The following is a 68,883-nucleotide window of genomic DNA, read 5'->3' as shown; positions in this document are numbered from 1 at the left end:
CGGGGAGTCTTGTAATAGAGTAGGCCAAATACTTAATTTTGTCGTGCCATCGTGCACGTGTTGAATGCTTAACTCCATTTAAGCTGCTCCTTCCTATTCCTCCGGGTTACAATTGATCATTTATTTTCCTTAAGCTTGAGGAACTGTCTTTAATTGTCCTACATAGAAAAAAAATCACAAGTCTTTGGGCGGCTTACCGCACTGAGAATCATAGACTATATATATAACCCGGAATATGAACCAAAGTCACCAAAGACTGGCCCTCAATTATATCCTCAATGTAAACATAATGGCATACTTACAAGCCTTCAAGTATACTTCCGGTTTATGTAACCCGGATAATGAGGTTGAGATCTCAACTCTGGTTCACCAGCATCAATAATGCTTACTATGTGCTATCAACGTTGTGAATCAAAGTTAAGTCGGCGAAGTAAGAACCGCCCTTACACACTGTTGATATGACCAGAAGAACTTGTTGCAAATCAGAAGACCAAAACATAGGGGCTTCCGGTTCGAATACGACCAGAGAACCGTCCCAGAGGGGTTAAACTAAGATTCGAATGCGATCATATAGCCCCCAGTGGCTTTGGCGTTGCCGATCAAGAGGGTACCGACAGCTATGTTCTCTTTGGTTCGAATACGACCCATGTTTGAACAGGAAGCCCCCAAATGACCTTAAGAGTTGTTTAACGACGCTGATTCGAATACGATCCACGTCGGTTCCCAAAGGGGGTTGAGCTATGATTCAAATATGATCAAAGAAAACTCCCCAATGAGCTCGGCAATTTGCCAATCAACTGGGTATCGACAACTATGTTCTCTTAGGTTCGAATACGACCTATGTTTGAACAGGAAGCCCCCAGGTGACTATATTGTTAACGGCTAGATTCGAATACGATCGTAAGCCGGATCCACCTCCAAGTGACCATGTGATGTTATAATGGAAATAACATGTTTACCTTTGGAGGAAAAAAGGACAGAGGTCCTGCTTTATTATTTATCATAATATATACATGGCTATAGAAATATGTACATTATGAGAGCCGGTGGCTCAAGTGTAATAAGGCCGAAGCTGAGCTATGTTCCACGGCCGACGGGTCTCTTCCTCCGACTTGCGTGAATCTTTGTGCTCCCGAACATTGATAAGGTAGTATGACCCGTTGTGCAAGTTCTTGCTGACCACAAAGGGCCCTTCCCAAGGCGGGGATAACTTATGTGCATCTGTTTGATCTTGGATGAGCCGGAGCACCAGATCACCTTCCTGGAAGACCCGGGACTTAACCCGGCGGCTGTGATAACGGCGCAAGTCTTGTTGGTAAATCGCCGAGCGAGCTGCTGCCACATCACGCTGTTCGTCCAACAAGTCAAGAGCATCTTGGCGCGCCCGCTCATTATCCGCCTCCACATAAGCCGCCACTCGAGGTGAGTCATGACGGATGTCACTAGGGAGGACTGCTTCCGCTCCATAAACCATGAAGAAAGGCGTGTAACCCGTAGATCTGTTAGGAGTAGTATTGATGCTCCATAACACGGAGGGTAACTCCTCCACCCAACAACCCGGCGTCCGTTGCAAAGGGACCAAAAGCCGGGGCTTGATGCCCTTCAAGATCTCCTGATTAGCTCTCTCAGCTTGACCATTGGATTGAGGGTGAGCCACTGATGAAACATCAAGTCGAATATGCTCTCGTTGACAAAACTCCTCCATGGCGCCCTTAGACAGATTGGTACCATTGTCAGTTATAATGCTGTGTGGAAAACCAAAGCGAAATATCACCCTTTTCATGAACTGAACCGCTGTGGCCGCGTCACACTTACTAACTGGCTCTGCTTCAACCCACTTTGTGAATTTGTCGACCGCCACCAAGAGGTGGGTCTTCTTATCCTTGGACCTTTTAAAAGGCCCAACCATATCGAGCCCCCAGACCGCAAATGGCCAAGTAATTGGAATCATCCTCAGCTCCTGAGCCGGCACATGAGCCCGTCGCGAGAACCTCTGACAACCGTCACATCTACTGACCAAGTCCTCCGCATCAGCATGAGCCGTCAGCCAGTAAAAACCATGACGAAAAGCCTTGGCCACAAGAGATTTTGAGCCGGCATGATGGCCACAATTCCCCTCATGAATCTCACGCAAAATTTCTTGGCCTTCCTCAGGGGAAACACAACGCTGGAAAGTTCCAGTGACACTGCGACGATGTAGCTCACCATTGATAATTATCATTGACTTAGACCGCCGGGTTATTTGTCTGGCCAAAGTTTCATCCTCAGGCAACTCTCCCCGGGTCATGTAAGCCAAATATGGTACTGTCCAGTCTGGGGTGATGTGGAGAGCCGCCACCAACTGTGCCTCCAGGTCAGGGGCAGCCGTCTTCCTATGTAGGCAACTTAACAGAAGGGTTATGCAAGATGCCCAAGAAAGTATTAGGCGGCACCGGCTTTCGCTGAGAGCCCAGCCGGCTTAAAGCATCAGTCGCCTCGTTCTTCCTGCAATCGATATGCTCTACTTGGTAACCCAAAAATGCCCAGCAATGGCATCAACTTCGCGGCGATAAGCCGCCATGAGAGGGTCCTTGGAATCCCACTTGCCCGATACTTGTTGAGCCACTAAATCTGAGTCGCCAAAGCACCTTACCCGGCTCAAGCTCATCTCCTTAGCCATCCGAAGACCATGGAGCAAGGCCTCGTACTCAGCCGCATTGTTAGTACAGGGAAACATCAACCGTAGCACATAACGAAACTTGTCACCTTTAGGGGAAGTTAATACAACTCCAGCCCCCGAGCCCTCCAATTGCCTAGACCCGTCGAAGTGAATAGTCCAATATGTATTATCCGGCTTCTCTTCAGGCACCTGCAGCTCTGTCCAATCATTGATGAAATCCACCAATGCTTGAGATTTGACAGCAGTACGTGGCACGTATTTCAGACCATGAGGAACAAGCTCTATAGTCCACTTAGCCACTCTTCCTGTGGCTTCTCTGTTTTGGATGATATCTCCTAGGGGAGCAGAACTAACCACAGTGATGGGGTGACCCTGGAAATAATGCTTAAGCTTCCGGCTTGCTATGAACACACCATAAACAAGCTTCTGCCAATGTGGATACCGCTGTTTGGACTCGATGAGCACTTCACTGACATAGTAAACCGGCCGCTGAACCGGATACTCCTTACCCTCTTCCTTGCGCTCCACCACCACAGCCACACTGACGGCTCGTGTGTTAGCAGCTACATACAGTAATAAGGGCTCCTTGTCAACCGGAGCAGCAAGAACTGGGGGCTCAGCCAGCTGTCTCTTCAAATCCTCAAAAGCAGCATTAGCAGCATCATTCCAGACAAAGTCATCTGTTTTCTTCATCAACTGGTACAGTGGCATGGCCTTTTCACCTAAACGGCTTATAAACCGACTCAAAGCAGCGATGCGGCCTGCCAGACGCTGGACGTCGTTGATGCACGCCGGCTTAGCCAGAGAGGTGATTGCCTTGATCTTTTCCGGGTTAGCTTCAATGCCTCTGTTAGAAACCAGGAAACCCAAGAGCTTGCCTGCGGGAACACCAAAAACACACTTGGCCGGGTTAAGCATCATCTTGTAAACCCGGAGATTATCAAAGGTTTCTCTAAGGTCATCTACCAGGGTCTCCTTCTTCCTGGACTTAACCACGATATCATCCACATAGGCATGAACATTGCGCCCAATCTGGTTATGAAGACAATTCTGCACACAACGCTGATAAGTTGCCTGTGCACTCTTGAGTCCAAAAGGCATAGACACATAACAGAAGGCTCCAAAGGGAGTGACGAACGCCGTCTTCTCCTGGTCCTTAACTGCCATTTTAATCTGATGGTATCCAGAATAAGCATCCAAAAAACTTAAGCGCTCACAACCCGCCGTAGCATCGATGATTTGATCAATACGGGGGAGAGCAAAAGGATCAGCCGGACAAGCCTTGTTTAAGTCCGTGTAGTCCACACACATAACCGTTGCCACTGTTACAATTACTACAAAACTGCTGTCATTACTTTTGCTACCATTATTGTTACTTCCATACTACTTTGCTACTAAATACTTTGCTGCAGATATTAAGTTATCCAGGTGTGGTTGAATTGACAACTCAGCTGCTAATACTTGAGAATATTCTTTGGCTCCCCTTGTGTCGAATCAATAAATTTGGGTTGAATACTCTACCCTCAAAAACTGTTGCGATTCCCTATACTTGTGGGTTATCAGTTTTCAATGGTGAACATCACTATGTTGATCATATCTACTATATGATTCACGCTTGACCTTTCAGTCTCAGTGTTCCGAGGCCATATCTGCATATGCTAGGCTCGTCAAGTTTAACCTGAGTATTCCGCGTGTGCAACTGTTTTGCACCCGTTGTATGTGAACGTAGAGCTTATCACACCCGATCATCACGTGGTGTCTCGGCACGACGAACTTTTGCAACAGTGCATACTCAGGGAGAACACTTATACCTTGAAATTAGTGAGAGACCATCTTATAATGCTATCGTCGAACTAAGAAAATAAGATGCATAAAGGATAAACATCACATGCAATCAATATAAGTGATATGATATGGCCATCATCATCTTGTGCCTTTGATCTCCATCTACAAAGCACCGTCATGATCACCATCGTCACCGGCGCGACACCTTGATCTCCATCGTAGCATCGTTGCCGTCTCGCCAATTATTGCTTCTACAACTATCGCTACCGCTTAGTGATAAAGTAAAGCAATTACATGGTGATTGCATTTCATACAATAAAGCGACAACCATATGGCTCCTGCCAGTTGCCGATAACTCTGTTACAAAACATGATCATCTCATACAATAAAATTTAGCATCATGTCTTGACTATATCACATCACAACATGCCCTGCAAAAACAAGTTAGACGTCCTCTACTTTGTTGTTGCAAGTTTTACGTGGCTGCTACGGGCTGAGCAAGAACCGTTCTTACCTACGCATCAAAACCACAACGATATTTCGTCAAGTATATATGTGTTGTTTTAACCTTCAACAAGGACCTGGCGTAGCCACACTCGATTCAACTAAAGTTGGAGAAACTGACACCCGCTAGCCACCTGTGTGCGAAGCACGTCGGTAGAACCAGTCTCGCGTAAGCGTACGCGTAATGTCGGTCCGGGCCGCTTCATCCAATAATACCGCCGAATCAAAGTATGGCATGCTGGTAAGCAGTATGACTAGTATCGCCCACAACTCACTTGTGTTCTACTCATGCATATAACATTGTAACGCCCCGGATCCGATGCGCCACGTGTCTTCCGTTTATTCGCCGTCGTTGCCATGTCATTTGCTTGCGTGTTGCATTTTGCCATGGCATCATCTTCATTGCATCATCATGTTTTTCAAAACTTGCATCCGGTCCTTTTCCCCGTTGTCCGTTTCACGATCCGACACTCTCGCACGCGCCCGTCACCCCTCTCAGACCTTGTTTCGTGAGCGGGAGAAAAACGTTCTCGGAATGGGCCGAGATTCGCCGAGTGGCCTTGGTATAGTACCAGTAGACCGCCCGTCAAATTTCGTTCCATTTGTAGGTCGTTTGATGCCCCAACGGTTAACCGCGTAGCCCGAAACCCCTCTCTCTTTGCAGCCCAGCACCTCTCCACCATAGCCCACTAGCCCATCCAAATCCCCTCCATGCTCTCGGTCGTTCGATCACGGTCGTGTGGGCGAAAACCGCACCTCATTTGGACACTCTTAGCTCCCTCTACCTATAAATTTGTGCCTCCCCCAAAATTTTCGCAGTCCAAACCCTAAATCTCCTCCCTCACCGCGCCGGACATGTCCGCCCCGCCGACGGACGCGTCCAGCCGCCTCCCGCGTCCAACCCGCCACCGCCACGTGGCCTCCCGCGCCGTCCCCGCCGCCGCGGCCCGCACAGGCCCGCGCGGGCGCCGCCCCGCGCCTCGCCCGACCCCTCCGCCTGGCGCCTCCCAAGCGCCGCCGGAGCCGTTGCCCCTCGCCGACGCGCCTCTCCCGTGCCTCGCCGCCGCCTCCCTCGGCTTCCGCGCCGCCGGTCGCCAGACTGCGCCGCCCCACCGGCCCCCGCAGCCGCACCTCCGTGCCGCGCCTCGGGCCCCGAGCTCGCGCCGACCTCGCCGCCTCCGGTCGCTGCCCCGCCGCCCGCCGTCGCCAGCAGCCTGCCGTCTCGCCGGAGTCGCCGGATCGGGGAGTGGGACGAGATCCACCACTCCCCCGATCCAAACGCCCTCGCCCCGCCCGGTTCTCCTCGTCCCGGGTCCTCCTCGTCCCGTTTCCGGAGGGTAAAATTCCACCAAGTCCCAGCATTCATACATCATGTGCATATCTTTGACCTGCTGTAACTTTGTGTGTACTGCTCCGTTTTACGTGTGTAATATATCAAAATGTTCATCATGATGTGATCTTCATTTTGTTCCATTGTGCAATGCTTGTTTGAGTCCATCTTAATTCCCTAATCATCGTTGCAAGAGTGCTATATGATGTTAACTGCTGTCTGTTATCAGAACTTGATGATTTGTCTTTTTCGTTGTTTTTTGTGTGTGCATCCTATGAGCTTGATGTCTACATGAGTTTTGAACTAAATCATGCCATCTTTACAGTGGTGCTTGTCTTGTATTTTTGTGATCTATGTGGTGACTAGCACAAGCATGCAAAGTAGCCTCCGTGATGTTGCTGATTTCTGTGACTTAGTGATTTCTGCTAAATCTGAGTCTGTTATATTTTGTTGCCATGTAAACCTGCTGTCTCCATAAGTTCTATGCATAATCTGGAGATGTTCACTAAGGATGTTTTGTTACACATGTTATTCTCTATCCATCCATGCCCTTGTTTGCATTTATAGCCTGCTGTAGCTTGTTGTAATCTTGCTCCAAACTTGCAAAACAATGTTGCTGTCAGCCTGTTAACATGAAGTTCGTTATTGCCATGTGTTCTGCTAGTGATCCATGTACCCTATGACTATGCTATTGCCATGATTAGCTTTATATTTATGCCATCTTACTGTTTGCTACCTTGTCATGCCATCTATGCTCTGTGGTGAGTGGTTCAAGCTCACCAACATGCCTACTTATTGTTGTTTCTGCCATGAACTATTATTTTCAGTCTGAATCTGTCATATCACTTGCTATGTTCACATGGGTGCCATCATATCTTCTGTGCCTTTTTGGCTCATGTTTAGTAAGGGACTTTTGTTATATGCTTTGAGTAGATGCATGCCATGCCTTTTTTTGCCATGATCTGTTCCTGTAGTATGTTGTTTGATAGCTCTAAACTTAGCAACCCGATGTTATTTCTGCCATGTCCAGTGATTTCTGCCAAGTCTGTGAAACTGTTATTATTTGCAATCTTGCCATGTCCTTTTGAGCATGTTCTTGTGATTTCTGGAGATAGCTCAGTGTTCATGTTTTGTCATGCTTTACCTGTATATCATGTCCATGCCTTTTGTTTGCATGTTGAGTTGTTGTAGCATATTGTTTTGATGCTTGCTAGATGCCTAGTTGCTGTTTTGGACAGATTGTTGTTATATCTTGTTTGGAGTGATGTGTTGCACCGTTGCTCCGTTTTGAGCATGCTCTATATGAAACTTGCTTAGTTTTGCATGTAGTTTCATGTTACCTTGTTTCATCCTTGTTTTGAGGTGTTTGCTTGATGTTTGAATGCATTTTGCATCAATGCCATGTTTAACTTGTTTTGCTCATATCTTCTAGGCCGTAGCTCCGAACTCAATGAACTTTATATGTAACTTGACTAGAATTTCGTGTAGATCATCTTGGTACATCTTAACTTGCTGTTTAATAACTTGAATATAAGGTTTATTCAGATCTGGACCAATTTCGAAATTTTGCATATGAGGACTTACCGGAATTGTTATATGTTGTTTTCGGCCTCATTTAAACTTGCTTTGATGTGTTGTTCTTGTATGCATCATCTCTTACCATGAGTAGCCTCATGTAGCCTTGTCATGCATCATACTTGATTGAGCTTCATGCCTTGTTCATGTGTTCAGTGTTTACCGTGTTGTTTGCTTCTTTCCGGTTGTGCTTCTTCTCGATAGTTCCTGTTTCATTGCGTTCGTGAGGATCCGTTCGACTACGCTTGGTTCGTCTTCGTGGCTTCATCTTCTTCATGGACTCGTTCTTCTTCCTAGCGGGATTTCAGGCAAGATGACCGTCACCTTGGATCTCACTACTATCATTGTTATGTTAGCTGCTTCGTTCTATCGCTTTGCTGCGCTACCTATCACTTGCTCTTCAAGCCTCCCAAATTGCCATGAACCTCTAACCTTTGTCACCCTTCCTAGCAAACCGTTGTTTGGCTATGTTACCGCTTTGCTCAGCCGCTCTTATAGCGTTGCTAGTTGCAGGTGAAGATGAAGATTGCTCCATGTTGGATTATGTTTATGTTGGGATATCACAATATCTCTTATTTAATTAATGCATCTATATACTTGGTAAAGGGTGGAAGGCTCGGCCTTATGCCTGGCGTTTTGTTCTACTCTTGCCGCCCTAGTTTCCGTCATACCGGTGTTATGTTCCTTGATTTTGCGTCCCTTACGCGGTTGGGTGATTTATGGGACCCCCTTGACAGTTCGCTTTGAATAAAACTCCTCCAGCAAGGCCCAACCTTGGTTTTACATTTGCCTCACCTACCCTTTTTCCCTTGGGAGTCGCGCTCCTGAGGGTCATCTTATTTTACCCCCCCCCCCGGGCCAATGCTCCTCGGAGTGTTGGTCCAAACTAGAGCCACTTGCAGCGCCACCTCGGGGAAACTTGAGGGCTGGTTTTAGTTGTACGTAGTGTTCATCCGGTGTGTCTTGAGAATGAGGTACGTGCGACTCCTATCGGGATTGTCGACACATCGGGCGGCTTTGCTGGTCTTGTTTTACCATTGTCGAAATGTCTTGTAAACCGGGATTCCGAGACTGGTCGGGTCTTCCCGGGAGAAGGAATATCCTTCATTGACCGTGAGAGCTTATAATGGGCTAAGTTGGGACACCCCTGCAGGGTATTATCTTTCGAAAGCCGTGCCCGCGGTTATGTGGCAGATGGGAATTTGTTAATGTCCGGTTGTAGAGAACTTGACACTCGACTTAAATAAAACGCATCAACCGCGTGTGTAGCCGTGATGGTCTCTTCTCGATGGAGTCCGGGAAGTGAACACGATCTTTGGGTTATGTTTGACGTAAGTAGGAGTTCAGGATCACTTCTTGATCATTACTAGTTGACGACCATTCCGTTGCTTCTCTTTTCGCTCTTATTTGCGTATGTTAGCCACTATATCATTGCTTAGTCGCTGCTGCAACCTCACCACTTTACCCCTTCTGTCGTGGAATTGTCACGGCAGATGTCCTCAAACTAGGACTTAGTCGTGGAGCCAGCGCCGCTAGGAAGCTTGAAGGGGTTAACGGGACAAGGAACACGAAGGTTTATACTGGTTCGGCCCCTTACGGTGAAGGTAAAAGCCTACGTCCAGTTGAGGTGGTATTGATTAGGGTTTTGATGACCAGGGAGCTTAACTGCTATGCCTGGCTCTCGACGAGATCTTTCTTACCCCTAAACCGCTGCCGGGTCGTCCCTTTATATAGAGAGGTTGACGCCCCGCAGCTTCTGAGAGTCCCGGCCGGCTCATAAGAGTGTCCGGCTCGGACTCTCAACTATTCTTGCCTTATACTACAAGTTCTACCTTAATGACGGTTGTAACTACGGGCCTTAAGCCATCTCCGGGTCTTAAGCCCATCTTTGGCCCACCGTCTTCAAGCTTGGCGCCGGGCTTCAGGTGATGATCCTTATGTGTAACCCGGCCCCGCCGAGCGGGTGACTCTAAGGGTTATATCCTCAACATTAGGCCCCAGATTGATTTGAGCTGGCTCATGTCAATCTTCAACTCTTTCGACAGAAAAACTCCGACTTACAATTGTGTGAAGGCCATAACCCGGCGTGACGTCATCCTCTGGATTCCGGGTAATCTGTTGTGACGTCATCTTCCATTAAGTCCATTTTTTATTCCACCATATCCGCAACGGATCTTATCTTTACTGCCATCCCGAGAATCGAGGCATTTTTATGGTGAGATAACCGCGCCGTGGCCTCCTCGTTTCTCGCGCTCACTTATGAGCTTGCCCTTATAAGTAGTCCGGCCCGATGAGCCTCCAGCAGCCCGTCTTCCTCCTCGCGCCACTGTTCTTCCGCTCGAGCTCCGTCGCCGTCGCCACCGCGGGTCTTCTCGTCCTCACTGACTCCGGCCGCTGCATCAGCCTGTTGTGTCCAGAGAAAACGGCGGCGATCCCCGCGACTCACCAGCACCCGTAAGTCTTCGCCACTCCGTAGAGTAGATCCACATTAGGCTCCTGCTGTTCTTCCCGTGTTCTTCGCCGTTCCTCGCAAGTCCCGGTAGTTTTTATTTTTACCGCCCTTCTTGATCTCCAACTGCATAGGACTGCTGCGGTAGTTGTTTTACACCCATTCCAATGTTCATAGATCCCTTCTTACTGCATACAGGCTCTGTTCAGGCTTATGAACTTCCTCGGCGTCGGTTTTAGGTCTAGAAATCTTTCCTTTTATTCAACCATTTTGATCCAAAATTTTCACCACGATCTGTGAAACTTGTTTTTACCACACTTAGTAAAAAACTGCATCTGCTGAGCTATGGCGGCTTACATTTCCGGCTCAAAGAAGCCACGCGCCGTGAAATTTTGCCGGCTCATTTATGATAACGTTGTAGACAATTTGAATTACTCTCGCTTCCTTCAGCGGCTTAGATAACCCGATGCATTTAGCCATATGTCATTAGGCCCCTTCATAAGCCGCCACTTTAAACATTGAACTGTAAATTCCCTCCGGCTTATAATTAAACCGGACATTTCCTTTTATCATAGGCTTCCGACTTGCACCATGCCTCCCAAAGCACCCATCACTTGCAACTGGATGAGGTCCAACGTCACCGATGAAACCTTAGCAGATTTTGTGAAGACGGGTTACCTGCCCAAGAAGGACGTCATGTCTTACCGCGCCCCTGACCCGTCAGAGGAGAGACCACAGCCAAAGGACGGGGAGGTGGTGATATTTGCGGATCACATGAGCCGGGGCTTTGCACCGCCCGGCTCAAAGTTCTTCAGAGATGTACTGAATTTCTTTGACCTGCGGCCACAAGATATAGGACCCAATTCGGTGTCGAACATATGCAACTTCCAAGTGTTCTGTGAGGTCTACCTTGGAGAGGAGCCCAGCCTTCTGCTCTTTAGAGAGCTGTTCTATTTGAACCGCTAGAACGAGTGCGCCAACGGGCCGAGCTTAGAACTTGGTGGAATCTCCATTCAGCGACGGAGAGACTGCCTTTTTCCTTACGCCGAGCCGCCAAGCCACCCAAAGGACTGGAACCAGACGTGGTTCTACTGCCAAGACACGTCGCCGACTGACGAGAGCCCACTGCCCGGCTTTCTCCCTTCACGTCTGGAACCAACTCACCCTCTGTCAGACAAGTTAACTCAGGCGGAGCGCCAACCTCTGATCCCCACCAACAACAAAATCAAGGCTCTCCTGGGAAATTGCCTTAATGGCATTGATCTGGTCCGAGTCTAGATCTCGTGGCGGGTGATCCCCTTAAGCCGCCGCCCCGGCTTAATGTGTGGGTACACGGGCCGAAAAGATGACCCCCTGAGACACAGCCGCAACGATCTTCCTGAAGACGTTGCTGAGGACATGACCAAGGCTCTCTTGAACAAGAGCTTGGCAGACTGCGGGAGGACCGGCTTAAGCCCCTTCTGCAAGACCAACCCGGCCCCGGCGGTAAGCCGCTGATCTGAACATCTTATTTTCTTTTGTAGATAGCTTTCATCTGAACCTTAAATAACCCTCATTGTATTTTTCAGGCTGATGACAAATTCTGGAAGGTCAAATATGACCATGAGGCGGCCAAGAAGGCCAGAAAGGCTAAGAAAGCCGCCAAGAGAGCCGCTCCCCGCAAGAAGGGAAGCAGGCCCACTGCCTCAGAGCTGCTTCAACTGAGTGACAGCTCCGAGTCAGAGGTAACCCCTGAACCTGTGAGCTCTTGTTGCATTTCTTGTTTATTTCTGTCCACCTTTATCAATACTGTTCATCAACAGGATGACACCGGAGCAAGTAACCCGGTGGTTGAAGAGGTAATGACACTTTCCTCCGACTCGGAGCCCTTGCCAAGGCTGAAAGTCCGAAGGGTAACCCGGAAAGTAAGATTTTCACATCCTTTAGCTTATCAAGATCCTCAATTTCTTTTGAAGCAACAGATTCATGAGAGCCGACGGCACACCCGGACCAACAAGGATGTTGACCTCTCCTCCGGCTTACCTGAGGCATCAAGGAAACGCCGGACCGAGGTTATCTCCAACTTATATCCTTTTCATCCTCTGGCGGGTGTTATACGTCAACCTCTCAATTCCTCTGATTCAAATTATTAGGAAACATCTCCTTCCTCTGGTGACTCAATGCAGTCGAATTTGCCGGCTTTCAAGACCGTACCCGGGTAATGATGATCATCCCTTGCTGTGCTTTATCTTTACTCATACTTTTGTACTAACCTCTTGTCCTTTCAGTGCTCAAGCAAAGCTCAGTAAAAGAGCAAAGAAGAATAAGCCGGTCGAAGAGACGGTCTTGCCTGAGCCGGAGGTTTCAGTTCAAGAGCCACCAGCTACTTCTGCTCCTGACGCCACCATTCCAGCTGATGAGCCGGCCATGGAGACTTCCACCAACCCGGATACCTCCAGCCCGGCTCAACCGGCCGATGACCCGGACGTGGTAATCACCCGGACGGAATTTGTCGAGCCGGGGAGACCCACTGCACTGGCTAAGTGCTCTGCAAAGGAGGAGTTGCTAGCGTGCCACCGGGCCAAGCTGGACGTCACCGACTACACCAACCTGAGCATTGGAGAGATCATCTCCGGCTATGTCAATCAAGTGCACAGCAGCCGGGACTTGGAGATCGACATGGTGAAACAGATACAGCAGAAGTCTGAGGTACCACTCTACTGCTTTACTGCATAATCCTCTTTACCATACTCTAGCCCCCAAGTCTACTACTTATGACAGAATATGTTGTAGACTTAACTTCCGGCTTACTTCCATGAACCGGTAATCTGTAGATAGAGACTTTCAACATGCATTAGCCACCAAGTGCCAAGTGTCTTTTCTTGGAAAGCGCTTGGGACTTTAAATTTGCATAGTAACTGTTCATACTATAACCCGGAAATTGTGCAGGCTGCTTGCAAGAAGATTGAGGCTGACATCTCTGATCTGAAGACCCGCCTGAGGACGCAGGAAACTGAAACCCGGAAAGCCAACGCCAAATTTGTGTCCAGCATTGCTGCTCAAGAGAAGCTGAAGAAGGACTTTGAAACAGAAAGGAAGACTTGGGCCGAAGAGAAGGCTGCGCTTGTAAGCCGGGCCGAACAGGCAGAGAAGGCTCTGTCGGAGAGAACCGCCGAACTCTCCGGCTTGAAACGCCATGTGTCACATATGGTCGCCGCCATCTTCGGTAAGTTATTCCACCGGCTCTCAATAAGTTCATAACCTTTATATCTCATAACTCCCATTACTGAGAACGGCTTATCCTACTTTGTTAAACAGGTCCCAGAAGTGTCAACCTCAATCAAAGTGTGCTGACCAAGTTGAAGGCCGTGTACACTCTGGTGGAGCAACTCTACACCGGGTCACAGCGCGCCTTGGCCGTGGTGGCCCTATCTAATGAGGTGCCGACTCACCTGGCGGAAGTTCTTCGCCGGCTTGCTGTTCTTCCTCAGCGTGTCCAGGAGCTGTGATGGGCCTCTGCAAGAGCCGGAGCCATAGCTGCTCTGAGCCGGGCCAAGGCGTTCCTTCCAGAATTAGACCCGGCGGACATTGCCCTTGGCTATCCCAGCTTGAAGGAAGACGGCACCCCCTTCGACCAAAGGGACTTTGCAGCCTGCGTGAAGATCGTGCGCCCGATGGCCACCCTGATTGGAAATGACACGGATCTGACCAAGTACCAGCCGGGTTACGATGCAGAGAATCAGAGGATCCCCACTCCGCGTTATGAAGCCATCAGCTTAGTCCCGCCGACTCGTAAGCACACCTTTGCCCCGGAAATTGACCCGGCCGGGTTAATTGACGAGGAAGCTCAATTTGAAGCTCTGAGCGGCATTGACTGGAAATCGTCAGCTTTCCAGGTCTTGGGAACAGCCGGAGGAGCGGAGAGGGATGAGCCGGAAGCGTCGACCCAGCAAGCATCTTAACTCTGTAGGCGGCTTATTTAAACAATGCTTCACCCTTTTGGACTCGATGAGTCTTGTAATAGAATAGGACCAACACTTTAACTTTGCCGTGCCATCGTGCATGTGTTGAATGCTGAATTCCATTGAAGTTGCTTCCTTATATTTTCTCCGGGTCATAATTGATCATTCATTTTCCTCAAGCTCAAATAGTTGTCTTTAACTATCCTGCATAGAAAAACAAAATCACAAGTCTCTAGGCGGCTTACCGCACTGAGAATCGTAGTCTCGTACATATAACCCGGAATAAAGATCTAAGTCATGAAAGACTGGTCTTCAATGATATCCTTGATATAACCATAATAACACACTTACCGGCCTTTAAGCACACTTCCGGTTTATATAACCCGGGTAATAAGGCTGGTATCTCAATCCCGGTTTACCAGTCTTAACAACACCGATTGTGTTCGACTAGTACTGTGAATCAAAGTTAAGCCGGCAAAGTGAGACCCGCCTTGCACACTATTGAAACAATCAGAAGAACTCGTTGTAAATCAGAAAAAACTTAAGGGCTTCCAGTTCGAATACGACCAGAGACCCGTCCCAAAGGGGTTATGCTAAGATTCGAATGCGATCATATAGCCCCCAGTGGGTGTGGCGATGCCAATCAAGAGGGTACCGACAGCTATGTTCTCTTTGGTTCGAATACGACCCATGTTTAAACAGGAAGCCCCCAAATGACCTTAAGAGTTGTTTAACGACGCTGATTCGAATACGATCCACGTCGGTTCCCGAAGGGGGTTGAACTATGATTCAAATATGATCAAAGAAAAACTCCCCAATGAGCTCGGCATTTTGCCAATCAAATGGGTATCGACAGCTATGTTCTCTTTGGTTCGAATACGACCTATGTTTGAACAGGAAGCCCCCAAGTGACCTTATCGCGTACGGCTAGATTCGAATACGATCATAAGTCGGATCCTCCTTCAAGTTATCATGTGATCTTGCAATGGAAACAACACGTCCACCTTTGGAGGAGAAAAAAGGATAGAGGTCCTGCTTTATTGCTTATCATAATATATACATGGCTATAGAAATATATACATTATGAGAGCCGGTGGCTCAAGTGTAGTAGGGTCGAAGCTGAGCTATGTTCCACGGCCGACGGGTCTCCTCCTCCGACTTGCGTGATTCTTTGTGCTCCCGAATGTCAATGAGGTAATATGACCCATTATGCAAGTTCTTGCTGACCACAAAGGGTCCTTCCCAAGGCGGGGATAACTTGTGCGCATCTGTTTGATCTTGGATGAGCCGGAGCACCAGATCACCTTCCTGGAAGACCCGGGACTTAACCCGGCGACTGTGATAACGGCGCAGGTTGTTGGTAAATCGCGGATCAAGCCGCTGCCACATCACGCTGCTCGTCCAACAAGTCAAGAGCATCTTGGCGCGCCTGTTCATTATCCGCCTCAACATAAGCCGCCACTCGAGGCGAGTCATGACGGATGTCACTGGGGAGGACTGCTTCCGCTCCATAGACCATGAAGAAAGGCGTGTAACCCGTCGACCTGTTAGGTGTAGTATTGATGCTCCATAACACGGAGGGCAACTCCTCCACCCAACAACCCGGTGTCCGTTGCAAAGGGACCAAAAGCCGGGGCTTGATGCCCTTCAGAATCTCCTGATGAGCTCTCTCAGCTTGACCATTGGATTGAGGATGAGCCACTGACGAAACATCAAGCCGAATATGCTCTCGTTGACAAAAACTCCTCCATGGCGCCTTTGGATAGATTGGTACCATTGTCAGTTATAATGTTGTGCGGAAAGCCAAAGCGAAAGATCACCTTTTTCATAAACTGAACTGCCGTGGCTGCGTCACAGTTGCTAACTGGCTCTGCTTCAACTCACTTTGTAAATTTGTCAACTGCCACCAAGAGGTGGGTCTTCTTATCCTTGGACCCTTTAAAAGGCCCAACCATATCAAGCCCCCAGACCGCAAAGGGCCAAGTAATTGGGATCATCCTCAGCTCCTGAGCCGGCACATGAGCCCGTCGCGAGAACCTCTGGCAACCATCACATTTACTGACCAAGTCCTCCGCATCAGCATGACCCGTCAGCCAATAAAAACCATGACGAAAAGCCTTGGCCACAAGGGATTTTGAGCCAGCATGATGGCCACAATCCCCTTCATGAATCTCACGCAAGATCTCTTGACCTTCCTCAGGGGAGACACAACACTGGAACGCTCTCGTAACACTGCGGCGATGCAGCTCACCATTGATAACAACCATTGACTTAGAACGCCGGGTTATTTGTCTAGCCAAAGTTTCATCCTCAGGTAAATCTCCCTGGGTCATGTAAGCCAGATAGGGCACTGTCCAGTCCGGGATGATGTGGAGAGCCGCCACCAGTCGTACCTCCGGGTCAGGGACAGCCAAGTCTTCCTCTGTAGGCAACTTAACGGAAGGGTTATGCAGGACGTCCAGGAAAATATTAGGCGACCGGTTTTCGCTGAGAGCCCAGCCGGCTTAGAGCATCAGCCGCCTCGTTCTTCCTGCGATCGATGTGCTCTACTTGGTAACCTTGAAAGTGCCCAGCAATGGCATCAACTTCATGGCGATAAGCCGCCATGAGAGGGTCCTTGGAGTCCCACTTTCCTGATACTTGTTGAGCCACCAAGTCTGAGTCACCGAAGCACCTTACCCGGCTCAAGCTCATCTCCTTAGCCATCCGAAGACCGTGGAGCAAGGCCTCGTACTCAGCCGCATTGTTAGTGCAAGGAAACATCAACTGTAGCACATAATGGAACTTGTCACCCTTAGGGGAAGCCAACACGACTCCAGCCCCCGAGCCCTCCAATTGCCTGGACCCATCGAAGTGAATAGTCCAATATGTGTTATCCGGCTTTTGTTCGGGCACCTGTAGCTCTGTCCAATCGTTGATGAAATCCACTAAGGCTTGAGATTTAACAGCAGTGCGTGGTACATATTTCAGACCATGAGGTCCGAGCTCTATAGCCCACTTAGCCACTCTCCCTGTGGCCTCTCTGTTTTGAATGATATCTCCAAGGGGGGCAGAACTGACCACGGTGATAGGGTGACCCTGGAAATAATGCTTAAGCTTCCGGCTTGCCATGAACACACCATAAACAAGCTTCTGCCAATGTGGATACCGCTGTTTGGACTCGATGAGCACTTCGCTGACATAATAAACCGGCCGCTGAACCGGATGCTCTTTACCCTCTTCCTTGCGCTCCACCACCACAGCCACACTGACGGCTCGTGTGTTAGAAGCCACATACAGCAATAAAGGCTCCTTGTCAACCAGAGCAGCAAGGACTGGGGGCTCTGCCAGCTGCCTCTTCAAATCCTCAAAAGCAGTATTAGCTACATCATTCCAGACAAAGTCATCAGTTTTCTTCATCAACTGATATAATGGCATGGCCTTCTCACCCAAACGGCTTATAAACCGGCTTAAAGCAGCGATGCGACCCGCCAAGCGCTGGACGTCGTTTATACACGCCGGCTTAGCCAGGGAGGTGATGGCCTTGATCTTCTCCGGGTTAGCTTCAATGCCTCTGTTAGAAACCAAGAAACCCAAGAGCTTGCCTGCAGGAACACCAAAAACACACTTGGCCGGGTTAAGCATCATCTTGTAGACCCGAAGATTATCAAAGGTTTCCCTCAGATCATCTATCAAGGTTTCCTCCTTCCTGGATTTAACCACAATATCATCCACATAAGCATGAACATTGCGCCCAATCTGGTTATGAAGACAGTTCTGCACGCAACGCTGATAAGTCGCCTGTGCACTCTTGAGTCCAAAGGGCATAGACACATAGCAGAAGGCTCCAAAGGGAGTGATGAACGCCGTCTTCTCCTGGTCCTTAACTGCCATTTTAATCTGATGATATCCAGAATAAGCATCCAAGAAACTTAAGCGCTCACAACCCGCCGTAGCATCAATGATTTGATCAATACGGGGAAGGGCAAAAGGATCAGCCGGACACGCCTTGTTCAAGTCTGTGTAGTCCACACACATCCGCCAGGTGCCGTTCTTCTTGAGTACGAGCACCGGGTTAGCTAACCACTCTGGGTGAAAGACTTCAACAATAAACCCGGCCGCCAAGAGCCGGGCCACCTCTTCACCAATAGCTTTCCGCCTCTCCTCATTAGACCGCCGAAGGAATTGCCTGACCGGCTTAAATTTTGGATCAACATTGAGAGTGTGCTCAGCGAGTTCTCTAGGTACACCTGGCATGTCAGAAGGTTTCCATGCAAAAAATGTCCCTATTATCACGGATGAACTCGATGAGCGCGCTTTCCTATTTTGGATCTAGATTGGCACTGATGCTAAACTGCTGAGATGAATCACCTGGAACGAAATCAACAAGTTTAGTCTCATCAGCCGACTTAAATTTCATTGCCGGCTCATGCTCCGTAGTCGGCTTTTTCAGAGAGGTCATATCTGTTGGGTCAACATTGTCCTTGTAAAATTTTAACTCCTCTGTTGCACAGACAGATTCTGCATAAGCTGCATCGCCTTCCTCACACTCCAAGGCCACCTTCCGGCTGCCATGAACCGTAATGGTCCCATTGAGACTCGGCATCTTGAGCTGTAAATACACGTAACACGGCCGTGCCATGAACTTGGCGTAAGCCGGTCGCCCGAATATGGCATGATACGGGCTTCTTATCTTGACCACCTCAAAGGTCATTTTTTCCACCCTGTAGTTGTGCTCGTCTCCAAAGGCCACTTCCAACTCGATCTTGCCGACTGGATAAGCCGACTTACCAGGTACCACACCATGGAAAATAGTGTTTGACTGGCTGAGGTTCTTATCAATCAACCCCATACGACGGAAAGTCTCATAATAGAGGATGTTGATGCTGCTGCCTCCATCCATGAGCACCTTAGTGAACTTATATCCTCCCACCTGAGGAGCCACCACCAAGGCCAAGTGACCCGGATTATCCACCCGGGGAGGGTGATCCTCCCTACTCCACACTATAGGCTGCTCAGACCATCGCAAATAGCGTGGAACCGCCGGCTCAACAGCATTCACAGCCCTGTTATGAAGCTTCTGATCTCGCTTACACAGACTGGTGGTAAATACATGATACTGTCCACCGCTTAGTTGCTTTGGATTGGTCTGATAACCCCCCTGCTGCTGCTGATGACCCTGACCAGACTGCTGATTAAAGCCCCCTTGACCGTTCTGAGGATTAGAATTTGAGCCGCCGCCCGGGCCATGAAAGCCGCCGGCGCCTGAGCCACCGCCCGGGCCATTGTTGCCGTTAAAGGCGTTGGAATTCTTAAAGGCCTTCATGATTGCACAATCCTTCCATAGATGAGTAGCTGGCTTCTCCCTAGAGCCATGCCTTGGACAGGGCTCATTCAACAGGTGCTCCAACGCCGGGCCTGACCCGCCGGCTCGGGGAGGGGGCCTCCCCTTGCGTCTCGGGCTAACACCCTGTGAGCTGGCGTTGGCCACAAACTCTAGGCTGCCGTCGGCCTTATGCTTGCCACCTCCTTGGTTCCCCGGGTTATGCTAAGGACCCTTGCCATTGTCGTTCTTCTTTCCCTTCCCTGTCCTTTCATCGTCTGAAGCGGGGTCCTTGGTACTATCAGAATCGGCGTACTTGACGAGAGCCGCCATCAGCGTACCCATATCATTGCAGTCGCGCTTAAGCCGCCCGAGTTTCATCTTCAGGGGCAGAAAACGACAATTTTGCTCCAACATTAAGACTGCAGAGCCGGCATCCATCTTATCCGATGAATGTATGATCACTTTGACCCGACGAACCCAATGTGTCGTAGACTCACCCTCCTGTTGTTTATAGTTAGTCAAATCCACTATTGACATAGACTGCCTACAGGTGTCTTTGAAGTTTTGTATGAACCGGGCCTTCAGCTCAGCCCAAGATCCGATGGAATTCGGCGGTAGCCCTTTCAACCAAGTGCGGGCAGGCCCATCTAGCATCATGGTGAAGTACTTGGCCATCGCCGCTTCACTGACCTCCAGCAGTTCCATGGCCATCTCGTAACTTTCGATCCAGGCTCCGGGTTGTAAGTCAGCTGTGTAATTAGGCACCTTCCTAGGGCCTTTGAAGTCTTTGGGTAGACGTTCATTGCGGATAGCTGGCACTAAGCAAGGGACACCTCCAGTCCTTGTAGGGATACCCACGTCGACGGAAGTCGTCGGATAAGCCGGGGGGGTCTGGTAAGCCGTCAACTGAGGCACCTGCTCCGCCTCTTGCCGCGGTTCTCTGTCTTGGTCTGCTGCGTGAAAGGCTCCGTTATGAGACGGGCCATGGCCAGGGGGCGGGTCATGGCGTCGGACATTACTTGAGCCGGTCGCTGAGGCCATGTGTCTGCTATAACTCGGACTCCGGCCTGGACGAGGGGTCGAGTGGATCCTGTCCCGGCTGTAAGAGTACGCCTCTTGCTGTGCCAGCGCTGTCTGAAGGAGTTCCCTGACCCGGCGGGTTTCAATAGCCGTTGGAGAGTCGCCGTCAATTGGGAGGGCCGCCAGCCGTGCTGCTGCGGCGACCATGTTCTCCAGCGGGTTAGCATAATGACCCGGTGGTATTGGCACATACTGAGGCGGGGCAGGGCTCACCCGGGGAGGGCCCATCACTTGTGGCTGAACAGGGGTCCCAGACCCGGGCACTATGATCCCTGGTGGGTTACTAGACCCTGCACCTGGTGTGTTGAAGAGGTTTCGAGGATCGTAGACCAGAGGGAGTCGAGATTGGGCCTTTTGGTGCCTCCTTCTCATGACCTCATTGGACGCGTTCTGATCCATCGTGAGCCGGAAGGACTGCGCCTGAATCAACTGAGTTTGGGCGTCGAGAGCCGCCCTCTCCGCAGCCATCCCGATCCCTTCCGCTGCCAGATCTTCCTTGGCTTTCACTAGATCTAACTTTAACTGCGCCACCTCCGCGTCATGCTGAGCTTGATCCGCCGGGTCAACCGCGGCGGTCAACAGGGCCGTCACTTGTCTGTGAGATCCATCAGCACCTGAGCCGGCGAGGGCACCGGGTTTCCCGCCCCAGCAGCAGGGTTCTGAACAGGCTGCGCACCGGCCATGAAGATTCCAACCCGGCTCGGCGGCTCAAACGGGTCTGGAATACTGTCACCATCGAAACAACCCATGAGCCTGCCATCTTGAAGTTGATACAACGAGTTGGACTCATCTGTGGACGACTCGCCGTCAGAGCCGGCGGCCGTCTCATCACCGGGTCCATATCCATCAGAGAGCCCTCCATGGACACATCCCACAAAAGCATGCTTCAAGGCAGGCAGGGCCCGGGCGGGTCGTGCGCGCTGAGCCGTCTCGATGAGATCGGCGCAGAGATCCGGCTCGGGGCCCGGCTCACCAATCTTGCCAATGAAAACATGAATTCCGCCGAAGGTGACCCGGTATCCGTACTCAATTGAGCCGGCGTCGGGGCCCCAGTTTGCATCGTCGATGTAGAGCTTGCCGCGACGACTCTTGGTCATCCGGCCCACAACGTATCCCTTGAGCCCTTCGAAGCTGCCCTTCAAGAACTCAAATCCACCGTGCGCTGGCCCCACGGTGGGCGCCAACTGTCGTGGAATTGTCACGGCAGATGTCCTCAAACTAGGACTTAGTCGTGGAGCCATCGCCGCTAGGAAGCTTGAAGGGGTTAACGGGACAAGGAACACGAAGGTTTATACTGGTTCGGCCCCTTACGGTGAAGGTAAAAGCCTACGTCCAGTTGAGGTGGTATTGATTAGGGTTTCGATGACCAGGGAGCTTAACTGCTATGCCTGGCTCTCGACGAGATCTTTCTTACCCCTAAACCGCTGCCGGGTCGTCCCTTTATATAGAGAGGTTGACGCCCCGCAGCTTCTGAGAGTCCCGGCCGGCTCATAAGAGTGTCCGGCTCAGACTCTCAACTATTCTTGCCTTATACTACAAGTTCTACCTTAATGACGGTTGTAACTACGGGCCTTAAGCCATCTCCGGGTCTTAAGCCCATCTTTGGCCCACCGTCTTCAAGCTTGGCGCCGGGCTTCAGGTGATGATCCTTATGTGTAACCCGGGCCCGCCGGGCGGGTGACTCTAAGGGTTATATCCTCAACACCTTCCTTACCCATTAAGCTTTGCTAGTCTTGACACCCATGGTAATGGGATTGCTGAGTCCTCGTGGCTCACAGATTACTACGACAACAGTTGCAGGTACAGGTTTTGCGATGATCATGACGCAAGAGCGATGTTTCTTGTTTTGGAGTTCTTCTTCTGCTTCTTCTTCGATCAGGGGACAGGTTCCAGGTCGGCAGCCTGGGCTAGCAGGGTGGATGTCGTTTGAGCTTCTGTTTGTGTTCCATCCGTAGTCGGATGTTGATCTTATGTATGATGTATTGTTGTATTCTTGCGGCATGTGTATGCCTTGTATGTATCCCCATCTATTATGTAATGTTGATGTAATGATATCCACCTTGCAAAAGCGTGTCAATATGCGGTTCTATCCTTGGTGGGACCTTCGAGTCTCTTTAGGATAGTATCGCATATTGGGCATGACAAACATCTACGCATAAACCTCGCTCGGATGCCACTGTTGGGAAACGTAGTAATTTCAAAAAAATTCCTACGCACACGCAGGATCATGGTGATGCATAGCAATGATAGGGGAGAGTGTTGTTCACTTACCCTTGTAGACCATAAGCGGAAGCGTTATGACAACGCGGTTGATGTAGTCGTACGTCTTCATGATCGACCGATCCTAGTACCAAACGTACGGCAGCTCCAGGATCCGCACACGTTCAGCTCGGTGACGTCCCACAAACTCACGATCCAGCAAAGTGTCGAGGGAGAGCTTCGTCAGCATGACGGCGTGATGACGGTGATGATGAAGCAACCGGCGCAGGGCTTCGCCTAAGCACTGCAACGATATGACCGAGGTGGAATATGGTGGAGGGGGGCACTGCACACGGCTTGGAACAATCAACTTGTGTGTTCTAGGGGTGCCCCCTGCCCCCGTATATAAAGGAGCAAGGGGGAGGCCAGCCGGCCCTTGTGGCGCGCCAGGAAAGGAGGAGTCCTCCTCCTAGTAGGAGTAGGACTCCCCTTTCCTACTCCTACTAGGAGGGGGAAAGGAAGGAGGAGAGGGAGAAGGAAAGGGGGGGCCTTCCGTAGTCCAATTCGGACCAGAGGGGGAGGGGGCGCGCGGCCTGCCCTGGCCGGCCCTCTCTCTCTCCACTAAGGCCCATGTGGCCCATTAGTTCTCCCGGGGGTTCCGGTAACCCTCCGGCACTCCGGTTTTCTCCGAAATCACCCGGAACACTTCTGTGTCCGAATATAGCCATCCAATATATCAATCTTTATGTCTCGACCATTTAGAGACTCCTCGTCATGTCCGTGATCACATCCGGGACTCCGAACTATCTTCGGTACATCAAAACACATAAACTCATAATACCAATCGTCACCGAAGGTTAAGCGTGCGGACCCTACGGGTTCGAGAACTATGTAGACATGACCGAGACATGTCTCCGGTCAATAACCAGTAGCGGAACCTGGATGCTCATATTGGCTCCTACATATTCTACGAAGATCTTTATCGGTCAAACCGCATAACAACATACGTTGTTCCTTTTGTCATCGGTATGTTACTTGCCCGAGATTCGATCGTCGGTATCTTAATACCTAGTTCAATCTCGTTACCGGCAAGTCTCTTTACTCGTTCCGTAATGCATCATCCCGCAACTAACTCATTAGTCACATTGCTTGCAAGGCTTATAGTGATGTGCATTACCGAGAGGGCCCAGAGATACCTCTCCGACAATCGGAGTGACAAATCCAAATCTCGATCTATGCCAACTCAACAAGGACCATCGGAGGCACCTGTAGAGCACCTTTATAATCACCCAGTTACGTTGTGACGTTTGGTAGCACACAAAGTGTTCCTCCGGTATTCGGGAGTTGCATAATCTCATAGTCATAGGAACATGTATAAGTCCTGAAGAAAGCAATAGCAATGAAATTGTAACGATCATAATGCTAAGCTAACGAATGGGTCTTGTCCATCACATCATTCTCCTAATGATGTGATCCCGTTCATCAAATGACAACACATGTCTATGGTTAGGAAACATAACCATCTTTGATAAACGAGCTAGTCAAGTAGAGGCATACTAGGGACATTCTGTTTGTCTATGTATTCACACATGTACTAAGTTTCCGGTTAATACAATTCTAGCATGAATAATAAAAATTATCTTCTCGGTCATGTCTACATAGTTCTCGAACCCTTAGGGTCCGTCCGCACGCTTAACGTTCGATGACGATCGGTATTATGAGTTTATGTGTTTTGATGTACCGAAGGTTGTTCTGAGTCCCGGATGTGATCACGGACATGACGAGGAGTCTCGAAATGGTCAAGACATAAAGATCGATATATTGGAAGGCTATGTTTGGACACCGGAATGGTTTCGGATGAGTTCGGGCATTCTCCGGAATACTGGGAGGTTACCGGAACCCCCCGGGGGTTCAATGGGCCTTCATGGGCCTTAGTGGAAATAGAGGGCAGCAAGGGAAGTGTGGGGGCGCGCACCCCCTAGGCCCAAACCGAATTGGTTTAAGGCTTTGGGGGTCGGCCCCCTCTTTCCTTCTCCCCTCCTCCTCTTTCCTTCCCCTCCTAGTTGGACTAGGAAAGGGGGGACCTACTCCTAGTAGGAGTAGGATTCCCCCCTTGGGGCGCACCCTATGAGGCCGCCGGCCCCCTCCCCTTGCTCCTTTATATACGTGGCCAGGGGGCACCCCTAGAACACATAAGTTGGCAGTTGTCTTAGCCGTGTGCGGTGCCCCCCTCCACAGATTTCCGCCTCGGTCATATCGTTGTAGTGCTTAGGCGAAGCCCTGCGTCGGTAACTTCATCATCACCGTCATCACGCCGTCGTGCTGAAGGAACTCTCCCTCGACCTCAGCTGGATCTAGAGTTCGTGGGACGTCACCGAGCTGAACGTGTGCAGACCGCGGAGGTGACGTACCTTCGGTGCTAGGATCGGCCGGATCGTCAAGACGTACGACTACATCAACCGCGTTGTCATAACGCTCACGCTTTCGGTCTACAAGGGTACGTAGACAACACTCTCCCCTCTCGTTGCTATGCATCACCTAGATAGATCTTGCGTGATCATAGAAATTTTTTGAAATTACTGCGTTCCCCAATAGGGTCCACCATGCAGCCGGAGGGGGTCTGTGTGGGCTGGTCATCTGGAGCCTGTGGGACTCCCCTTTGGTCCATCTTCTAGTTGTGGAAACTTTTTTTGGTTCATAAAAAAATCACACAAAAATTCAGCGCAATCCGACTCTGTGATTTTTTGACCTATATTTCAAAAGGCAATAGAAAATATGAACTGCCCTTTGACACTGGATTAATAGGCTAGTCCAAATAAAAATGAAATAAATTATTGCCAAAAGTATGTATAAATGATATAAATGTAGCATGAAACAAATAAAAAATACAATGCGTCGGAGTCACTCCACCTTCCCAGCGACACAACATCCATCGCTACCATAAAAAAACACCATCTCGCCCCGTCTCTGCAGTACCTACAACTTGCCCCTATCTCCTGGTTGGGCACACGACGCGATAGTAGAGAGAGGCCAGGTGTTGGTGTGGCTGAAGGGATTCAGGTGTGGGGTAGCTTGAAGGTGGAGTTATGGCGTGGTGGCGACAGGCCACCGGCGGTGGCAGAGGAAGCCGAGAAGAAGAAAAGGAGATAAGGAGATGAGCCGAGAGTGATTTTCTATGGCTGGCTTTGCTTTGGTCTTGAGAAGATAAGGTCAGCGAGATAACGATGGGGAGGCTGGAAAGCGATGACGCGTGGGACTACATGAAAAGCGAGTTGCTCGCGCAAAATGAGCGGCAAAAATCTTAGCCGCCCGTCAAGAGTCGTTTACCTTTTTAAATTTACTGTTTAAAACATGCGGATATGATAAGTACATGATCATCAGGTACGTATATATGGAAAACGAACATTTTTATGGCATTTTAGTTGATGCAAGGATGATGTTATTTTTCATAAGCATAGCAATTTTCTGGCAAAAAATATACTAAGATGGATTTTGCCATTTCTTGCTCATTAAATTTGCCATCTCAAGAAATATTAATTGCTACTCCCTCCGTCCCAGCTAGTACAAAGTTGAGTCACTTATTTTGGGACGGAGGAAGTATAAAAAATGTTGATTTTGCTATGGTCACCTATCTGACGTTCGACGTTGGGTAGTTATCAGCATTCTAAAATACTCCCTCCGTTCCTAAATATAAGTCTTTGGAGAGATTCCATTATGGACCACATACGGAGCAAAATGAGTGAATCTATACTCTAAAATGCATTTAGATACATCTGTATGTTGTCCATAGTGAAAATCTCTGCAAAGACTTACATCTAGAAACAGAGGGAGTATATGTTACCTACTCTGTTTCATAATTTTTATCGTGGTTTTAGTTGTTTTCATGGTAATCAGATGTAACCTGCTAGATAGAAAAGGTCTGTGGCACCACTGATCCCATTTTCTATGTAGGCCCTTATACCTTGTCCCATATTACTATCGCGTGCCACCATCTCAGTCCCATACACTCGGGAAAAAGAGGCGGTGCGAACGTCGACGGCGGCAGAGCTCCGGCGAGCGGCGGCCGGCATTGTCCTTGCGATCCACGCGCTCACGGTAAAAATTTCATAACCCACGCCCTTCTGCTCCCCAGCAGCAGCGCGGCACCACAATTCACAAACCCCTACTCTACACCCCCAGAGCAGGCGGCGTCTTCCCCCTCCGCCTCCATGCCGTCCCCGTCCTCCTCCTCCTCCTCCCCACACCGGAAGCTCCTCTACTCCGTAATCCCGTCTCCCATCTCAAAATCCACCCCGGTTCCGCCCTTCTACTTCCTTCCTCACAGCTCGTCTCGCGTCTCCGTTTCAGTTGATTTGCTGGGCGGTGCAGCGGTGCCGGATGTCGGAGTCGCCGTGCCGGCTCGCAGTCTCCCTCAAGGGTCCCTCGGACCCCGCCGCATCCTCGGCCCTGCGCGTCTCCGGTAACCTAGCAGCCCGAGGCACCGTTCCTTCCGCTTACATTTGGTTCGGTCCCCAATTGTGTGAACTGATGCAGTTTCGGACACTGGAGTCGGGAGCAAGCTGGAGGAGTTCCTGGAGCTGGATGCCCTGGCGCGCGAGACCCCCCTGGAGAAATGGGGTATGTGCTCACCTGCTCGTGCACAAGAATTTTGTTTCATGATGCTAATCTAATCAACTTGCATGAAAAGTTCGGTTCTAATGTATTGGAAATGTCCCTAGTTAGTAACAATGTCAGTAAGTTCTCTCCTAGGTTCCATCTTCAGTTATAGCCTGTTAGAGCATGCGTGAGAGATGTGTAGATGATCAGGTGCTCATGCGGTCATGCCATCAACATTAGTTTGTTAGACGCCACCTTTTCCTATAAAAATTATCACTACCTTTGAAATGAATTGACAGATGAGTCTAGAAATGAGCAGTGGCATCCACACTTCCAACTTTCAAAACAGTTTTCAGGTGTACCAACTGCGATGTGACATGTGATTTCTTTCAGATATTCATTTGGTTTAGTCTTGGCAATATTTCTTGTTCTTAGGTTCAGCTTTCTCTGTCTGACACAGCTTCTCTTTATCTGCAGATGGTACCCTCTTAATCACAACTACTGGTACGCTATCTGTTTCCTTGATGCATTACACTTCTTCACTGTTCCTTTTCACTTATACACCATTTCCTGCTGTATGTTAGAATCTCAGTTCTTTTGTGTACATTGGTGGTCAGTTGTTTTGTAAATACTGGTCGCACACGTTCTAAAATGGCTCCAAAAGGGAATGGAAGGGGCACAAATATGTTTGCAGAGAAGGTTTTATTTGGTTAGTGATATTGTGATATCAGGAAAGCCGCTGATGGGTTCTTGCCTTTCTCCATTTTGTAGGAACCAATGACAAAGCTATTTATCATTACCGATTTAATCTTCATGAGAACGCATCTTCAAGTACAAGATGCAGCAAGATGGCTACCACATACAAGAATAATGCAAAATTCAGGCAGGCCATCTCTTGTCAGTTTGATATCATCCATCATATACTGGGGTCAGTTGAATCATATATGCCTTTTGTCAAAGCAGTGGAACTGAAGTATGTCTTTGCCTTTCAAATGACGCTGATATTGATGACTTCATATTATGGCTGGTTGGTTTTGCACGCAAGGTATGTCTTGCTTAATGTTTATGTTTCTCTCTTTTTTACCACATTTATGGTCAATGTTAGCCAATAGTTTAGCCTTGTGATATGTAATCCCTGTCAATATTAGAATCCCGATCATGAATTTCTAATAAATACTTCCTGAAGAAAGTAACTCAAATATGGCATAATTGTTAACATGTGTGGTATTGTGATTAACATTTATTTCTTTGATGATGGCTCATATATTATCCGACTTACCCATTTTCACATTCACCTATGCAGGTACACGTGCTAAGAGCAGCTGTAAGTATTCTGTACTGCTATATTTTCACAACATATATTTATACATCATTTCATATGATTTCCTTGCCACTGTTAGTATCCATCTTCTCATCAATCACATCCCAATTCTTTTCCTTCCGCATTCCCTTTAATCTTAAGTCATTGCATCCACAACTCAAAGTGCCCAGTGCCTACATATCACAGTGACTATATGGATACATGTATATAGTAGCAGTAATAATGCTGTTTATTACCAAAATGCTGTTTATTATGGGCATGTTAAACTTTAGTCTTTCTTGTTCAAAGGACTATCTTACTCAAATTGCATTCTAGTTTATGAGTCATATGTGGTCTTTTATTTGTTGAAAATGTCATGTTCTATATGGTACAATGAGAAACACCAAAAGTACATAACCCTAGCATTAGGAGGTTCCTGTAGATGTAGAAAGTTCTCAACAGGCTTCAGGTGAAAAAGTATGGATACATTTGCCAAAATTCACATACGTTTGATCTTGGTAATGACAAGACATAATCAATGAAAATTGGATTGACCACACACAGATTTGTAAGGTGTATACTGATGTCCATGCTTTTTACATATGTGGAACCTGCTCATATGAAGATCTACTGATTTCTGCACTGAAACCAATATCCCTGCTGATTCAGTAGAGATATACTTATACCATTATTCCAGCAATGATTCCATTTTTTTCCAAGTATGTGTTCTTGTTTAACTGAAGAATAAGTTTATAATAGATAAGCATATGTGATGTCTTTAGCCTGACCTCTTGAGTGGTTGTGGCATACTTCCAGTTTTTATTGTTGAACATCCAGTAGGCATGAAATTGTAGCATCTCTCTGTTCTTGCCTCTTCCTTTCTTCTTAGCCTGGCCTCTTGATTGCTTGTTTGATTATCTTATGTGTACTTACTCAGAACTTAGCAATTGAGCTCTCTATTGAGCAAACAATAAGTTCTGGATCAAGAAATGTTCGTCTGCCAAATGAATCTGATGATACCCATCTTTCTATTGCCACATCAAGTATTGAGCAGCTAGTTTCTGGTCTTGAAGATTATGCACTCTCACATGGGAACACATGTGACAAGTGTGATGCATGTTGTATGAATAGGTAAAACTTTCACTGTTCAATTTGATATGGCTGCTAGACATATTTTCATGTAGGATGCCAACATTGTTTTGCTCAAACTGCCCATACATGATCCACAATTGGCATTCTGAAATCACCCTACTATTACCTAAACGCGTCTAGAGCAGAATTGTGCGATTTTTGTTCTTTTTCTCCTAAAAAGAGCATACCTCTGTTATATTCTGTTTGTAATTATTTTAAGACTCTTTCATCCTTTTTTCAGTTTCATAGTTAATATGTATATATGTGATATCTTGGCTTTCAGTAGTACTTATTTATCACTAGGACACATCTTTATTTTTTTTTCTCGCACTTATATCTAGACTGAATGATATGCTTGGAGATCTTTCATTTGCTTTCTATTTGCATTTCGTAGTTGATCCACCTTGTTAACCAGATCACTCAGTTTCTTCATTGTGAATTCGTGCTCATGTACATTTTTTTTTCAGTGTCAGATAGAAATAGGAAAAACAATTGAGAATTGGTACTGAAAATTGTCTTACAGTAACTGATTCTTGCATGTATGTGTCAAACATATTTACAGTTGAAGGCATGGATATTTTTACACTGGAAGTCATCAAAACTTTGCGTTTGAGCTATATACTGATGTACGCCTTATCGTTTTCAGTTGTGTATGAGAGAAAACCATTATGTTGGCCCATGTGACATTATTACAACTAGATGTATTATGAGCTATATACTGGATTATTACATTCGTTGCCCACACCCAAGCACGGTCACTTTCAGGCTTCTGCTATGCATGTGCTTGGCTCCTAATTCCAAGCTGTTATCTAGTCTGTAGTCATTATATTCAACCCCTGGCATACTAATGGATAGCACATGCATATTATATAATTCTGGTATGATGAATTCTTCATATTGCTGTTCTGACATATTAGACATAATCTCTAAGTTTATTCTTCTGCTTTCTGACTCTCATGTCAGAGATCGTCTGAAGGTTGGAACTGGATCTGCCAAGAATTCAGACAGAAGAAGAGATAAAGGGCTACTTGTTGAAATAGCCATAATGGTTGCGCATACTGCATCTGATTTGAGTTGTTGGATGGTTAATTGTTCATCTACTCAGGTTTACATCAAACCATTGAGTTACAGAATCTGTCTTTGCAGTTACATACTTGCATTTTACTACTCATATGATTCAACCGAGCTCATTGCTTCTGACGGATGGTGAATGGTCTATTGCAGGTTTTGCATTTTCAAGACTTCGTACCCTGCCCCATTTCACAGTCATCCTTCAATGTGCTCATGAGTATGGACTGGCAAAGCTTCGGTTTCAAGTTAAAAGGAGGTTTCATGGATGACGAAGGAAATGCTGTGCTTGAGTGGGATAACCTGACATTTGCTCGTGTTGATATTGCCATTCACACTTACCATGGAATATATCCAGCTCTCGTTTTGCGCATACTTTCATTTTCTATTGGTTGTTTGGGCGTGGATATTCAGCATGGGTTTTTCCCAATTGTTTTTCTCCAGTTATCCTTGACTTGCTTTAGCTACAGTACAAGAATGGCAGAGATCTGAACCAGATAAATATGTTGTGAGGAAGGCACTTAAGCTTGCATTGCATAACCTGAAAGCAAATCATGCAGGAGAGTTTATCAGTTGTCATGGAAAGAAGGTATGTGTTACTGTACATGTTTTCTGCTAACCAGCATATTTGTGAAGACTTTGTTGTGAATTGACTCCCCTTTCCATGAAAATAAGCGTAAGCACCAGTCTGGTTCATCTTGATAATGAGCTCTGTAAAATAGAACCACAACTTCCAAGTATGTCCTCAGCTACTCTTGCAGTAGGTATCACCAGGACATGGTTGGAAGTTTGGTTGGTTTACAGTGGCAGCTAACTACACTTCCTTTCATACTGATCCATTTCATTCATCCCCGAAAGAAATTGTTAATGCCATTCCAGTTCATCTTGGTAGTGAGCTCTGTATCATATTTACAGGCTACCTACAACTTCCTAGTACTGTTCACTAACCACTTCTGTTTGCTGCACCTTGCTACCTGAACTGACGACAAGCAAAGCATTGTGGTAACGCGCTGTTCATGCCATTCCAGATCCTCGAGTACGTCCCCGACCTCGCGCAGTCGATCGCCGGCCTGATCTCGTCGTCCAACGACCGGGAGTTCCGAGACGAATGCGCCGCGCTCCTCGGGCTGGGCTCCGGTCAAGACGTCTCGGAAGGGGCGGTCAGGTCCTGCATCGGCGACAGGATGGCCCGCATCATAGAGATGGGCGACGGCAAGGAGAAGGCCGAGGACGGCGCGCCGCCCTACCTGTTCGAGTGCGAGAAGCTGGATGAAGACAGCCCGCTGCTCGACGAGGAAGATGGAGACGACGACATGATTTTTGATTTCTAGCATCGTAGTCAACTAGGAGTATGATACGACAGCCGTGCTAGATAAGTTTATGTACGCTGACAAGCGTCGTTGCTTCCTTCTCCCGTAAATGTATAAACATCACATATATGTCGTACGAGATGTTACCATATTTTGTATGAATTTGGTTAAATTCAAACAGATTTGACCTAGATCCAAGCTAAAATTTGGTACAAATTTCCCATTGTTTTAGATGGAAAAACACGGGAACCTTCCCAGAAATTCCACGGAGATTATTCCCCCGTGGGACTGGGAGGGCAGCGGTGCACGGATGCGTGTGGGTGTGCCCGAGCCGAACCCGCGTTTCGCTTTACAGCATGTGAAGGCTCCGCTCGCGCACCGCTTGACCGGTCCTCCTCCCACACCCACGCACGCACGGAACCCAGCCCACCCCACCGACCGGCTCGCCCCCATCCCCCAGAAATCCCCAACCCAGGCGGCGAGCGACGACCATGGAGCCCGTCGGCGGCGGCGGCGGGGGCGCGTCCTCGGCGGCGGAGCGGTACCGCGCGGAGGCGGCGCGGGCGTTCCAGCACTACCTGGACCGGGCGGCGCCGCACACGGCGGGGCGGTGGGCGGGCACGCTGCTGGCCGCCGCCGTCTACGCGCTGCGGGTCTACTACGTCCAGGGCTTCTACGTCGTCTCCTACGGCCTCGGCATCTACCTCCTCAACCTCCTCATCGGCTTCCTCTCCCCCATGGTCGACCCGGAGCTGGAGGCACTCGACCAGGCCGGCCCCGCGCTCCCCACCCGCGGCAACGACGAGTTCAAGCCCTTCATCCGCCGCCTCCCCGAGTTCAAGTTCTGGTAGTATATCCATCTCTTCTGCTGCCCCCTTCTCGTCTCCGGTCCCCTTTGATTCGATTGCGTGAAATTGGTGCTGAATTCGAGATCAGATGCAGTACCCTTCTCGAGACCCAGATTTGATCGAACAGCTCGCTTTTTTTTTCCGGCAGTTTCGCAAGATTCGCCTGCCAGCAAGTGGGCTCACCAACAACCCATTTGTAAATGGGTGGATAGCTGGAACATTTATACAGCCTTGCTAATTCATGTGCCTTGCCAGCTCCTACGTTAGATGTGGTACACCCATTTTGTTGACCTGCTTGAGGGTTTTCCTTTCATAGTCGGAGCCACTTGCTGACAAAGTTTTCCAGTGCAATTGCTTAGGATTGCATATACTCTAGGTGAACTCTTGCACTTCTGTGCAATTGAACTTTTGTAGTGCAGCGACCTAAGGTTGCATATTCTGGAAAGGATATGTTGCGTTTTCTAGGTGAGCTCTTGCGCTTTTGTGCAAGTTCCATCTTGTTAACTGCTGTTGCTTCCCTATGAAGAGCTGTTAACCTTCCACTTTGTAAAGAAAAAGAACTCCTTGTTAAGTCATTGTAGTGTTCTTTCGGTGGTAGTCTCAGCGTTGTATGCATGGTTCAGAAGTTCAGATGGGATTCTACAATCAATCTCTTTCCAATTTGCAAGTAGTATATGTTAACTGCTCTGCCGCATTGCTTTTCTAGAGATTGTGATGTTCTTTCAGTGGTATTTATTCTGCTGTTGTATGGTTCAGAAGCTCAGATGGGATCACACAGACAATCTCTTTCCAGTTACTTTGCTCACGTGCTACAGATTAAGTTCACAAACTGCTTCTGTAGCATCACTGCTTTTCCCCAGCAAGCTCAATGGAAACATACATTAGCTGCTTTTGGAGCACATGAAGTAACGTTTTTTCTATGGAATAACTATGTTGATGGTATGGAATAGGCACTAGTTTGAAAAGATTTTGTTTTCTGGTGTCTATGGGTTCGCGGCCTTTGTCCGTCTGTTATGCTGTGTGCAGTGCAAATGTACAAAAACTACACTAACCTACTGCTGCTCTTTTCAGGTATGCCATCACAAAAGCCTTCTGTGTTGCTTTTGTCATGACATTCTTCTCGGTATTTGATGTTCCAGTCTTCTGGCCAATACTACTCTGCTATTGGATTGTGCTCTTTGTCCTGACAATGAAGCGGCAGATTTTACATATGGTCAAATACAAGTATGTCCCATTCAGCATGGGGAAGCAGGTACGAGTTTGCTGCTGGTTGGAAGTTAATTAGTTTCTTCAGCTGCTTTAAACTTAAGTAGACCGTGCTTTCTGCAATATCTGCAAAGTTGTTTCCATGCCCGGTCAGTCATTACATGTTTAATGCCGATTGATCATTGATGCACAGTTGCCAGTGTCACTTGTACTACTTGGTGCCGTGAGGCAGTCAGAATAGAACCCTGTGAATGCTTCCCGATTGAATTTTCCATTTACTTTGATCTGGAGTAAACTATACTCCCTCCGTAAACTAATATAAGAGCGTTTAGATCACTACTTTAGTTTACAGAGGGAGTATATGTTTAGGAGCTCAGGAGCTAGCATGTCATTATTAACTGGTCATATGATGCATTATATTGGTCCACCATGGATTAGCAAGCTTTTTAACACCATACCAGCATATTCTCCCTGGGATATCCACTTCAAAAGTTAGCGAAGTTACCATATTTCGGCTTACTAATCTTCGCTTGCAATTTCCAATGCAGAAGTACGGAGGAAAGAAAGGCCCATCAACCAGTGGATCCAAAGATTGATGCGCAGATGCCAAATCCCTGTGTCGCTCTTCTGCGAGGCGACAGATAATCAGATGATGGTGCTGGCATGGTGGTTTTATTAGTACAACTACTGACAGTGAATGTACAAACTAGTAACTTTTTCATTGGTTGGTGATACCTTGTTCTGCGTAGTAGATCAGTAGTAGCTTCCGTACTCTGATCATTTGTCACGTATTCTGTTGTAGTACTGTGAGAGTGTGCAATGCAAATCAAAACCGTTGGGACTCGTGCAACTCTTGTTGCTACCACCTACTCCATTTCCTGTAGGATCTCTGCAATTTGCTTCTGCAACACATGATTTCAGTGACTTTTCTTATATGTTCATTTTTTGCCGTTCAAATATATGCAAAGTTCAGATTTGGTCCAATACTAGGCAACATTTTTTCTTTTCTTGAGGCCCAATACTAGACAACACCATCGATTGTTAAAAAACTGGGCAATGTTGGTCGCGCTCCCTGTGCAAAGTGATTTCATGGATGAAATTTGCCACGGCTCCTTTGATTCGAAGGCATTTAGTAGAATTTGTGGAGGATTTGGATCCTTAGAACTTTCCCTATGTTGGTCGTTATTTGATTCGCTGGATTGAAATCCAAGGAACTCTTACTTGGGATTCTTTTGCACTCTATCTTGGAGGAAAATTGGTGGAATTTCTTTTGCTTTTCCCGTGCTATCAAACAATGGTTTATCTGAATTCATGTAGTTTTGTAATTTTGTACTCCCTCCGTTTCCAAATGTAAGTCTTTTTAGAGATTTCAACAAGTGACTACATACGGAGCAAAATGAGTGAATCTACACTATAAAATATGTCTACATGCATCCGTATGTTGTAGTCCATTTTAAATGTCTAAAAAGACTTGTATTTAGGAACGGAAGGAGTAGGATTAAAGAGGACACAGCACTCTAACCCTACTTTTTTCTTGTTCATGTGTTTTTGAGAATTTTTTGGAGCAAGTAGGCCCCTTCTCTCTTTTCTTCCTCACGAGTCACTTGACAATCAGAACCGATGTGGCTTGTGCAACGATTGTTAGCACTTCTTCATTTCCCAGAGGTTTGGCTTTGTGCAGCAATCGTTGGTACTCCCGTCATTTCATAGAGTTTCTCTGCTACTATTCACATTTGTTACGCCTGACTACAATGACTTGTCGTTTTTCTTTTTGCGGCAATACAATGACTTGTCGTTGCAAAAACGCAGTATGTGTTGTAGTATATCTGAAAATTGTAGATCAACCACTCTGTATGGCATATTTGCTCTCATAACATACAAGAACATGAGATCATGAATAAAAGGAATCTGATGGAGTTACCGATTGGTTAGTAAACCAGAAGAAAATCCAGTTCCTTGTTTCTCAGAGCGCTTTTTTCCTAAGACACAGGCGGAGAAGTAACCCTGGCTGCCACGTCTATCCGTCTCGTCGCCGAGTAAAGCCCGTGCGACACCGACGGGGGCGGGGAGGCCTGGATCGGGGGCCTTCTCTGAGGCGTTGGAGGGTTGTTGTGAAACGGCAAATGAGATGTGTGCTCGAGTGTCAGCCTTTGTCAAGCGATGCACGACATTGGCGTTGGTGAAGCCAACGTCGACCGAAGGAATCCAGTGTGGAGGTCTTCATCGGTGACCCAACCTGGTCGGGCTTCTGTGCATTGTTTTGAACGGCGGCGAGTTCAGCATCAGATCCAAACCTATCGTACAACGGCATGGGTGTTTTGTTTCAGGTCTTCTTTAGAGAATCTTTGTATGTGGTTTGGGGCAGTGAAGCGACCGCGTTGCCCCAGAGTAGGAATGATATTCTCTATGCGGGTGGAGGGCATGTTTTTTCGCTGGTGGAGGGCCCTATTCCCCGTTTCATTTGTGTGTGTTTTCGTTGGTGGAGCACGAGTGGAGCTATATATTTGACGAGTCGTTTGGATTCCAGACGGTTTAGGTATCCGGTGGATCTTATCTAGATTTGGTCGGCTTTCGTGGTACTCGGAGATTGTACAACCCCTTATCGACATCCTTTTCTCCGGGTTGTCAGCATTTCCTAGTCTGCATCAACGACTTCCCGACCGTTGCTTCTACAAACTCATGGATTTCAAAAAGTTAGGATCGTCGATGCGAAGGCCTAGAAGCGGCATCAAGCTATGCCCACGACACGCCGCCGATGGATGCGGGACGAAGAAGACTTCGGCTCCCCTAAGATTTTGAATGTATTTCTATTTTTTCTGCAAGGGTGTCTTTTTATAAGGACCGATGATACTTAATAACGAAGGGAGTAGTAATCACAACAAACGCGTGATACACCTACTTACTAGACCCAACATGATAGAGCTGTAACAAACCCAAGTTCTTAATTAACCGCAAGATCTAAATGTATTATTTTCATGAACATAATTCTTGTTTACCCCCATCCGTTTCAAAATAAGTGTTATGGTTTTAGTTCAATACCACGACACTTAGTTTTGAACGGTGGATCAACTCTCTAAAAAGAGTCAAAATACTTGTGTGCTTCTTTGTGAAGGGTGAAATAGTGTTAGAAGAGAGAGAAAGAGTTTTTTTGCATAACAGGGAAAAAGAGTTAGCAGTAGGGTTTATATTTTGGTACCCACTGAAATTACCGAAATTTCAGAAGTTTGGTGATTTTTTTAATCATATTTTGTAGTTATAAGAAGTTGATAGAATATAAAGTGAGTGGAATCTAGTGTTCCTTATGCGAGGAGGAGTGGAATTTGGTGCTAGGAGTTGCTGTTGCAAAGCAAAAGAGCAGTCATGGGTGCGGTCGGGGGCGAGCAGCTTGTGAGGCCGTGGTCTGACTGTTCGACCCCACCTGTCAGCCGAACGAGCAGCTCTGTTTATCTCGCCCGTGGACTCTCCCTCTCGGAGACTGCGTAGTGGAACGAGTAAACAGATCTGCTCTCTCCCTCTCTTTCTCTCTCGTCCGCGGCGATACGATCCGAGATGGCGATGAGGGCGTGGAGGCGGAGCGCGGCGGCGAGGGCCCCGGCGCACCTGTGCCTTTGGCTGGCGCTCGTCGCCGCCACCCTGGTGCTCGCCCAGGTGCTCATCCACCTCGTCCGTCTACCGCGAACCCATCCCCTTACTTTTCCGCTTGCCGATTTGTTCGCCGATCTGATCGTTTCTCTGATACGGTTAATCGTTGCCCTCGCGCTGATGTCTGAACCTGTCTGCCGCGGATCCGGACGGCTTATATGTGTTAGGGTTTGATGTGGTTGGTGTCTCTGTATGGGATGCGTACTTACGATTTTCTTCCTTGTTTTCAGGGCAAGAAATCCAACCTTTCTGAGGTGACGCACAAGGTCTACTTCGACATCGAGATCGACGGCAAGCCCGCAGGTCTGTGCTGAACCCCTGGCCGCAGATTTATTTTCAGATCAGCGCGATGTATCATCCCAGCATGGGGCAGACAGTAGACTGCTACTGATACAACCAATATCGCATGCCTGTTTCCTGGCCTAGAAAGCCCGGTTTGTAGTTAGACGTTGAGTGATTCCTTTTGCTTTGGATCGTTGAAAAAATTGTGAGATCGACATTGAAATTGAATTTTCATGTTTAGATGGCTGCACCGCGCCTAATTTTGTTTTATGTTTATAAGTGAGAAAAATATTCACTGGTGTGCTATTCATGTATGTTCTTATTGTGCATCTCTTTCCATTGTTTGATTGATCCGGTGGCATTTAAATTGATTCTGAATTGTCATAGGTCGGGTTGTCATGGGACTTTTCGGCAAGGCTGTTCCTAAAACCGCAGGTATCATCTCCTTACTGTTCGAGTTACAAACCATGTACTCATTTACTGGATGACAGAAATGCTAATGGCTTGATATCTTTTGTTCTACAGAGAACTTCAGAGCACTCTGCACAGGTATGCTTCCGTACTACTTGCGCTGTTACATTCTTTACGCCGTCTGCTTGTTGGAGTTTCCAGATGATTAGTCTGATGGCAAGGCTGGCGTTTGGAATAAAATCTGCTCTATCCAATTACTGTTACTTGTTATTTTGGCTAATCTTCAAGTTATTTAGCCAATCAAATATAATTGCCTTCCTCAGAAAGTCAAAACATAATTGCACAATGGAAATTATATAACTCATTTGATGCATGCTATGCTTGTAACATGGCAAAGCTGTGCTTACCTTTTTCCTTGAAGAGAAGGAATCTACCTGTATTGTTTCCTCATTATTTCAAATCCAAGTTTACCATTCTAGACACAAGAATGTAGAGAGAATGGTGGCAGCCTGTTTTCCTGCAAAGTTTTGGGGATCATCTGTTTAAATTCCAAACCCCCTCGAGCATAATTGAAGGTTCTATGTTGTAAGTTCTGCACGGTCTCAAGGAGTAGCCCTGTGTGCAGAATTTTGATTGTTCATCCCTTGCTCTACCATACAAGTGCCTAAATATGAATGTCAATATGAAAAAAGAGAAGAAATTAAGTAACTGGCTGAGTTCGTAGTTGTCTAGTGCCTAGTCTAAGTATATTTTACTTCATGAAAAGAAAGGTGGATAACTGTCGTTACACTCTTCATAAGTTCATATTCCAACATAGAGTATTACGAAAGCCTATCACTATTTACTGCATATTCATTATATTCAGAATATCTGCTTTATTAGTAATACAATCTGTATAGTAGCTTCTCTCTATGATGTCTGCTAGTGGTTGCTGACCATGCCCCACTTAATCGTCATACAGGAGAGAAAGGTATGGGCAACAGCGGCAAACCTCTCCACTACAAGGGGAGTTCGTTCCACAGAATTATCCCCAGCTTCATGATCCAAGGAGGCGACTTCACTCTTGGTGATGGAAGGGGTGGTGAATCAATCTACGGCACAAAGTTCGCCGATGAGAACTTCAAGCTCAAGCACACTGGACCAGGTAATGATCCTTGTTTCTTGAAATCCATTTTGCAACTGGAAGAGCTCCGTTAGAATGATAGCCCTGGTTAAGCCATCCTCCTTTTTCATTGACTGGTTGTCGGTGCAGGCTACCTTTCCATGGCCAATGCTGGGAGAGATACCAACGGATCCCAGTTCTTCATCACCACTGTAACTACGAGCTGGTAATTCTTCACGATGCTTTGTAATCGCAGTAATTTGTGCTAAACCTTTTGTTCTGTTGGGAGTTGGGACTTTGTTGTTGATGATATACACTCTGTATTCTAGGTTGGATGGCAAGCACGTCGTGTTCGGCAAGGTGTTGTCTGGAATGGACGTGGTCTACAAGGTCGAGGCCGAGGGCAAGCAGAACGGGACACCAAAGAGCAAAGTTGTCATTGCTGACAGCGGGGAAGTGCCGCTGTGATGACCTGAAACGGTCTCTGGTGGAAAGCTACGGTGACTAGTTTCCGTTGTAGAAGCGTTATTATCCGGACTGTTTTCGTGTACTTCCGTGTGAATTTAGACGGCAAGTTTTTTCCTCTTTACTATAAAAAAGTACAATGACTTGCTTACCCGTGATCTGGCTGGCAACTTTGAAGGTATCATACACCACCGTTCTGTTGTCAGTATCTCTTTTGCTGCATATTTGCTGGGGTTATTTACCTTAGAGACATTGCCGTTATGCGCCTTTTAATTTGAACGATAAATGATCATCAGCAAGCAAATATTCCCGCTTAGTTCTGCAAGATTGTTGGCCGATACCTTTGTTAGAAACGCATGAGTCTCGTAGTAATTTTGTACTGTGAAAATCTCTAGAGGAACATCTCCTACCTTTATATAAAGAAACAGTTGAAGCACTGTCCCTATTGGTTTATGCAAATGCTGCGCCTTTCTGTAGACGAAGCTCCACCACTGCCCCGTAGAGGAATCTCCAACAAACCTCCACCACTACACAGTATACGGCAATATTCTCTTTTTTCCTTTGACGCGTGCTGCAGTATTCCCTTTCCCTCGCAGAAACAGAAATATTGTCCACCACTACGTTTCTCATACGATAGAATCCCGTTCCTTTTTCTCATACGATAATCTACAATCCTCCTTTTCTCGTACGAGAGACACTATAATGAATGAATACATCCCCTAAAAATAAATAAATAAATAAATGAATGAATACATAAAAAACGAATAGAGCCCGTGGCTTAAATAAAGAATAGAAAAAAAAATGAGTTATGCAAAGACACGGCGAGCAACCCTAGAAGCCGCATCTTCCATCCAACCAACATATTTTTCTTCCATCTTTCATAGTATAAAAAAAAAGGAGGAATCCTAGAAGGGCCATCAGGGCCGCTGGCTCCAGATCGGACGGCGGAGCGGGCGGAGCAGCGCGCCCCAGGGGGCCTAATAATTGGCGCCCCCCATCCGCACCCGAGCCGCCCCCAACCCCCGTCCCGTCAAACGCAAAGAAGACAAGCGCAGCAAGTAGGGTTAGGAGAGCCGGCGGCGGCGGCGGCGGCGGAAAGCGAGAGCTCCAGCGGGCCGTCGGGAGGAACCGGCCTCCTCGTCGGAGATGACGGGCAAGGCGAAGCCGAAGAAGCACACGGCCAAGGAGATCGCGGCGAAGATCGACGCGGCGACGACCAACCGCGGCGGGGGCAAGGCCGGGCAGAAGGACCGGCTCGGGCAGGAGAAGGGCGGCCACGCCAAGATGGAGTGCCCGCTCTGCAAGGTGACGGCCCCCGACGTCAAGTCGATGCAGATCCACCACGAGGCGCGCCACCCCAAGCTCCCCTTCGACCCGGACAAGATCAACAACCTGCACGGCTCCACCGCCGCCGCGCCCGCCGCGGCCGCCGTCGCCTCCACCTCCAAGCCCAAGCCCGGCATCCGCGGCAGCCTCAAGAAGACGGGGTAATCTAAACCCCCCCTACCCTACCCTACCTTGCATCCAAACCCCTCTATGGTCGTCCGCTCCGATCTGCCGTGGTCGTCGCCTGCATCTGCTGTCTTAAGTTTAGTACTGCCGCTGATGCTGCCGTTGCTGCTGCTCTAAAATATTGATGCTGTTGCTGCTGCTGATGCGTGTGGTGTGTCGTCGTGTGATAGACGCGTGATTTCTTTTCCCTGTATACTTGAGGCCGTGTGGCCTCATCGCCATGTTTAATTACCTGTCGCTACTCTAAGATGCTGGCAAATTGTTTGCTGATGTTAATGTCTAGTGGCGCTCGAGCGATCTGAAAAGATCTGCTGCCGATCCAGTTCCTCCAATTGGCGGCTAAAGTGCGTGAATCGGGGATTTGCGCTTGTGTTAGTGTCCTCGGTGCGCCGTAAGAAGTATTTTACCTCGTTGATTCTCAGCTATTGATGAAGCTGCCCCTTTTTAGCAAGGGAGGGATGTCGATTTCATACACAAGTCCATGCTTTAGAATGCTCAACTCTCCTTTTTCTTCGTGCCATGTGGTTCCTTATGCCATGTTCATTATGCATCATCGATCGATCGGTCAGAATTGGTATCCTGGGAGTATGGTTGATACTCCTGGTGGTATCACTGGCAGCCTTGCTGCCCTTAGTTTGATGATGAATGAATCTGCCATTGCAGCGATGAACAGAAATGAGGCCTCCACAGCTTCAAGCGCCTCTTCTAAGTCTCTGTTTGCCGTAGCAATGGATTGTTATGACCACTGTCTCGTTTGGTCGGTCGTTTTAAGATATTTGGTTGTCTTGTAATCGGATATATTATGCGCTCCAGAACATCTGGGATGAGCTAAACTGAGCCTAAATAACTGGTTGCTGTCAATTTGCTTGGTACCTAGAAGTGTGGCAACTGATGTTGGGGGATAAACACCTCAACTGAACGCTGCCCTTTATAACAATGATGAATAGTCTGGCGTTGTCGATGCACTTTTGTTATTGCATTGCCCACTGAAGAGGCATTGCAATGATGTGATATTATGATATGCTTGAAGCACGCCTAGTGACTTTGATGGCATGGAATCTTTGATGCTTGAAGCAATGGTGAGAAGTACTTTCCTACCATTTTGATTGAATGGAATTGATGCTGAAATTATGTCAGCCATGAAAGTAGTAAATTGTTACCTGGAGGTCGAAGGTCCATTCACTGGTGTGACTTTTCGTCTCCACTTAAACCTGGTGGCAGCTTTTTAAAACGAGCTTAACATTCTGTGTTACCATCACTGTAACTGCATCATAGCTCGCTTGTGTTTTGCATGTAGCAACATAGTGGTATTTTAGTTTGTGCATTTAACTGGAATCAGTACGCCGGAGTTCCCTTGGCGTAACCAGTGCTGCTTAAGGGCGGTGTTTGGAGCGCATAAATGTTGTAGGAATTGTGTAAGGCCCTGGAGGGGATTGAGTGGGATTTTGACTGTATGGGATTTAATCCTCCCAATCCATTCCAATCCCCTTCAAATCCTGTTGCAACCGAACAAGCCCCAAGTGGGATTGCCTATGCTGCGCTTTCTTCTTCCTCACCACAGCCGCTGCGTCCTCTCACGCTAGCTGTGCTGTCCCCATTTCTGGTGAGGTCATGGCGAACCCTTGCTGGTGGGTGGTGGCGCCGCAGCCTGTCTCTAAAAACTGTAGGAAAAATAACATGGCCAAGAACTACCTCCGTTCACAAATGGCATACGGAAGAGCAAACACACGAAAATTTGACTATATACATATGAATCAGAAAAAAGTTGGAACATCTCATAATAGTGACGAAGGGAGTAAGGGTGTGTTTGGATTGTGGCCAAAGTGCACCTTATCAAAATTTTGGACCCAAAGATTGGTCTTTGTTTGGATGGTTGCCAAATTTTTGGCATGCCAAATGAACTCTAGCCAACTCTAGTTCATTTTTCTTACCAATGTTGCCAAATCATGGGCAACCAAAACCTCAACCAAAATTTTGGCTAGCCAATGCTTTGGTGGGGCAACCTTGGGCACAAACTAAACATACCCTAAAACATAAGTTGGGCGACACAAGATGGTTTTGTAACCGTGCCAACAATTTACATAAGAGGGAGGCACATACAACAGAAGCAAAGTAAGAACACTCAAGCGGCCTGATGTGCCAAAGAATTTGGAGCTCCTACTTTGATTTTTCCAACTTATGCACTGAGCTCCAGACATAATTGCTTCGCAAGTATGGCATGACGGAAATTGGAAATCATAACAGAAGAACAGTTTGGCTTATACTGTATTGCAGCGTCGGTTCCCAGGCAGTAATAGAGGCTGCTGAAGCAGAAGATGAAATGCAAGTTAACAGCAGCAATCATGGCAGCCATATGCCAATTAAGCAATTACGATGATAACTAATGAACTATTAACAAGTTGGGTTGGATGAAGTAATTACCTTTGATCACTGAAGCTGTTCCTTGACCCGTGAAGACAACTGCTGAAACTGAACTATCATTGCACATTGTTAGCCAGTGCCAGTAGCATCTTCCGCGGCTGCTAGGAGAACGATAATTGCGACACATTTCCATTCCAGCTTATGTCGAGGGTATTTGGGTATGAGCCTTAATGATGCAACTTAATCCAATGGTAGAGAAGGTAACTACAAGCACTGATACTAATATACAACGTAATTCTGCTGCTGCTGTTCTGGAAAAAAAACACAGTGGAGTCTTCGTCTGAGTATCAGGGATCAATTGAGCTGGAATTTTCCTGTCTCTTGGGAGCTGGCGCATCCTCCACCTCCACAAGAAGAGGATTCAGATAACCAGACATCAGTATTCTCTGCGCCTCATTGTAACGGGCCCAAGTAACCAGGTATAGACCAGCAATGATGAAGACTCCTCCAATGAGGCTGCAGGTAGTGCACAAGGTGGGTATTTAGTTCTGCATAAATTCGTGGGAATTCTGTAGCCTATAAGTGAGGCAAACTAATCAAGAAAAGTCAAATTTCAGTAATGGTATACATGGAAAACAACACCAGTTTACGCCAAGCACCATTGCCATTATATCATATCATTTTGCTTGAAAGAGCACCAAGCTCAACCGATAAACACAATGCAAAATGACCAATTCGAATGACCCGAAACTTGACAACTCATGATGTGACAATGTTCAAATAATTCAAATAACACATAGGGTAGAGTGTTGGTTGGTCCATACCTTCCTAGATAGATTGGGGTACCAAGAAAAATAGTTGAGAGGATGGTAGAGCATGCTGGTTGGAGCGGATTGTAGAGGGCGACCAGAGATGGTCCAAGAATTTTGTTCGCCCAAGTCATGATTGCGTAGTTGAGACAAGACGCAACAACTCCCTGTTGGTGCAAGCAAGAAATGTGGTTAGAACAAGCTCGGAGAGGTTAGCACATCATAGCATGGTCATACAAGTTCTAATGTAATCATAAAGGGCGGCCATAGATTATTGTTCAGATACTCACAGCATATAGAACGGCTATGATTTCTGTCCCTGTCAGCGCCCACTCATGGAGCCCGTTGGTTGCAAAAACCCCAGTCAACACCATGAAGATGGTGGCAAATGAGTAAGAGTAGGCTGTCAAGGATAAGCTCGCAGGATATTTTACTAACACCGGGGCCTGGAATCAGTCACAGCAGAAAAGGACACAAATTCAGATATATGTAATTCTCATTAAGAGCAAAAAACTATCATGAAGCTAAAAACAAATCCCATTCCGCATTACCTGTATGACAAGATAAGCCCCCATGAGGAAGCAGTTGCCTAAGAGGCACAGGACACCAAGGTTCCAGGTTCCAAAACTGAACTGGAGCACGGCTGGCGTCAGCCACTGAGCAGGATAGGAACTGCCGCTCCATGACGCGTCGGCGCCGGCCAGCGCATTGGCGCCTCCGAGGCCGATCAGGGAGGGGCCTCGGTAGAAGACCATGAGGAGGGCGCCGAAGACGCACACGGCCGTGCCGACGACCTTGAAGACGCCGTCTCTGGTGAAGACGTGGATGACTTCGACACTGGAATAAGAACATTTTGGTTCAGCATTTGATCAGAATCCAGAAGTGTATCCGCGGCAATGGGACATTTCGGGGTTTGTTACGGTTCAGTTTGGCATTTTGCATCCAAGGCGATGTCAGAACTCTGAAACGTGTATGTGCATCCGTTGATTGATTGGTTGATTGCTCAGTGCTCACCCGACGATTGCGGCGAGGAGGAAGGTGAAGACGGGTATGGCGGGCTGGAACGCGGCGGCGTAGGAGGCGTTGGTGAAGCCGAGGCCGAGCAGGAAGAGGAGCTGGTTCCCGAAGATCCTGCACGCCGTCAGAATGTGACTCTTATTGCTCCATCAGGCATCAGCAGCAGCATGAGGACGAGGGGGAAAATTACCCGGTGAATCCAAGGAGCGCGAAGGAGCCGAGCAGCTGCGGGGTGACGGGGCGCCGCACCCTCCTGCGGGATATTCAGAATCCGCAGCCGAAGAGTATCAAGTCAAATTCGATGTCAATTCGTCCAGATCAGAGCAGAGCAGCCATGGGGTGAGGCGCCTAGCACGACGTACCTCTCTCGGAAGTAGGCGGCGGGGGCGAGGAGGGCGAGCGCGACGAGGTCGCGGTAGACGCAGAAGACGATCTGGTTCATGCCGACGTTGAGGACGGACTTGGTGAGGACGTGGTAGCCGCCGTAGGCGAGCTGCGTGAAGGCCATGGCCGCGTGCGCCCGCCACGCCTTGTCCTCCCACAGCCGCAGCCGGTCGCCGCCGCTCATCCCCCACATCGACGACGACCACCGCTGCAGCATCGTCGGCTCCGTCCCCATCCCCTCTCTCTCTCCTCTGTCTCTCTCTCGCTCTCTCTGCGCGCCGGCCGCTAGCCACTACTCCAGCAGCCTTGCTGGGCTCCGACGAGGCGACGACTAGGAGAAGCAAAACTCCAGATTTTTCGCCTGCGTGCCGTCGTGGCGGATTTATTGGGGGAAGGTATGCGGCCGGTGGCTGCTGGCTCCACGCACGCAACCTGCCCGTATGCAGGGGTTAGGATCCTCTGCAGTAGCACATCACATGCTGCAGTACGGTCGCTGCCATGAGTAGCGTGAGCTGTTCCATTTGTCTTGGGGAACGACTGAACGAAATCTTTGGGCCGGGTAAGCATATTCCATCCACGCACGCAACTACGCACCCACCGTGTGCTGTTCGGTGTGAGGCCTCAACGGAGCTGTCGTAGTGAGAGTGGCAGGTTCTTCGGCGCGATGTTGTGTTCCAGATTGGATAGGCTCTTCCGCGTTGTAGGTTGCTTGGCCGTGTTGTTTGTCTTTCGTATGATGTTTGTCTATTCTGGTTGTTCATAGCGAGTGTAGTTTCTTATAGAGAAAAGTATACTTTTCATCCCTCAAGTCTGGGCGAAGTTTAGATTTAATCCCTCAATTAGGAAACTGGATAACTCTTGTAACCGGACAAGTCTCGTCCCTAATCTTGATTTTGACCGGTCCCCGGTTTTAACCGGTCCATGCCAACGTGGCAAAGAAGACCCCAAAATTGACCTGTCCCGGTTCCTCTCTCTCTACTCCACCGCTCTCTCACGCAGCGTGTGCATGCAGGGAGCGCAAGGAGGAGCAAGCTATCGGCAGTGGTGATCTCAACAGCGTGAGGGCGGCCCCAGGAGATGGGAGATCACCGCTACTGACTTGCTCGTTGCCTTTGTGACCAGTTTGCTGGCCTGGGGCACCTCGTGGTATGGACCGTCTGTGGCGGCGCGTGAGCTACGGCGAGACCACGGCAGCGTTGAGTTGGTAGGCTCGGCGCTCTGGCATTCAGGGGAGCAGCCAACGGGAGTGAATTGCAAAAAACATCGACATTGAAGGCTAGGTTTGTAGGAATCACAATTCTACAGTTTTGTGCCGAAAACCACTAATTCTGAGGCTAATTTTTTGTAAAAACATTAGTCATCGGCTTAGGAGGTTTTGAGCACGATTATGACAGCGGGGTCCCACTTGACAGGGCGACGTGGCAAAGAAAAAGGCTACTTACACCCTGATACATTCATGATTTGCAAAAGAACCCCTGCAAAAAAAAGCAACCAGGTCCTCCGTGACCAACGTCTCCCGCTGGTCCGGTGGTGGACGCCGCCGGCCACTCCCTCTCCGGGCTGCCACCATTGAGAGCCGGGGGAAACGTGGCGTGAGGTCGGGATGGGCGTTGAGCGTCGCCGACGCCACTGCTGCTCGTGCCCGTGCGGCGGGCATAGCTACTCGCGCCCCTACGTGGCCGGCGCAACGGCTGCTCCATCCGGTGTGCCTCCCCGTCACCTCGCCGGCGCCAATGCAGGTGAGCAGCAAGGGCGGCGGCGGCTTGAGCTCCGGCCGCGGCGTGGCGCCCTCCCTCACCAGTCACCACGCCAACGCGGGCCAAGGAGCGGGGAGTGGGAGCCGGCGCTGACGCCAGGGAGCGAGGAGGAGGAGGAAACGAGCTCCTTGCGGAAGAACTTGGCACCGACGAGCTTTTGCGCGCGGAGGCGTTGAACTCCATGGTCAACACGCAGCCACCGCGGAACTTGCGGGGCGGCGGCGCGCAGCGACAGGTCCGCGGCGAAGGACTTGGAGGTAGCGACGGGCGGCGAAGGACTTGGAGGCAGCGACGGGTCCGGGTACTCGCCGGTGGACGTCGGAGGCGCGGCTGGACGCCGGGAACAAACCGGATGTGCACGCCGGGGCCGAGCTTGGCGGCTGGGCAGCAGGAAGACGATGCCAGATTTTGTCCTTTTTCTTTACTGCACGAACCTTATCCTCTTTGATCCTTTTACAATTTAGTCCATACTATTTTTTCTATTTGTGATCTGTTATACTGTGCCATGTCGCCCTGTCCAGCGGGACCTCCTGTCATAATCGTGCTCAAAATGTCCTAAGCCGGCGACTAGTGTTTTTGTAAAAAATTAGCCTCAGAATTAATGGTTTTGGGCACAAAACTGTAGAATTGTGATTCCTGCAAATTTAGCTTTCAATGTTGATGTTTTTTGCAATTGTGGCCAGTAAGACAATAGATGGCGGTTGCGTGCACAGATTGGCCACGGCGGGGCGCAGTTGGCGCGACAGCGCCAAGCATGGAGGCTACACAAGCAGGCGTGCCAAGTACGGTGAGCATGGCTTGAGCGAGCATGGCACGGTCATCGACGACGCGTGCTGGTGCTCACCAACCAGGCTCGGTCGTGCTTTGCTCTGGATGATTGCTCACCTCTAGGCTCTAGCTGATTGATTCACCCATCCGCCATAGACACGCACGTAAAGGACCTTTATCGCTTCGATCCATTCTGGCCACAACACACGTACGCATGTCACCAGTTGCACGAGTTGATGCATGCCCAAAAAAACGTATCGTCCATGTTCATGTTAAAGGGAGTGGCGATTGAGCCGTGCGCCAGTAGCGCTCGACGCGCGGCGCTGCAGCCTACAGACGGTGACGAAAGCGGCATGGTCACGGTCATTGTCGCCGACGTTCCGTGCAATGTACTCGAGTACATAACGCAGGACCGTGAGTCTGCCGACGCGTTTGCTGGAGTAAGACAAGGCCCCACGACAATGTGCGGACCAGCGACAAGAGGGCGACTAGCTAGCAGCGGCGAGACTGTCCAGATGGAGCACCGAGAGCGGCAACGGTTATGCTGGTGACGTGGATTTCGAAGCATTGTGGCACGGTTCCGGCTAGCAGTATAAGTGTCGGGAGCCATACGAGACCATATCGACGGCCTTGAGCATGGGAGCAGGCGCGCGCCAAATGTTCGATGGAATGCCCGGGTAGTAAGGAGGAACAAGAGCAACATAGGAGAGAAAAATAGCGCTGTGAATGAAAGACAGGTCAAAAACACGCTGAGTCGGCACCTATACTGGGTCAGCAGAGACAAGGGACTAAACTTGTCCGGTTTTATAGTTGAGGGACTAAATCTAGACTTCACCAAGAATTGAGGGATGAAAAATATACTTTTCTCTTTCTTATAACTGAAATTCTGCTTTCTATAATGGTATGGTACACCTAAGCGTACTCTCAGAAAAAAAGAAGAGTGGTAGGTTCGGACAGATTTAACAAACCGTCACCTTGCTTCTATCTCAGCCGTACACCAGCAAAGCAAGCTCTTGTCCCGGTTCCATGTCGTAGTCCGCGCTAGGAGCATCTTCATAGACGAGGTAGATGGAAAAAATAACGAACTTCTGCAACTTTGAGGCAAAAAATCCACCTTCAACAGATGATGTAGATGCCAAAATACTGACATCATCTTTTGCAAGAGATGTAAAATACAACATTCGAAGATGCAATTGCATCTTCATCTCCATGTGATGTAAAACAGTCGGTCGCGCACCCACCGCCCAACCAACTGCCTTCATTTTCCTTCCTTCCGCCCACCCGCCTGGGCCATGGCCGACTTCGATGACCCAGCCGCCTCCTCTGCCGCAGCCCCAACCACCTTCTTCGGTCCCGCCTCCGCCTTCATGCCGCCGTCCCGGCTTTGTCCCAATTGGCCGGTCACAGTTGCGCCCCCGGCGAAGAAGCCGGCGGGGTGCGGCGACGAATCCATGGGCGAGCAAAAAGGCGAAGCCAGCCGCAGTTGCTTTGACCGATTCGCTGCCGCCAGCGGCCGTGACAGCTGCATCCGGTCAAGGAACTCCTCTTCCACCTCTGTCGTCGCCGCCGACCATGGAGGGAGACGCGGCCACGCCCACGGCTACCGCCTCCAACGTGCTTGACGAAATGTCGCAAAGGTAAAAAAATTTTTTTTTCCTCGTGTTTGTTCTTTTAATTTCTGATAAGAATAGAATGTGAGGTTAATTATGACGGGAGGAGGAATGGGAAGTGCTACATGAACATGATGGGAGGTGCCATGAATGATGCATTTAATGGCAACATGGATGGTGGCTTCGGTGACATGGGCGGTGGCTTTGGTGGAACATGAGCGGCATGAGTGGTGGCTTAGACGGCAACATGAGTGGCATGGGGCTGGCTTTGGTGACAACATGAGCGACATGGGAGGTGGCAATGAAGGTGCTTCCTGTGGAGGTCGCAACATCGAGACTTCAACACACGAAAACGTCGACAAAGAAGCCATTGATGATGATGATGCCACCGCTCACAATGTGACAAGTCACAACAGAGAGGACGAAAATTGAGTGATATGTTCGATGTTATGTTTATGTGCATTTTAATTTGTTGGACCAAGAACTTTTGTTTAAGATGATGCACTTTTGGTTGTAGGATTTCAAACTTTGATTGATATGATGCACTTTTGGTTGTAGAAATCTAAAAAGTATTGCTCTTTTATGTTCAACTGCGGCTGTACAGTGGTTGTACAACGGTTGTACACAGCCGCGTGGTCGTCGGCCGGTTTTACATCTTCAATACGCATCATCTATTGTAGTTGGACTTTTACATCATCAATATACATCATCTGTTGGAGTTGACTCTTTTTTAAAGATGTAAAATGCATCTTTTTAAACCCACCATGTATTAATTAACTTAAATTCATACAATCATTCATTACAAAATTAGCCACACAGGATGGAACAGAATTAAAAACAATTCCATCAGACCTATTATCAAAACTGAACTTAGCAATCTCATGAGCCACCAAATTAGCCCTCCTATTGGTCTTGGATATCTGAAACTTCACCAATAGCTTCGAGGCATTGACCGGCTCCTTCTTTAGGTCGACAAGGGGTGACCTGTCAAAGCAATCTCTTGCAAAAACAGAAGCCACAGAAGAAGAATCAGTTTCCAAAATGATGGGCATGTCAAGAGTGATACCGATATACAAGCCCGATAGAGCCGCCCTAAGTTCCGCTTCCTCAGCACTATAGTAAGCTCCAATATAATCCCACGATGAAATAATAACTTGTCCACAATGGTTTCCGACAATCACCCCACACTCACAACTTTAACGGCCTCCACAAAACTTGCATCGGCATTAATATTGAAGAACTCTGAGTTGGGAGGCTTCCAAGAGATAGAATTCCTCTCCATAATGGTGGTTGGCTGAACTTCCCCCACCACTTGCTTACCTTTGTTGCACATCTCCACCTGCATGTTTGCATGACAAGACGAGAAAGATGCCCAGTAATTTTCTACAAAGCTCACAGAGGCCGAGATGGATTCCTTTCCCTTTCCAAAGATCAAATCATTCCTCAAATGTCAAGCTCTCCAGAACATGAATAACGTTTGCTCACGCACCGTCGGATTTAAGTGACCCAATAAAATAAGAAACCAGTCGGGCCCAGAAAATTTGAAGGTCTCTTCAGCCGGTAAATTCCACACTTCCTTCAAAGCCATACGAAACGTCCGAGCCTTGGGGCAACTCACCAATGCGTGAAAAATACATTCATCTTCAATACCACAAATCGAGCACGTACCTAGAATAGCTTGATGGTGTTTAACCCTGTTAACTTGAACTGCCAAACTATTAGAAGCAGCCCTCCATGCAAATATTCTAATTTTCTGGGGGACGTTAGCCTTCCAAATTATATTCCAGAGCCTCCTTTCCTCATTCTTGGCACCACTAGAGTTACCTGGATCAACCTTTGATTCCTGTAGATTCAGTACCAGCCTATACGCACTTTTCACAGAGAACAAACCACTTTTCTCATAATGCCAAGCAATAACATCACCTTCATTCAACCTGAGAATACGCAACTTTAGAATTTCCTCTGCATCATGAATATAGAAAAGATGCCTGATCAGGTTCTTATCCCAACTCCTAGACCCACTCATGAATAACCCGGACACCCATTTGATCCTAATTCTATTCTTTTTAGCAGATATTCGTAGGCCAGAATCCCTAGGGATCCAATTATCCCTCCAAATGTTTATACTAGAACCATCGACCACTCTTCATATGATGCCTTTTTTTAGCAGATCGAGTCCATGCATAATTCCTTGCCACGTAAGGGATGTTGCTTGAGGAAAAACCGTATCTATAAGATGCCCATAAGGATAATATTTAGCTTTCATCACCTTTGCACACAAAGAGTCCGTAAAAACCAATAAACGTCAAGCTTGTTTAGCCAAAAGCGTCTGATTAAAAATTCTGAGGTCACGAAAGCCCATGCCCCCTTCACTTTTTGGTCTCGTCATCTTATCCCAAGACACCCAATAAGTTCTCTTTCTATTCTCCTCATCGCCCCATCAAAAATTCCTGATAATCTGGTATAACTCATCACATAATGAAGCAGGAAATTTAAAGATACCCATTGCATAAACGGGAATAGCCTGAATAACAGACTTGATCTGGACACTTTTTGATGATGTATATTATACAATACCTAGTTTTACATCCCCAAATTTGCATCACCCTTATCCTCGACAATCATATTATGCAAAATGACATAACATGCCATCAGCTACCGCAAAGTTTCTGGTTCCAACATCATTGTAACTCCACGAACAATTCTCCAATGAGCTTGTTTTGACCGGTCAGTGATGATCCGCCGGTCGGGCCTTTGGGCCGGTCCGAGGCGCCTGACTCGACTGGAGATGCTCCTAACAGGGCATTTGTCGGATCGGTTGGTGTTGGCAAGCTTGCAAATAATGAGGAAGAATGATGAAGAGCGTTTGCTTCTTATCCGGTGAGATGGCATCTGGAAACGACGGCGCTTCATGGCAAATGCGTACGGCAGCAACCGGTGGGCCAATGGACTCTCTTCTCTACGAGTACCAACAGTCTGCTTCGTGTGAGAAAGAAAATAGATTCATGCAGTAGGCCCAGACGACGCCTTTCCCTTTTCGCATCATTTGGGTGCTGGATCCGATCATCTGAAAGCAAAGCACGAGGAGTGAATGGTGCAGCGACAAGGACACAGGCTGCTCGCCCCGTCGCATGCATGCACAGTACGATATTTTTCCTCATTATAATGGTTTTCCTTTTCGTAAGTACTCTCTTCGTGTCACAATACAAAAAGGTTTTCAACACTATATTAATGTAAAAAATGCTCTTATATTATGATGAATCCCAGAGATCAGCAGAAGAGACAGAAAAAAGAGCTCATCACAGGTACTCACTTCGTTTTTATTTAGTCCGTGTATTAAATTTGACCGAAGTCATTCCTTATAAAGTTTGGTCAAATTTACAGAAACAATATGAACATTTACAATAAAAAAATTGTATGATGTGAAATTATATTCAATGATGTATGTAATGGTATTGATTTGGTATTGTCTATGTTAATATTTTTCTTTATAAATTTTGTCAAAGTTTATATTCACTTCAGACAAAGCTAATATGCCGAGTAAGTGAAAAAGGAGGGAGTATGATCATGTCTTAATTAGGGTGTGTTTAACCACGCGGTACATCTGGCCAGCGACCTAAAAGCAAACAATGCAAATTCCGCAAAGAAAAAAGCGACCTAAAAGCAAACAATGCAAACATATGACATGGCCGAGCTAAAAAACTTCATAGGGGGTTGTAAGCTAGCCTTGCTATAGTTTTTCCTTTTGCGGGTAAAAAAAGTGTTGTCAATTTGTGATTAAAACCAAACACTGACTTAGCTTGAGGTGTGTTAATGCGTGACAAAATATGGCCGGAAGCACGAGGAGTGAAGGGTTGTTGGGTATGCATTTAGTACTGCCATATACTCCATTTGTATTAAATAAGTGTCGCTGATTTAGTACAAAGTTAATACAAAGTATCCATCTCAAATAAGTGTCGCTGATTTAGTACAAAGTTAGTACAAAATATACTAAATCAACGTCACTTATTTGAGACGGAAGGAATATATCCCTAGCAAAGATCAAGATCTCAACAATAAATTGAAGCTGGGCCTTCCAAGTCACCACACCAGGAACAACTAAGGCATGGTATAAGTTGTGACAGAAATCAAAATAGACATGTCATAAGGTTAAAACAGATAAATTGCATCACGAAACTGGGCCTTCCTGCATACCATTTTCTTTTCGGTATGTTATCATGTTATTAAGATATTTAATTTATTGAACAATATATAATACAACAAACACAACGATTAAAGGAGAAAACAGCGCATCAAAGCACATGTATGCTTCTAGTGCAGCCTGGCAGGGACAGTGGCTGGTGCTGTGAATCAACAGAAGATAGACATATCAAACACATAAAAGATTTTAAATGGATACCATTATATGGCACTCACTCCGTGCACTGTTATAAGATGTTCTGAATTGAATGTATATAGACGCATTCTAGTGTGTGCGTTCACTCGTTCCAATCCGTATGCAGTCTATATTGAAATATCCAAAACATTTTATAAGAATGAACAGAGAGAGTATACTGTAGCGATGACGGGAAGCACATGCCAATAAGTTTGGGATCGATCAATCGACTAGAGCTCGAAGCAGCAACACGTGCATATTTGATTTCCATAAAATTGATAATGTAGATAATTCAGAGTTTTGTGATGGGGAACTAGAATCACAATCATTACAATTTTCCCCAGATGTCTGAACTAAATTTGACAGCCACTTAATTGATGATAACTTGAAACAACTATCAAGTATCCAATATCTCATGCCCTAATGCTTTCATGGTCGAATAAAAAAAAATGAAACAAACTTTCATCTGTAACGGTCTTGTATCCCTCCTCGCCTAGTTCCATCAACAGTAAGAATTTTGAATTCTATGCAGTTATGCCCGATTTTATTTTTATGGTGTACACACAGGTGGAAGACCAATATGCTGCCTCATTTGGTGTAGAGGACATCCTCCCAAGGGTGACGGTACAGTGGTTGCTTGAGCCTCTTCTGGTCAAAGGTGTGCCTGTGAATCCAAGAAGCAGATTGGAAATGTGGAAAAAAAATAAAATGTAACTAGGGTAACAATAATGTACTACTACCTCCATCCTGGTTTATTGGTCCCCTTTGTATTTTGTGTAAAACTTTGACCAAAGATTTAACTAATAAGATATGAATGCATGTGACCAAAAATTATATCCTTGGATTCATATTTGTACATAGTTTTCAATGATGCTATTTTTGGTGACATGCATTAGCATTTTCATAGTTAAATCTAAGGTGAAAATTTGGCACAAAATACGAACGGGACCATTAAACCAGGACGGAGGTAGTATCTCCGTCCGGAATTACTTGTCACTCAAATGAATATATCTAGCACGCACTAAAATAGTGCTAGATGCATCCATTTGAGCGACAAGTAATTTGGGACGGAGGGAGTACTTAGCTACATTTATCATTGTAAAAGAGCGAGACTTACCCAATTAGGCCAATTGAACGTGCAAGCACAAAGAGTCCATTAAGATACCCAATCTCTATAATCTCGTCGATCTCTTGCTTGCTGAACATTCCACTCCCAGAAAGAAGATCCAAGAAAAGCGAGCCGATTGCGCCGTCAACATTCATAACCAAATTGTTGGCCTTTGACAGGGTGTAGGTCTCAACCTGAACAGCGTACTCCATGTACTTGACTGAAGGGAAGTGTGCGTGAGCATATTTCTGTAAAAGCTGCACTCGCTTGTCCCTGTTGTCTCTGCTTTTGATCCTAATAACGACATGCAAGTGAAATTTCAGAAAAGACAACAGCATAACTCAGAGCTTGTACATTAAAAACAATCAACTTATGTCTTAAGTCCATTTTCAGGTGCAAGTTTATTACGATGCCAAGGGGGTATTATACCTGTGACCAATCCCAGGGACACGGATTCCCTTCTTTTTCATGCCCTCAACAAATTCATAAGGCATAAGACCCTAGAATCAATTGATGTAGTTTATAAGATCAATTAAGAAACAAATGAAAACCAGAGCTGAGAATAAAAATAAAGGGATATGAAATAAGATGGCCCACCCTATCATATGCATCTTTGAAGTACCGAGCGGCGTCATCAATTGCACCACCAAATCGGGGGCCAATTGTCAACAATCCTGTGTTATTCCAACCATAAGTCTCAGAATGCTGTTATGTACATAATGGTACAGGTTCGCATGCATCAATTAAACAAGCTCACCAGATACCAGGCTGGAAACAAGGTCCTTTCCAGCCCTAGCAGTAACTATAGAATTGTGAGCACCGGATACACAAGGACCATGATCAGCGCAAAGCATCACGCATATCTGTCAGACATACGAAGAAACCTTATTAGGACCAAGTGAATCTCTAGATATAGAAGGGGGAAATTATCACAGCATGTTAGAGCTTTTGTAGGGAAGATAGACTATCCATGTTACATTTAACCCACAAATTACCTCAATAAATTGAGTACAATAACGAGGAAGGCTACGCTTGAACCACAAAAGAGAAATAACATCACCAACTCCATAACCCCTTTCAATAATAGTAGACATGGGCACACCAGCGTAGCAAGGTTCCTCACCTGCATCATACATATGCACATTTATTATTTTCGGGGAGAGAAAGCAGGGCAAAGGACAATTATCAAGCATATGTAGGATAACATGTTGACACCAATCTGACCTCTATCATCGGAGATAGTGGAGATAATGTGCGTGGGAGCTCGGACCTTCCCACTTTTGATGGCAGTGTTAAGATCCTCAGGAATGGGGGGAGGTGTAACCTCAGGGACAGGAGGAATATTTCCTTCCTCAACCTGCAAAAAATATATATAACCCCAAGCTTTGGTTCCCACTAAACATTCCCCAAAAAATACTTGCAAAAAACATCAGTCGTGAGGTACCAGCTTCTCGAATGTCTCCTTGATCACACTTTCAAGAGCTTCAAATGAAGTAGGGACAACTGCCCCAGCATCCCTTAGTGCCTGATTCTTAGATTGTGCGGATTCCAACTCACCACCGCTCTTCGCACCCTGTTATAATATCAAAATTAATAAATAAACTGCATCTGTGCATACTGAGTGTATTGTTCAGCTCACCGGAAAAGAGCACCAATTTGTTTACAACTTACAGCATGGCCAAACTGGACCTCAGATTTGAATAGACGTGCGCATGTCCCACTAACCCAAGCAACAACAGGTTTCTGAACCTTTCCTTGTTTCAAGGCCTCGACGAGCGAATACTCATCACTTCCTCCAAGCTCCCCAAGAACAACCATCATTTTAACCTAAAGCCAACAAATGAGATGTTGATACACCAGTGATCAGAATCCAGACTTGGGTTACAAGTAATGGAGGAATGGAATTATCATGAAAGCGTACTTGTGCGCCAAACAAACATTGTCCCAGAAATTTAAATGGGATAGCCCAAAGTTATCGTAAAGGAGTAGCCTCCGAAAGTTAGAAGACAAAAAGGATGTGACAAACGAACATGTAACAGTGACATCCTGTGGGTGTCCAATCATGCCAGAGAAGAAAAATATAATCGCAGGACACTTGTGTGACAAAGATGATGAATATTCATACACTACAGCAAGAAGGTTAACACTATCTATTTCTATATAGAGATGTTAAGTGTCAAACCTGAGGTATGTTATTAAAACGCAGAATGTGATCTGAAAGAGTTGAGCCAGGGAAAACATCTCCCCCAATTGCAATTCCTGAATGTGTTAAGAAAAAGTTAGCATGGGAGCATTATTCATGTGAATCAGTGAATGTGACATTTACATTTATTCACAAACAAGGTACCTTCATAAATACCATCAGTCACTCTTGCAATGGTGTTGTACAGCTCATTTGACATGCCACCCTATTGAAGTAATGGAAGTTCAGTTTGTAATGAGTATTCAAAATATACAGCTGAGAATATATACTAATCAGTCGTCAAATTAAAGAAGTGGAGTTCTGGAATGAAAACAAAGGGAAAGTCAGGAGCTCTCCACATTTTTCCAAATAAAAAGATAAAAGCTGAAGCATCATAATGCTGTTCTAAAGTTCGCTCCCCATATGTAAACAAAAAGTTGTCTTTACAGAAACAATGGACCGTTCTTTTTATTCTGTTACTTTATTTATGGACATGAATCATACAGAAATACATGTGATGAAGGAAGTAAGTTTATTAACAACGAATTGAAGCATACCGATTTAGACACAAAACCAACTGATCCGGGCCTGTACAGCTTGCATTGAATTATGTTATCAATGGTTCCAGCAGTATCACCAATCTTGAAAGCACCAGCCTGAACTCCTCCAACTGTTGCAGGTCCAATGATGACCTACAAATAACACTAAATCACTTAGCAAAAATAAACAATAAATATGCAGGCCACTGTCAGCCTGCATTACCAGAAAAAGCAAATGCTCTCAAGCTCACAAGCCATCATTTAGTTTACAAATGTATCTATAAGGATATACTCCTTCACTAATTAATACCCCCTCCATCCCAAAATATGTATCTATAAGGAGTACTAACTTTGTACTAAAGGTAGTACAAAGTTGAGTCGCTTATTTTGGGACGGAGGGAGTATGAAATTCTCTTACTCTAAGCACTTTATGATGAGAACCGGTGATCACACCCAAACTTAAAAGCAGTAATTCCATGTAAAATATAATCCATACCTTGTTGTTAGCACGTGCATAACTAATTAGCTGCTTTGCGTCTGATTCAGGAACTCCCTCTGCTATAATGGCTACAACTCGGAGAGTTGGCTGCTTCAAAGCTGACATTGAAGAAGCAGCCGCACTGCAGATTTAGAAAATACAGTGAAATTGTAGTTGCTCAAGATCATGCAGTATTTCTCAGACAGATTATCAATGCTATAACTAACCTCCGGAAGGATGCAAAGTTGATAAACACATCCGCAGTTGGGTGTGCATTGCAAGCAGCTTCAATTCTACAAAATATACATGAATAGATAAATTGTTCACACATGAATATTGAGCTAGCAAACTGCTAATGTAATATCCCTCCATCTGAAATAAGAACCGCACTCTTGTTCAATCAAACAAGATAAATGAGGGAGCAGAGAGCTCACGTAGGATGAACTGGAATAGCAATTTCTTCTTGTCCAAAAAACAGTTTCTGGAACCCATCAGAACCAGGATTGATGATTCCAGCAACAGAAGGTGTTTCTCTCCCTATCAGGCAGTGCAAGTTCAGTAAGAAAGAAGCCAAACAGAAACACTATACAATCCTTTTAAACCAATGATGATAGGGAGAATATATACCACAGAGGAAGTCAAAATCAAGCATCCGCTGGATAGGAAGTTGCTTATAATTATAGAATAGCGCTTGGGTGGTTTTCGAGAAAATTTGACCAGTCGCCATGATTTACTTCCCCTGAAAATTAACAGGTATTAGCCCATGATAACCACAGTAATAGCTACTATTCAGAAAACCATAAATCGTAAGCCCCCTACCCTACAAGTCATCAAAGTACCAGAATAGAATGAAAGAAATGTTGATATGATATGTCAAGCATAAGCCCAGCATCCAACACGATAACTAGACAAAAACTAGAAAAGCATAAACACCTAGCATAAAGTTCATATTCATGTCAAATTCACCCAAAAGTGACCAGGCACTTGGTCCAAGTGACATTTCATTCCCAAACCTAGTGTCAAATCACTGTTGTGAATACTGCTAAAACAGGACACTCCGAGAATCTAATCTAAGGGATTAGATTGCTTGATCCGGCTATAAGTATACCATAGAAGGAGGCTGGCATCTGCACACTGCACCTGATCTCAAACACGATGCACCAGCATATTCAGTTCACTACTTCTGGCGACTAAATCAGGATCAAGTTGTCTGATCCTCAAAACCAATAGGATATAAAGTTGTTGAGAAGATCTGAGAAGAAGACCGGATCTCAAGCAAACATGACGCACGAGCACATTTCATTCCACAATCGCCCAACTACTTGAATGTTTAAACTATGTTCGCCCCTCCAAGAGAAGATTCGAATCCACAGTAAAAACTAGAGTAGTATACTAAGTCTGCGCTTGCATCAAGATCCCTAAAGAGCAGTTTATAGCAGCGACTAAAAAAGGACCTTAACACCTGGACCTGGGCTGACCAAATGGATTTGCGCCAGAGCCCCAAACCGACAAAACACACACGACAAGGCAGCAACCTGCCAAATACGAAGCAAAACTCGCGCCACAGGGGGGGCATTTCTCGGTCGAATTCGGATCAAACGCAGCAAGCAAGCAGCAACCCGTTCCCACCCAAAAAACTCAAAACACGAGGCGCGAGACACCGCGGGATCCCGCTGGCTGAGCGGCAGATCCGCGGCGCCGGGGGCAACACCCACCAGCTGTTCGACGAAACTCCGCAGAGAGCAGAATGCTAGAGGAGGCAGTGCGTGGGAGTGGCAGTGGGTGCATTCATGTGTGAGCGACGGGCGAACCTTCCGAGGCGAGGCGAGGCGGGGGCGGAATTGCTCCGGGAGGGGAGGAGGGAGCTGAGGGGCAGCACAGGCAGAAGGATTTATGGTGGCGGGAAGCAGATGGGAGGTACGCCGCGTGCAGGTAGAGGTAGTTGGCTGTTCCGTTCTGGTCGCGCACATGGGCCTCCGGGTCTGTGGCAACTACCTCGAATGATGGATGCGGGAATCCGTCGCAATCTACTACTCTACTCTACTTCAGTCAGGTTTCGTCGTACTACTCAGCCATCGAATCCAACGCGAGACGCCACGGGATCCCGCCAGCCGCGGCGCCGGGAGGACGACCACACCCGACCCACCAGCTGTTCGACCAAACGCCGCAGAGGGCAGCAACAGCACAGGACTAGCCAGAGGCAGCGCGTGGGAGTGGGTGAGCAGACACGGTTGGCGTCGGCGAACCTTTCGAGGCAAGGCCAGGAGAAGCGGCGGCCGGAATTGCTCCGGGACGGGATTGATTTCCGGCCTCGGGGAAGACGGGCAAGACAGGGGAGGCGCAGGGATTTATGCGCGCGGGAAGGTGGGAAGTAGGCGGCGGCGCAACCGCACCGCACGCGCCTGGCGCTCTCCTCCCGCGACCCCGTCGGCGCCGCGCCGGCCGCGGCTTGCTCGCCTGCGCCGCCACCTCCGCAGCCCTGCACTGCCCCGGACTGCTCTACCGCCCCCCCGCCTCCCGACGCCCCGCGGACGCTGGCCGCTGGGCCGCTCGCCCCGTGCTCCGCCGCCCCCGTCGGGGAGTCCATGCCGCTGCGCTGGGCGACTTGGCGGAGGATGAGGACTCCACCGCTGGCCGTCCCACCGTCCGGCGCACACCTCCGGCTCGCCGGACTGTGCTGCGCCCGACGCTGGTCGACGTAGACGGGGAGCCCCCTCCCCACCCCATGCTCGCTGGCCGGTAGCGCCCCCCCTCCTCCCGAAGCCTGACCAAAGGGCCGACCTTGGCTCGCGTACCGCTCGCCGCCGCGGCGCTCCGGCGTGGGGCGTCGCGGGGCGGTCCGATCTGGGTCGTGCCCGGTCCTCTTGGCGCGCGGCGGCAGCCCCCTCTGGCTCTCGGCCTCCCTCCTCCCCGGCGGCGTCATCCCGGCCGGTGGTCACCCGCTCCTCGCCGTTTCGGCCGTTCATCGCAGCTTTTGACACCTCCTCGCTTCGTTTTTCGCCCAGCCACCCCCGTCGTTGCCCCATGGACACTGGAGCCCCTGCACCGGCGCCGGTCGCGGCTGCGGCGGTGGTCGCAGCACGAGGGGATACCCTAGCCGCTGCTGCCCCGTCTCGCGGGCTGGGACGCCTGGTCGTGGGCCGCCCTAGTGCTGGGCCGAGATTTGGGCCATGGGCATGGGCTGGCAGCTCCGCTTCTGGGCCCAGCTTTAGCTGCGGTATTGGTGGGCCGGCCTGCCCGGCCATCAGGCCTATCTGGCTACCTTCGGGCTTACCTCGCCCCCATCCCATTCCTCCCGTGCCCTAACCCTCGCTCTTCCGACCCCCGCCGCCAACTCCTCGCTCCCTCCCTCGTCACCGCCGAACTCGCCGCGGCCCCCATGACCCGCGAGTGGCACGACGCGGGGACGCGCCCCAAGCAGCGCGCCGACGACCGCCGCCCTGAATCCTCCCATGCGGAGGAGTCGTGACTCCTTCCGCCCGTCCCCCGACGCGGTGCGCCATGAGTCCGAGCTCCGCCGTTAGCTATCCTCCCGTGGCGACCGCCGGTCTCCCGCCTACGACGACCACCGGTCCCCCTCTCGCCGTTCTCCCCTCGCGCGGACCGCCGTGGCCGATCCCGCTCCCGCTCGCCTTCCCCAGCCGCGGACCAATGCGATGCTCGTCGCCGGTCGCCTCCCCCTCCGCCCCGTCGGGATGCCAGCCGCTCCCCGGCCCGGGGAGGCCACACTCGTTCCCCTGGCCGCTCCCATGGGCAGCAGGCCCCTCCTCCCGCTGTCGCCGCGGTCCGCTGCTACCAGCCACCTCGGAGCGAGCCGAGTCTCCCCCGGTCGGCAATGGGGCGGAACGGGGCCGGCCCGAGGGCAAGCGCAGGAAGAAGCGCGGGCTTGGGCGCGCAAACAGCTCTGCCCCGGCTAACGGCGCCCCCGGGATCTCGCCGCCTCAACTACGACCACTCTCCTCCCCGACGACCGCTCCTCCGACCTCGTCAAGTGCTTTAACTGTGGCCTCTCCGGCCACTCCCAGGTGGCATGTACTCGCCCTCAGTGTTGCTACCACTGCTCGGACCCGGACCACCCCGCCTTCCTTTGCCCTGACCGCCCGGTGGCGGAGGAGCTGATGATGTACGGGCACGGGATCGAGGGCCTTGGCTACTTCCACATCGAGGTGCCCGACATCCCCGCCCCCTCACCATCGCTCCTGGCCATTGTTACCGTGAAGGATGGGGTGGCCTCGCCGGAGATGATTGAGGCCGAGCTCAACCACCTCTACCTCTGCACCTGGGATTGGCAGGTCACCTTACTCTCTGGAGGTCAGTTCTCGGTCGTCTTCCCGGACGCGGTCAGCCATGGGTACGGCACCCGCAGCGGAGACATCACCCTAGCCCTCAACAAGTTAGTGGTGGACATCTCCGTGCCGGTGCGGGACCCCTTGGCGGTCGCGGTCTTGGACACGGCCTGGATCCTCATTGGTGGCCTCCCGGACATCGCCCGCTCGGAGCAGGTCATTCGGAACATGTCTCGCATCCTCGGCAAGGTGGTGGTGGTCGATGAGCTCTCCCTCCGCAAGGAGGAGGAGGTCCGGGTTAAGGTCAAATCTCTCGACTCCTCCAAGCTCCGTGCCACCATCCGAGTGTTCTTCAACGACCAGGGCTTTGACCTCCACATCTCCCCCGAGCCCCCCAACCACATTGGCCACCCTCGCATCGACGACAGCTTCCTAGGGGGCGGCCCAGATGGGGGTGGCGCCGGTGGCCACCGCAGCGACCACGACCCTCGTCACGGCCACCCCTCTGGCTCGGACGATGACGACGACGACTTCGAGGACAGCCCCCACCACGCCTAGCTGCCTGTGCCGGCCGCCAGGGGTGGGGGTGGGGCGGGTCGTACCCACGCGGTGGCCCCCCTGTCCACCGATGACGGACTCGATGCTTCTGATGTCAGCCTCCAGGTCTTTCCGGCTTCTTCGCCCCGCTCCCCCGACGACATCTCCCTCGGCATCTTCGCCTCCTCTCCAGCCAGGGCCAACCCGGCGCTGCCCGACCCGACCCCCACCGCGCTCGACCTTCACTTGGCGCTGCTGGGGGTCTCGGCCCCGGACCCGGCTTCGCCTCTTCCGGTGCCTCCGGCGGTCGCTCCTGGCTCTCCGGCTCGGCCGGTCAGTCCGCCCGTGGGGGATGACGCACATGCGGACCCTCCTCCCTCCCCTGGCGTTCCCTGCGTGACGACCCCTGCTCCTCTCCTGGCGCCTTCGAGCTCTACTTCCGCGGGCCTGGCGGTGGTGGTGACCACTCCGGTGGCCGGCCCCCTCCCCCTCGGACCGCGGCCTACTCCAGGAGGGGACGTTCGACCTCGTCCTCGGTGTCCTCTTCGCGCCGCAGTGCTCAGATTGAGGCGGCCAGGCCGACGGGTGGCCCGGCCCTTCCCATCCCCGAGCTGGCCGCCCTCCGGGCCGCTGCCCGGAACCTCGAGTCAGGTACTTAATCATCCCGGCCACCTCTGCTACGTGCTCCTTTTCTGCTTTGGAGTCGGCTCCGCTTGGCCACCTCGCTAAGGTGGCAGCGGACTCGGCCATAGTCTTCCGCGGGGAGGTTGCCCCCTCGCTAGTCCAGATAGAAGCCATCCGTGCACGGGAGATCCTTGATGGTCGGCTCGCCGAGGCCCGTGCACGCCCTCCCCCCGCCGCTGGAGCGCCGCTTGGGACCACCCCGAGCGCCTCTTCCTGCGCGTCGGCCACCCCGGCTGAGATCCGGGGCCGCACTCGCTCCCGTACCGCCGCCCTCCGCGCCCAGAGCGCGTCACGTGTCTTGGGGTCAAGCAGCCCCCCGATGGATGCGTGATGCGAGCCTTATTCTGGAACATCCGCGGTTTCGGCCAAGATGGTCGGCGCCGCCAACTCATTGAGTACATGCGCACCGAGCGAATCGACATGGTAGCCATTCAAGAAACGATGCGTACTGAATTCTCCCTGTCGGAGCTTGAGCATCTGAGCTCCGACCTGTTCGCCTGGCACTGGCTCCCTTCTAGTGGGAGTACAGGTCACTCGGGTGGCATCCTCCTAGGTGTGAAGGATGCCACCCTTGAGGTTGGGGGCATGGACCAGGGCGAGTTCTTTGTTAGCATGGAGATCTTCGAAAGGTCCCTAAATTTAAAATGGGAGATCATTGCGGTCTATGGTCCGGCCGACCACCGCAGGTTGGAGACCTTCCTCGCTGAGCTCCGAAGGAAGGTTGCGTCGGCCCAGTTTCCGGTAGTAGTGTGCGGCGATTTCAACCTCATCCGGACGGAAGAAGACAAGAGCAATAATCTAGTGAACTTTCCTCGGATGCAATTATTCAATGATTGCATCGCTGATATGGGGCTGCGGGAACTCGATCGTGTCGGGGCCAGGTTCACGTGGACTAACCGCCAAGTTGATCCGACTCGCTCGGTCCTCGATCGAGTTTTCGCCTCCCCTGAGTGGGACATTAGGTGTCCCCTAGCATCGCTACGAGCAATCACGCGGATTGGTTCCGACCACGTGCCCCTTCTCCTCTGTTCGGAGAATGAGCGCCCCCCTCTGCCACCACGCTTCCGTTTCGAGACGTTCTGGTTGCGCCAACCAGGCTTCACCGTCGCGGTGGTCGCCAGGTGGCGTGAGGCGAGGGACGCCCCCCATAGGGCCCTGTTGGCCGTCGATTCTTGGCATTTCTGCGCCAAGCGGTCGCGACAATTCATGAAAGGATGGGGCGCTAACGTGGGTCGGGACATTTGCGAGCGGAAGAAGGCTCTCCTTGAGGGCATCCAGGCCCTCGACCTGTGGGCTGACACCGCTGGTCTTTCGGCAGACGAGTGGATGCTTAGGTACGACTTGGAAGATCAGCTCACGGTCATCTACACTTACGAGGAGGCTTACTAGCGCTTGCGAGGTACGCAGAATTGGGTCCTCAAGGGGGACGCTAATACTGCCTACTTCCAGGCTATTGCTAATGGCCGTAGGCGCCGCAATTCCATCCCCCTCCTATGGGATGGTCCGACCCTTCTTCAGCGACCGGAGGACATCCGGGCGCATGTTGATGGCTTCTACCGAGACCTATTCTCTGCCTTCCCTCATGGAGGTCTTGCCCTTGCGCAAGATATTTGGCCTGCCCACTGCTGCGTCTCGTCTGCGGATAACGCGGCCCTCACGGCCCCGTTCTCGGAGGAGGATGTTTGGGCGGCTATTAAGGGCATGAACCCCTCCTCGGCCCCAGGCCCGGATGGCCTCCCAGTGAAGTTCTTCCAGACCTTCTGGGAGGTGATCAAACCCGAGGTGATGGCCCTATTCGACGAGTTCATGGCTGGGACCATTGACCTCGGCCGGCTGAACTATGGGGTAATCACTCTCATCCCTAAGGTGACGGGTGCCTCGGACATCCGGCAATTCCGGCCGATTACAATGATTAACGTCATCTTCCGCATCCTAGCCAAGGGGTACGCCATTAGGGTGGCCCCTATAGCTGATCGGATCACTCACCCTGATCAGTCGGCCTTCATCCAGGGCCGCTATATCCTTGATGGAGTCCTAGTGTTCCACGAAGCTCTCCATGAGGTGCACTCCAAACACCTCAAGGCAGTCTTCCTGAAACTGGACTTCGACAAGGCTTATGACACGGTCAGCTGGACCTTCCTTCGGGAATGTTTGCTTCGGAAAGGCTTCGACGATCGGTGGGTGACCAGAGTAATGCAGATGGTATCTTCAGGCCGCACAACGGTGAACATTAATGGGGAGATCGGCCCATTCTTCCCCACGTTCTGTGGGGTCCGCCAGGGCGACCCCTTCTCCCCATTCCTGTTCAACATAGTTGTTGATGCGCTGGTGGCCATACTCGATAAGGCCAAGGCGGCGGGACACATTAAGGGGATTGTCCCGCACCTTGTTGGAGACAGTGGGGTCTCTCTCCTCCAATATGCAGACGACACCATTATCATGGTGGAGGGCTCTAAGAGTGATATCTCGAACCTCAAGTTCCTCTTATTGTGCTTCCAGCAGATGTCCGGCCTTAGAATCAACTTCGACAAGAGTGAGGTTATGATCTTGGGCTACGCCCAAGACGAGTGATAGAGCATAGCGGACTGGCTTAACTGCCAGCTTGGGTGCTTCCCCACGACTTATCTGGGGATACCCATTAGTGACATCAGGCTTACGGTGGCCGAGCTGCGCCCCACGGTGGGGAAGCTCCAACACCGGATCGAGCCCTGGCAGGGTCGGTGGCTCTCGAAAGTGGCCCGTTCGGTGCTCATTAACTCGTCCCTCTCCAGCCTCCTATTATTCATCATGAGCTTCTACAGCCTTCCGAAGACTCTTCATCACGAGATTGCCACCGTTCAGGGGCGCTTTTTCTGGGCCGGCGAGGGAGATAAGCAGAAATACCACATGGTCAGGTGGTCTGAGATCTGCAAACCTCGCGACCAAGGCGGCCTCGGGATCATGTCCTCCAAACGCATGAATATTGCCCTTCTGACTCGGTGGCTCTCGAGGATTAGCAACGGAGATGGTGGCCCGTGGCTGCGCATTATTCGGCAGAAATACCTCCGAGGCCAGCCTCTCGCCTTCTGTCAGGGATCTGGGGGCTCCTAGTTCTGGCAATTCATCATTCAGCTCCTCCCTGTCCTCCGGATCGGGACCTCGATCGAGATTGGTTCCGGCACCGCCACACTGTTCTGGTTCGATCGCTGGACTAGTGACACACCCCTGGCGGCCCGCTTTCCGGACCTGTTCTCCATCGCAGTTGCCCCTCAGATCTCCGTGGCGACCGCCCTTATTGACTTAGGGCGCCTTGCGTTCCGGAGGCCTTTTGGTCCTGCTGAGAATGCGGACTGGCAGGAGTTGCTTGACTGTATTGCTCTTCATGAGCCGGATCTCACGTCTGACGATGACCGCGCCAGGTGGCGCCTCGAGCCGTCCGGTCAATTCTCCACCAAATCCCTCTATCTAGCCATCGCCCCCTCGCTCGGCCATGAGGCTCTTTCCTCCATTTGGGAGATTCGCCTCCCCTTGAAAATTAGGATCTTCCTGCGGCAGTGGATTCGCGGCCGCCTCCCTTCTGGCGTTGAGGTTCTGAAGCGCAATGGCCCTGGTGATGGGCGTTGCCTGTTCTGTGGGCCTGAAGAATATTCGAACCATATCTTCTTCACCTGCGTGTCTGCGCAGTTCCTATGGAGCTGTTTCCGCGAGATTGTGGGTGGAAGCTGGGTTCATACCAACTTCCCCGCTCTCTTTGCCGAACTCCAGGCGACCCCCCCCCCCCCCCCGCGTTACGCCATATTAGGTGGCTGACCATTGGGGTCCTTGCCTGGACGCTGTGGACTGTTAGGAATAAACTTGTGATTCAGCGTATCCCTCTTCGTCGTGCTACTGACGCTTTGTTCAAATGGTCTGGTTACTTGCAGCTTTGGCGGCCGCTTAGCCGCCCCAGGGAGAGAGACGCATCACCTCCATCATCACACAGCTTCGCGATGGCTCTCCGGATGGCTCCGCCGCTCCCACCACCACCGCCTGAGCCAGATTAGCTCTTCTTCATCATCGTCGCCGCCGCCGTTTGTTGTCTGTGTGTCCCTTGTTGCTTTGTTGGGCTTGTTGTGATGTGCCCACAACTGAACCTGTGTTGTGTGTTGTGTTTCGTGCGTTTGTGTTGGACCTTCGTGCGGTGGCGTTGGGTGTGTGTGTTTCGGATGATATCTTGTGGACTTTGTGCTCGGTGTTGCTTTATTTATAAATCGGGGCGAAAGCCTTTTTGGTATCTACCCGTGAGAGCCCCCGGACGCCGTGAGGTGGC

General features: G+C 49.0%; 6 protein-coding genes across 11 annotated transcripts; 4 read left to right on the top strand and 2 right to left on the bottom strand.

Moving 5' to 3' along the window:
- Positions 1-26,710: 26,710 nt before the first annotated feature.
- On the top strand, positions 26,711-32,448 carry LOC109782169 (type 2 DNA topoisomerase 6 subunit B-like). 2 transcript variants are annotated; one of them, XM_073504995.1, is made up of 13 exons: positions 26,711-26,922; positions 27,007-27,089; positions 27,175-27,286; positions 27,361-27,444; positions 27,901-27,927; positions 28,195-28,306; positions 28,387-28,468; positions 28,727-28,747; positions 29,661-29,854; positions 30,818-30,959; positions 31,079-31,273; positions 31,392-31,511; positions 31,951-32,448. In XM_073504995.1, the coding sequence occupies exons 2-13, from the start codon at positions 27,036-27,038 to the stop codon at positions 32,251-32,253; spliced, it is 1,446 nt and encodes a 481-aa protein (XP_073361096.1). In that variant the 5' UTR covers positions 26,711-26,922; positions 27,007-27,035; the 3' UTR covers positions 32,254-32,448. The 2 variants fall into 2 exon arrangements, with proteins under 2 accessions (XP_073361096.1, XP_073361097.1); XM_073504996.1 differs by having other exon boundaries at positions 26,769-26,922; positions 27,012-27,089.
- An 85-nt stretch (positions 32,449-32,533) lies between these two features.
- LOC109782170 (protein RER1A) lies at positions 32,534-35,136 on the top strand. The gene is made up of 3 exons (XM_020340768.4): positions 32,534-33,079; positions 34,152-34,332; positions 34,835-35,136. Exons 1-3 carry the CDS (start codon positions 32,724-32,726, stop codon positions 34,880-34,882), a joined length of 585 nt encoding a protein of 194 aa, XP_020196357.1. The 5' UTR covers positions 32,534-32,723; the 3' UTR covers positions 34,883-35,136.
- A 2,502-nt stretch (positions 35,137-37,638) lies between these two features.
- Positions 37,639-40,396, top strand: LOC109782168 (peptidyl-prolyl cis-trans isomerase CYP19-4). 2 transcript variants are annotated; one of them, XM_020340765.4, is made up of 7 exons: positions 37,639-37,934; positions 38,159-38,231; positions 38,598-38,645; positions 38,736-38,759; positions 39,583-39,765; positions 39,874-39,949; positions 40,053-40,396. In XM_020340765.4, the coding sequence occupies exons 1-7, from the start codon at positions 37,836-37,838 to the stop codon at positions 40,189-40,191; spliced, it is 642 nt and encodes a 213-aa protein (XP_020196354.1). In that variant the 5' UTR covers positions 37,639-37,835; the 3' UTR covers positions 40,192-40,396. The 2 variants fall into 2 exon arrangements, with proteins under 2 accessions (XP_020196354.1, XP_020196353.1); XM_020340764.4 differs by having other exon boundaries at positions 37,757-37,949.
- Positions 40,397-41,181: 785 nt separating this feature from the next.
- On the top strand, positions 41,182-42,732 carry LOC109782167 (protein METHYLENE BLUE SENSITIVITY 1). The gene is made up of 2 exons (XM_020340763.4): positions 41,182-41,675; positions 42,364-42,732. Exons 1-2 carry the CDS (start codon positions 41,335-41,337, stop codon positions 42,377-42,379), a joined length of 357 nt encoding a protein of 118 aa, XP_020196352.1. The 5' UTR covers positions 41,182-41,334; the 3' UTR covers positions 42,380-42,732.
- Positions 42,733-43,434: 702 nt separating this feature from the next.
- Positions 43,435-46,823, bottom strand: LOC109782166 (WAT1-related protein At3g45870). 2 transcript variants are annotated; one of them, XM_020340762.4, is made up of 8 exons: positions 46,250-46,823; positions 46,078-46,140; positions 45,885-46,001; positions 45,422-45,707; positions 45,161-45,316; positions 44,886-45,037; positions 44,122-44,577; positions 43,435-44,003 (listed from the first exon to the last, which is right to left on the bottom strand). In XM_020340762.4, exons 1-7 carry the CDS (start codon positions 46,504-46,506, stop codon positions 44,409-44,411), a joined length of 1,200 nt encoding a protein of 399 aa, XP_020196351.1. In that variant the 5' UTR covers positions 46,507-46,823; the 3' UTR covers positions 43,435-44,003; positions 44,122-44,408. The 2 variants fall into 2 exon arrangements, with proteins under 2 accessions (XP_020196351.1, XP_020196350.1); XM_020340761.4 differs by having other exon boundaries at positions 43,435-44,000; positions 46,250-46,810.
- Positions 46,824-55,012: 8,189 nt separating this feature from the next.
- On the bottom strand, positions 55,013-61,353 carry LOC109782165 (ATP-citrate synthase beta chain protein 1). Of its 3 annotated transcripts, none has more exons than XM_073504994.1 (17): positions 61,335-61,353; positions 59,716-59,827; positions 59,523-59,625; positions 59,316-59,381; positions 59,107-59,230; positions 58,629-58,763; positions 58,237-58,297; positions 58,072-58,148; positions 57,561-57,716; positions 57,334-57,462; positions 57,114-57,246; positions 56,885-57,012; positions 56,647-56,752; positions 56,487-56,563; positions 56,319-56,389; positions 55,899-56,183; positions 55,013-55,445 (listed from the first exon to the last, which is right to left on the bottom strand). In XM_073504994.1, the coding sequence occupies exons 2-17, from the start codon at positions 59,813-59,815 to the stop codon at positions 55,370-55,372; spliced, it is 1,827 nt and encodes a 608-aa protein (XP_073361095.1). In that variant the 5' UTR covers positions 59,816-59,827; positions 61,335-61,353; the 3' UTR covers positions 55,013-55,369. The 3 variants fall into 3 exon arrangements, with proteins under 3 accessions (XP_073361095.1, XP_020196349.1, XP_020196348.1); XM_020340760.4 differs by lacking the exon at positions 61,335-61,353 and adding an exon at positions 60,900-61,187; XM_020340759.4 differs by lacking the exon at positions 61,335-61,353 and adding an exon at positions 60,804-60,945.
- Between the last annotated feature and the right edge of the window lie 7,530 nt (positions 61,354-68,883).

This window comes from Aegilops tauschii, chromosome 7, assembly GCF_002575655.3.
Source record: "Aegilops tauschii subsp. strangulata cultivar AL8/78 chromosome 7, Aet v6.0, whole genome shotgun sequence".
NCBI classification, from domain to species: Eukaryota; Viridiplantae; Streptophyta; class Magnoliopsida; order Poales; family Poaceae; genus Aegilops; species Aegilops tauschii.
Note: the sequence above shows the minus strand (reverse complement) of the source record. Positions and strands in the feature narration are given on the sequence as shown.

Coding starts and splice junctions, on each gene's coding strand:
- LOC109782165 (XM_073504994.1), bottom strand. CDS start 59,815: ATGGCGACTGGTCAAATTTTCTCGAAAACCACCCAAGCGCTATTCTAT. Junction 57,717..58,071: donor GTTTTAATAACATACCTCAG/GTTTGACACTTA, acceptor TGTTGGCTTTAG/GTTAAAATGATGGTTGTTCT. Junction 56,564..56,646: donor TGTTTCCAGCCTGGTATCTG/GTGAGCTTGTTT, acceptor GGAATAACACAG/GATTGTTGACAATTGGCCCC.
- LOC109782170 (XM_020340768.4), top strand. CDS start 32,724: ATGGAGCCCGTCGGCGGCGGCGGCGGGGGCGCGTCCTCGGCGGCGGAG. Junction 33,080..34,151: donor CTCCCCGAGTTCAAGTTCTG/GTAGTATATCCA, acceptor TGCTCTTTTCAG/GTATGCCATCACAAAAGCCT. Junction 34,333..34,834: donor CATTCAGCATGGGGAAGCAG/GTACGAGTTTGC, acceptor TTTCCAATGCAG/AAGTACGGAGGAAAGAAAGG.
- LOC109782167 (XM_020340763.4), top strand. CDS start 41,335: ATGACGGGCAAGGCGAAGCCGAAGAAGCACACGGCCAAGGAGATCGCG.
- LOC109782169 (XM_073504995.1), top strand. CDS start 27,036: ATGCCGTCCCCGTCCTCCTCCTCCTCCTCCCCACACCGGAAGCTCCTC. Junction 28,307..28,386: donor AAGAATAATGCAAAATTCAG/GCAGGCCATCTC, acceptor TTGTCAAAGCAG/TGGAACTGAAGTATGTCTTT. Junction 28,469..28,726: donor TGGTTGGTTTTGCACGCAAG/GTATGTCTTGCT, acceptor TCACCTATGCAG/GTACACGTGCTAAGAGCAGC.
- LOC109782166 (XM_020340762.4), bottom strand. CDS start 46,506: ATGGGGACGGAGCCGACGATGCTGCAGCGGTGGTCGTCGTCGATGTGG. Junction 46,141..46,249: donor GCCGCCTACTTCCGAGAGAG/GTACGTCGTGCT, acceptor AATATCCCGCAG/GAGGGTGCGGCGCCCCGTCA. Junction 45,317..45,421: donor GGGCTTATCTTGTCATACAG/GTAATGCGGAAT, acceptor GACTGATTCCAG/GCCCCGGTGTTAGTAAAATA.
- LOC109782168 (XM_020340764.4), top strand. CDS start 37,836: ATGGCGATGAGGGCGTGGAGGCGGAGCGCGGCGGCGAGGGCCCCGGCG. Junction 37,950..38,158: donor CCCAGGTGCTCATCCACCTC/GTCCGTCTACCG, acceptor CCTTGTTTTCAG/GGCAAGAAATCCAACCTTTC. Junction 38,232..38,597: donor GATCGACGGCAAGCCCGCAG/GTCTGTGCTGAA, acceptor GAATTGTCATAG/GTCGGGTTGTCATGGGACTT.